The sequence below is a fragment of the Lampetra fluviatilis genome, chromosome 9 (genome assembly GCF_964198595.1).
Source record: "Lampetra fluviatilis chromosome 9, kcLamFluv1.1, whole genome shotgun sequence".
Classification (NCBI taxonomy): Eukaryota; Metazoa; Chordata; class Hyperoartia; order Petromyzontiformes; family Petromyzontidae; genus Lampetra; species Lampetra fluviatilis.
This window is the reverse complement of record NC_136283.1, coordinates 8,313,311-8,385,399: the sequence shown is the minus strand read 5'-3', so window position 1 is coordinate 8,385,399 and position 72,089 is coordinate 8,313,311. Positions and strand designations below refer to the sequence as shown.

At 40.8% G+C, this 72,089-nt stretch overlaps 1 protein-coding gene across 1 annotated transcript; it reads right to left on the bottom strand.

Moving 5' to 3' along the window:
• Positions 1 to 36,691: 36,691 nt before the first annotated feature.
• On the bottom strand, positions 36,692 to 64,446 carry LOC144934184 (tetraspanin-5-like). The gene is made up of 8 exons (XM_078859746.1): positions 63,632 to 64,446; positions 44,827 to 44,877; positions 44,084 to 44,230; positions 43,171 to 43,341; positions 42,507 to 42,632; positions 41,380 to 41,427; positions 40,344 to 40,460; positions 36,692 to 38,730 (listed from the first exon to the last, which is right to left on the bottom strand). Exons 1-8 carry the CDS (start codon positions 63,740 to 63,742, stop codon positions 38,665 to 38,667), a joined length of 837 nt encoding a protein of 278 aa, XP_078715872.1. The 5' UTR covers positions 63,743 to 64,446; the 3' UTR covers positions 36,692 to 38,664.
• Between the last annotated feature and the right edge of the window lie 7,643 nt (positions 64,447 to 72,089).

The following is a 72,089-nucleotide window of genomic DNA, read 5'->3' as shown; positions in this document are numbered from 1 at the left end:
TCAGCATTTTGTCGTGAATTATACTTGGATGTTGAGTTCTGCCATGGAGGAGAGATTTGTAATTCTCGATCAAAAACATCTTTAGAACAATGGTTGTGAAAATAAACTCTCGAAATAGTTTTTGCACGAGAGATATTTAACAGAAGCAGCATACTTTATCATGGTGCGGTCACTGTTAGCTGTTAATCACATCTCTATGAAACTAGAACGTGACCTTTACTATCCATAGAGATGATGTATTTCAGTTCGGTCTTACATCATACTTTTACACATGGGGCTAGAAAAATTGGCTCAATAATGAAAAGTATATCACTTTGTGTGTATATATTCTTTTTTTGTGTGCAAACTAATGACTTAAACACGTCAGTTTATTTGAGACGTGCATTTTTGTGACAGCTGTTATCCAATTATGACGTTAAATTTAGCACATTGTGTGCATATCTCTTGAGACAAAATGAAATGATTGAAGCAGGTAAAGAGGGTTCACATTAAAGTCACTACGTTTTTTACGCAGTGTCCTTTTAATAATTTGGCAATCCAACTTTAAAAAATATGAACCTTTTGTTGTTGTGAACTTGTATTGATTTCACTTTTGTATGCGATGCTTATGTGTTTGTGTCTTTGCGTGTGGGGAGCGGTCGTGCAACAATGGTCCTGAGCCCCCCCCCCCCCCCAGCGTCGACTCAGCCTCAACTGAGTACCTGGGGTGGTGTGTAATAAACATCAGACACTGGAGAGACAAAGGCGGCCGGGTGTGGTGCTGGCCACCCACCCCCGCGTGTGGCGTGCCGGTCTTCATAGCTGCTGCTACGCGCTAACAGCACTAGTCCCAACAGTCTGTTGTTAAAGGCTGTACGGGAGATCTTTCTCTCTGTGTCTCTGTGTGCGTGCGCGCGTGCACGCCTACATAGGAAGGGGTCACCTTAACCCATAAAGCTGGTTCTAGTCCATGGCCTCTGCCTCCCAACAAGCAACTTTCACCACTCCGCGCGGCACTCAAAGTGCACCTCGCCTGGCACATGTGCCAGAGCGATGTCACCGTCACCGATTGGTAAATGGTGTGGGGAACATCACGGTTATTCAAGTAGCAAGTCACGTGTGATAGGTTAAAGCGTAGGTCCTCCCATCTCTTCCAAATCGACTGGCCAGCCTTAAAGAGGGGACAAAACACCCTCAATAGGGGCCATGGCCCTATGGGAGTGACTTGTCTGCCAGCAGTGGCGTGAGCAGGACACATATATAGATATACACATATATTTAGATACAAACATGTGCAAATTGTGTATATGTGCACACATGAAGCGTATGTGTGAAGATTAATTAAACCTAATATTTTGGTGAAAGAGCCTTCTGTGGGGACATCGGGCAATTGTCGGCATGCTCGACGTGCGTTTATTTCGTTGACGTGAGGATGCAAGGCCAGTTGCGAAGTGTCATGGGATGCTTCTGGCGACACGAGGGCTGCGAGACGACGAGTTTCCCGTGGGAATATTCCCGTTTGAGAATATCACGCCACCTTCATGCATGACTGTATTTGAAGCCACGTTCTATGTAGTCAGTAAGGACACAACTCCGTTCAGTATTTTATCAATTCTAGAATTGAAGTTTTCGTGACTGCAAGGATCCATACTCTTTGGTTCTTTCGGTAAAGTGACTTTACCGAAATAACCATAGTACCTTATCAATTGTTATGTTTATTGGTGTTGTGTGCATGTGTGTTGAACTTCTTACGCAGCGTTCGTAACCAACCGTGCTTATTGGAGGTGCGGGGGGAAGGACAACAAACTAAACAATAAATAGCTGTAACAGGTGTGAAAGATAAGCACTTTTATTAACGTATCCTCAACGTTGTGTCTCCCTCGTGCACTGTATCAATGTATACGTTTTCAAAGTAAGGAAAATCAAGTTCAACATACCTGACAGCTGTTTTTTTGTCTCTGCCCCCCAACATCCCATTCAACATGTAAATTGTGACTGCCAGCCGTTTGTGACAGGACGATTACCGTTAATAGAATGCAAACAATCGCTTAAAAGCAGATCAGTGGTCTCTGTGCAGTACCCATGATTTAAACACAGCCAGGGATGCATTACCCTCAGAGACAGACATTAACTTTCAATTTTTTTCAATCAGCCAACACAGGAACAGCTGAGGCAAGGGATTGGAACTGATTGTAAAAACTGCTTAAAATGCTTTCGATAGGAGCTGTTCATTGGTAATTGCTTCATTACTCTAATGGGAGTCCTTCTGACCTTCCCTGCTTATAGAATGGCAATATGTTTGGATCACCAAAAATGGATTTATTATTTGTAATCATTTTCTTTATTTTGCCACGTGAATGCACTAAATTTATAGCCCATTGCGTGGCATTCTCGAATGGATTAAAGTTGTGTTTTTCAACAAGTTAGAAATTTTTTTTTTATTATGTTTAAACTGTGATTATTTGACGGAAGTGCTATTAAAGCATCCAAATGATACTCTTCCCACAATATGAAACACATTGCTGCCAATTTTAAGCTTGCGTATCATCCCACGTTGATAAAACTATACTTAACAAACTGAAATTACAATATGGACTTCTACTTTTAGTTTAAATCACACAGTTTAAATCATGTTCAAGTGCTGGCCTTACATTGGGGTAAGGTGCCATGAAAGGCCGTTTGTACACGTACATTATAACATCTAAGAGGAGATTTAAACATCAGAGGGAAGACGTAGACAATGCCCCGGGAATTTATGTTGGATCAATGTTGTTTAATACTGGGGGAATTTTGAGTCAATACCTCCTTTGCAGGGACAGACGTTCAGAGACGGCCACTCACTCGTGTTCTTTCACGCAGCGAGACCGCGCGCGATATTGCCGTCTGCGATGCCCTCTGGTGGTGGTTGTGATATAAATACAAACACTGCCTGGCTGCTTCATGGGATGTGTGTTGCTCAGGTTTCAAATGTCTGCGTTTTCTAGAACTAGCACGTCGAGTCGATTAAGTCTGTACACAGATTAAGTCAATTTATCGACTAAAAGTTTTAATCGACTACTTTTTTCATGGTCGATTATTTCCGCCTCTTTAAAAAATTGTGGTTACCCCCACAGGCTACATCCCGAAGGTGGGAAACCCCCTAAAGCCACGCCCCAATGTGACGCGGCTGACGACGATGCCAATTCCGTCTTCAAACCTCCCGTCCAGCGTCACACGTGGAAACAGAGGTGAGAACGTGTTAAACAACTAATTTCGATTGGTCAAGTAATCCAACCGATGAACGAGTAATCGGTTGCATGAAATCGTTGAATATCCCACCTCTAGTATCTTCATAGTTAAACGTGAATTTACTTCAAAATAGCCACAACTATCGAATGCAAGTTGTCACATTGTGCCTCACCAACATTAGTTTGTATTCAATAATATAACACGAACCCATTTAAAGTGCACAATTACCTGAATCTGAAAAGTCTCTCCACTATAGGAAAATGCATTAATATTGACAGGATGTTGTGTAATTTTTAAATCCTTTATATTAAGTTCACTTGCTTGCGCGCTTACGACCGTGCAAATCTTTCGGTCGTTTTTTAACCCACTTCCCGTGATTCAATCGAGCTGACATTTTGCACACAGACTCGTTGTGCGTGACAATTTATTTTCGTGAAATTTTTTTTCCATAACTTTATACTTTTTAGGGGAATTTTTTTTATATTTAATTACCAATTGCTTAATGGTGGCAGGCAATCATCTGACCCATAGGTGGCAGCCATCTCAAGCCAGAGGACGAGAGGACTCTAGCCGCCACGCATATAAAGGATTTATAGTGAAAAACTTTGTTTTTACGGGTTAATTTTTTACAGGATGTAGTCTATGCCAACAGCACACGGTGACTTAAATGTGCATTTGTATTATTAATATTGGCAAACTAAAATTGAATATTCGTCATTTCACAGTGTGGTCCAGATGTCTTGCGACTCCCATGTAATTCCCTAAAACGTAATTTTTTTTTGCATACCAATCGGTGTGAACACAGAAATGAACAAGACAAGGAACAAAAATGTTAGGGGTCAATTGTGTGTCACAAGACATCTGGACCACCCTATATACAGGTCGCTCGTGAGGCTCAGTGAGCCATTTGTCATGCGGTGCACGTAGCTCGGCAGTGCCAACAGGTTTGAGGCCTATATCTGGGTTGGAATTATGAGCTCTCACTTGAAATATAACCAAATTCTTAAGCAGAGCAAGTGCCCGGTTATAATAGAGCCGATCACGTGCCATTAAAACACGTGGTCAGGTCTGAATGCTGAATGTGTGCGGTTGCAAGGAAATACAAGTGGAGGGTTGAATATAGATACATTTAAAATATATATAAAAGGCTGTCTAAAACTCATAATTTCGCGTACATCAATACCATCCGAGTCAGACCAATAACGACTGTAAGTGGGCACAGGCTAACCAGTGCCAGATTAAGCTAGTGTGGGGCCTGTAGCATATGTTATAAAGAGGCCCTATATTTACATTAAAAAAAACACATAAACATTAAAACACAAATGTTTTACTTGCACAGTAAAGTAATTGTTGACTTGAAGCTTTCGTGACTGCAGGAATTTATACTCCTGGGTCTTTCGGTAAAGTCACGTAGATAGAAAAATAACTTTAAAAAATCACGACGTTTCGTTCGCAACACAAGCAATCGTCTTCAGGTGAAAAAATACAGCAGGCGAACTGCTGAGGCAGGAGAAATATAGCGGCAGAGCAGCTGCAGCAAGAGGTTATATATGTTTGAGATGGGTGCAACCCAAAGGTAAGTGGGCGGGGCTAGAGATGGAATTTGCATGTAAATGTAAGATCGGAGAGCCTAATACACCTAGAGTTTCGAGATTAGCATGTCAATGTGAGACAGCTCCAGCAGCAGCGACTGTGTTAATGGTGGAGATGGAATAACTTCCTGAATTTTGCTGTGCAGCAATCGACGCCTGTACAAAAACGGTCCAGGCATCGCCACCAGGCTGCCCGTAGTTTTTTTTTCTGACCCTTATGGCAGAGTCTCCGCTACTCTCAGTCTCAACAGCTGCTGATGTTGCTTCTAGCCATGCGTTCCATAGTTGGAGCAGCGTATTGCTGAGAGGTTCCATAAAGTGGTAAAACTGTTGTGCGACTTGAGTCCACTTGTAGCAGATATATGATTTGAGTCTACTGGCACCAGGTATATGATTTGAGTCTACTTGTAACAGATATATGATTTGAGTCTACTGGTAGCATATATACGATTTGAGTCTACTGGCACCAGATATATGATATGAGTCTACTGGTAGCAGATATATGATTTGAGGCTACTGGCATCAAATATATGATTTGAGTTTACTGGTAGCAGATATATGATTTGAGGCTACTGGCAGCAGGTATATGATTTAAGTCTACTGGCAGCAGGCATATGATTTGAGTCTACTGGCACCATGTATATGATTTAAATCTACTCTCAACAGTGAATCCCGTGGGTTCGTGGTCGTGACGCGAGCGTTCTGTGCAGCTGGCCACTGGCCTAGAAATGTCGATGCGATGCCAGCCAAGAGGTGAAGTCTGTCGACATTTGTCGCCTTGAGACAGCCAGCAAATGCTTATGCAGCATTCGTTTAACACCGGGTCGATCTATTTGCATGCACAGACCTCGCCCATGCAGGGCACGAGTACCCCCTTGCTGAATAGCAGGGCCCCAGCATGGGTGACCTGAGTGTAGATGCTACATTGTGAGCAGATGTAAATGCATGTGCATTTTAATGTGCGAAATCAAGTTAAAGGCGTTCATGGTATTTTCAAATTTTAGTTTGAGAATGTGCATATTTCCCATTCTAGCTAATGGTGCGCTGCTACATGGGTTGATTAGCTTCCCAGATGTTCACTGGAAAGAGTTATACAGCAGTACAAAATGTTTACCTTTCCAATTCATTACACGTTTAAAACTGGGTCACACGTACGACATATCAGCAAAACATTGAGATATGCCACTGTTAACGCTTCACGGTAGGTTTATTTCTGTCCGTGGATCAATCATCACCATCAATCAAAACCATATTTTCAGTGGAATACATCACACAAGGTACACAGCATCATACGCAGCACACAAACTTCCAAAATGTCATTAGAAACTGATGGGAATGTTCAGTGACGAACATTTCATCACGGCAACAACCTCGTTCACTTTGTTAGACATTCTTGTCACCTTGTATGCATTGCAGCAACAACAAGAAAAAATGCAGCCCTTGAACCACACGACCCTTGCAAGAGCTGTTCCCATTGCGTGGGATTGCAGCACACTTTACCGAGGTCAGAGCGTACCCTGTTTTTGTTCTCCAAGTGATGCGTCAATTTTACGTAACAAGTTGCAAAAGCGTGCGTTTGTGCTCACTTCCCAGAGTAATTTCAGAGTAATTCGAGCCCGCCGCCCTGCTGCTGCAGACTCAACGTTCATCGTGGCCGGTGTTCAGACTTCCCGTTTCCACTGAACCTCCTCCGGGCCTCCATGTAAACCGTGCGGTAACAGTGTGTCGCAACATTCACATCTCACCACTCACACTGCCTTTGGTGCGGTTTACGTGAAATCGTGTAGTGGTGTGCACTTTTTTGAAAAGGCTTGTTGTGCATTTGTGGGCCATAAAAGTCTTCCAGCCAATTTCCACACTTCGCGTTGGGATTATGCCCTGTACGCCTGCATGTGTCGACATGTCCGAATATCTGCAATATTTTTGAAAAGCATTTCAACAAGCCATGGAACATTTTAAGTGATGGTCAAGGACTACAATACATTTTATTGCGATTGCTCTGAGGTCATATGGTGAAAGGGCAAGTCACAGCACCCAAGACTCATCACATTGGTGTTAGATCACAACGTGTCAGCGAGTGGAAGTTTACCCGTGCTTTCTTTGATGTAATAAAAACTCCAAATGTTATACATAGGCCCTTGATAAATCCCTAAATACACTGAGTAACATACACTGATTACAAAGGATATTAAACTTTAATTTTAAACAAACCTTGGCATTGCAAGGTGTTTATTGGAAAAGATTGGAAAGCGTATACCTTGCATCAATTACATTCAAGCCTACTATGATGTTTGCTGGTGGCAGCGACGATTACGACAGAAACTATTGAGGAGGGCGGTGTTCATAATCTCTCCTTTTGTCCAAGAAAAGCCACGGTCTGAACGAGATCATGTTTTTGTTACTACAAATGTTGTACATACCCCGAAACAAGGGACCCTAATCCCATTTAAAATAGCTTAATCATAGAACAGATATTAACAATTAGCAAGCAATTGACATTGACATCAGAGCATTCATATAAAAAGCTTGTCTTGCCAAGAGAAATATGCTTACCTATATGCTTCAGTGCTGATAAAGAAACGTACTTGTTTGTATGACCTTTGCTGTCTGCCAAGCCACAGGCAATTATGTACTAATTATCTGTTAATGAGCACACGTGCTGTCGCCTGTTCAGTCTCCTCTAACATCCCATTACTGTAATTACCTATTAAATGTCATGGCCAGTTTCTTAATGAGCTGTAGTGCATGTACTGACTGCCATATACATACCTTACCAGTTGTCTCTTTGTGCAAAAGAACAATGGGCCTGTTGTCCAGGTTTGATGTTAGCATCATGCTCGACATCCACACGCCAGATCTGTTTCATGCCACTGCTTCATAGCATAAGGCAATGCTTGCTGCGCTATATTTTGGGGAGCCGTACTCTTATACTTGGGCCATCTATCGCGAATGAACAATCCATCTAGCACATGCACACGAGTCAATTCCATCGCTCCATCTTCCTCAGTGTACATCCTCTCGAGTATGTTTCCCTCCTTTGGCTGCCACTCCATCATTGTTCTGGAGAGATCAAATGTGAATGCCAGCCTCCTCGCGACATTTTCAGTTGGCACGGCACAGCCAAATGTGAGGAGCACTTTGTTGGATGGTAGAGCATTCATCAACTTGATGAACTCCACCGTGACAATTAAAACGTGTATTGCCACGACAATTTCAAGGCATATTGCGTGCTACGCGTAGTAACCTCCTATGAAATGCGTACGACATGCGTGGCATATGGATCAAAAGTCGTCGACACTGGTGAAGATGGAACAAAGGCTCGAAAGTGCCCAATGAAGCATGGAATTACATGGCTGGGCAGAGAGAGGAGCACGTGAATTTGAGAACAAACACAGGTGAGGTGCTATTTTAATTGTTAAGACAAGAAAGTGGGGTCGGACAGGACACATCACTGGAGGGGGGTGGTGAGTGGCGGGCGAGAACAACTCCTGAGTGGTGGCTGAAGGAGTGAGAGAGCCCAAGAGGAAACCCTCCGTGGAGATGGAGCGATGAGGTCACCTTGTGTGCAGGTGTCGGGTGGATTGTTTCATCAGAGGATCACGGGGGGTGGCCGACGGCTTGGGGATGCCTTCATTCAGCAGTGGATCGATCACGGCTGCTAACTATAAGAATATTCAGTGGACGTAAGTAAAAGGTAACAGGACAGTCCAAAGCGCAAGTTGTAAATGTGATTGTTTACTAAATTGCATGTACATTGAAGTTAATACTATGCTTACAGTTAATAATAAATATTGTACGATATAGTTATATTACTGCCACATTGTTTTCCTCAACAAAATTAAAATTAATTAACATTTTCAGCAGCGTATCGCCTTACAGCATCTTGACAAAAGCCAGTCGGCTTAAATGTTAATTTCTTTCTCATAGCAAATGAAAAACCATTATCTCATTTGCTTTACGATGGCAGTTGGTGGGCAAAATGCTACAGAATGTATCAGCAAGGAAAAGGCTTTGAAATTGTGCAAACCTGTGCCTTGATATTTCAATGAAATCTGATCTAGAGTAAAGAAAAAGCAATCCAAAATGTCAGAAGCACTACTCGTAATGTAGCTAATGATACATGCATCACGTGGTGGTTATTTTGCCTTGAGCACTCACTCACACTACATCTAATCAGGTGTGTGACTGATGTCAGAAGATGCATTGGGTGTGCAAACAAGCATTGGCACATCTTAACGTGATAACTCGGCAGATTGAAGTTCTTTCGGCAGAAATATATGTTCAGCCCAGAGAGCAATAACCCCCCTTAATCAGGCTTGTCTGTCATCTGATAGAATTCATATATACATATACAATCTTGATTTGAAGCTTTCGTGACTGCAGGAATCCATACTCTTTGGTTCTTTCGGTAAAGTCACGTAGGTAAAAAAAAAATGTATAATACATTTTTAATAATACATTTTATACCAACATGACTTTACCGAAAGAACCGTTATACACGTAGAGTCTAGTTTTGTCACTTTGGAAAATGTACACAGACATCCTGTTGGCATGCCTCCAAGAAAAAGGGAAGCAATATTGAACCGTAATGGCGGAGGGTATGTTTAATTCTGCAGAACTATTAACATGCTTCTACATGCTAATTATAAGAACACTTTAGAAGATTTATGTGAATGTGTAGGTCAAATATTTTTACGGGGTAAATTTTTGGAATTACGCCAACAGTTCACTGGCGTTTTGTGAAACAATTTTAACGCGAGCGTTCGGTTAATCTTGGTGATGCCAATCACACAAACTCTGAGAAGTATTTAAAAAATGTTTTTTTAATAAAAAAAAATTGTTTTACACGTTTTGCCAACAATGTACAATACAGTAGTGTACTAAACATTGATGTGTTTTCAATTGTCTAAATGTACAATGTGTGCTGTTCATGGTTACATTAAATATGTTTTTCTAAATGAAGAGCTCTAAAATGCTTTATCAAAAATATGAAAATAATTGCTCAACTACGGATTTAGGTTTAATAATAATATCAGCATCATAAAGTATTTTTTAATAACTAGTTGAGGGGGTTGATTTCATTAAATCCCATAAGGGAATTCCATAAACGCTACCATTTGCCGTCAAACTATATTGGTTTCACCATTTTGGGTACAGAATTATCGTTGCTCATTTATGTCGCCTGCTAATAAATAACTCCGACCTGTAATGATTTTATGCACCCAGCTAATTATTATATACCGTAATTGCCAACTGCACATCCCACGAAAGGAAAATAGGAAGAAGCATACCTTTGTACGAATGTACGTTGAACTTCTTTCGCGCCGTACGTCGCCAACCATGATAAATCGGAGGTACTTTTTCAGAAATGAAATTTTATTCCAACATACATAATATAGTTTTTTTGGGTTAGATTACATAAATATAAATGTGTCGTTAAACCCGCCACCACCCGACACAGCTACTTATGTTTGTCACGTAAACAGGACATGCCATTTCGTTCCTAGTACAGCACACTAGTGTATTGGAGAACAAATCCACAACATTTCCAATCTGAGTGTGACGTTTCACCAGTAATTACAACTAGCACCATCAAGCGGACAGCCAGATCTTTATTCTAACACTTGGAGAATGAAAAACGACGCTGTAATGCAGCGTCACATGCATTAATGTGCAGGATAATGTTACGAAATGAAATCATGTTTTCTTACCGATGGTTTCTGTAGTTATGTGACTAAAGTAGAGTAAAATGTTGATTCATGATAACCAACACCAGTGTCAAACCTTGTTTAATGTTTCAAATTGTTCACATTTTAACTTCAAACTGATTTTTTAAAGATTAACAATGTTATCCCTACATTTGTATTAACGAAGTAATATTATCAATCTAATAATAGGGGATTTCCCATTTTTTCTGGCAACAAAACTGAACCCTTTTTACAAGGAATCATGTGTGCATTAATCACAATACTTGTGATCAAAATGCAAACAAAAAACACACTATGATAATATATGTATTGTCCTTGAAACTGATTGGTCCACACCAGAGACAGCTTTCTTTTGAGCCTCGTCTCAATTGGTGCTCAATTGACCACAAGTATTGTGGCTAATGCACACATGATTCCTTGTAAAAAGGTTTCAGTTTTGTTGCCAGAAAAAAAGGGGAAAACCCCTATTATATGTTGCTACTGGCAAAGGAGGTCTAATGATGTAGATGAGTATCAATCTATTTACAGCAAATAAGTGTATACGTTTATAAGCCTCAATCTCTTAACATAAACTATACGATTGGCATAAAAAGCTATTAAATTACGGTTAGATGTTAACGGAACCCAATCCAAAAAAACACGCACGCACACACAATTTAGAATACTGTCATTGATTAGTTGCAATTAGAATTGACTGGAATCGATTAGCATTGTTAGGAATTGATACGGATTCATCCTCTAACCTACACAATTTCCCAGTGATGAGAGACCTTAGCAGTCACGAAATTACCTGGGGAGGACAGAAACGGGCGCTGGGACAGCACAGCCTTCGGGCAGCACTTGGTCATGGCCTTAATGGACCCATGTGGCCTCAGAAATAATGACTCAGGGATTTGACCGACGCAGGTTTTTGCGCGCATTTCACGCAGTCTTAAACACAGCGACACAGCCCGAAGGCAACACTGGCATTGAAATGTCGCTTGCGTGATATTATTATTTATATTAATTTATCCACGGCCTATTGCAACCCCTGATGTTCATTTCAGATACTGTATATCGGACCTTGCATTTTGCACTTGAGAAGATATACTGTTCGTCTGGATAAGCTCACAAAGAAGGTCTAAGTGTGCGATATCTGGTGGCGATATATATAGGTTGAAGTAAATTTGTATCGGAGGCGTCTTGGAATAAGGAGAGCATTGTACGAAAGGTAAAGGTGTTGCCTTGCAGCGACTTGTTCATGCCACTGCTGGCAGAAGGGTCTCATTTGGAGGATACCCTGGCCGGCTGCTCTACACTGGCCAGACGTCATGGGGGTTGTGGGAGTATTCACACTTTAGCCTACCACACGCCACCAGCTGATCGATCGACTAACTGTGGTGTACCCATCACTGGGTGGACAGAGACGGGCAGATTTATGAAGCTTTCCTCATTGTTTCAATTGCTGTGCTGAGAGATCAAACCAGCGACCTGTGGGTTAGCGCCGTATATACTTCAATAAAGTCCGTGGTCAAAAAAAAGGCACATTTTACAACAACAAAAAACGTCCGTGTATTATTGGTTTCTTTTTTATTATAGCCCCAACATCGTGTACTTATACGTTTGTTATATAAAATGTATGTAAAAAATAAGCATTTAGTACCAAGCTCCCTCAACCTGGATTTGGTTTAACCTCAGATATGAAAGCTATTGCCTTTTCAGAGCACTATAGTATTTCTTCAAGAAAAGAACACCCATAAAGGATTATAGAACAGACTGCAGTATATTATTCTCAGATTTATGTTTTTTACCATTCTAGTTAATTTTATTAAATGTAGTTTCCCAGTCTTTACTTACACACAGTATTTATTTTGCGTTAATGTTCATAACAAAAATAATCTATAGAAAAGTTGTGGATGTAGCTGAGTGTGATATTGTTTTGTTCATAATGTGTGGCATACTCATCTAAATACTTTCTAGAGCATATGCAGCCACACACTAGATATGTTAACAACAACAAAACTGAGTGTGCCTATAATCATAATCCTATTAGACCATGACCAAAAAAGCTAATTAACCTCTCACCCTCAAAACAACCATAGGAGACACCAAGTCTTACCACCTGTGTGCCTTTTTAGTGTGTGACGATTTAGCAAAGCACAGTCGATAATGGACATGCATATAGTGCACGTATCAGTGGCCACTTCATGCAAAATTAACAGTGAATATCCGCTTGAGAGAAGTAGCCCTCATTATGGGAATGTGTAATTTACACCACAGGCACAAGACCACAAATGGAGTAGTGCCATACACTCATTTGACAACAGAGGGACTTTGACTCTTGATCCCGTAATATTTTTGGCATCGAATTTAATAATGATGATGGGAATAGCTCTTCTAGGTATTCCTAAAATAACGCATTGAGCAAATAATGGCTGCTGAGAATCGCTACCAACTCACTAAGCATTGCATGAGCATTGATCAACATTACACTTTACCCTAATTGGCATTTTAATGGAGACAGGAGAATTAGGTTTACACTTTTCTCAACTAATGGCAAACACCCAGTCGATAGATTCCGTTTAAGTCACCAAATTCTATACTTACATTACAGGAACACGGTGATAAGTGGCATCCATGAAGATAGTCTGTTGACCTGATTTAACACCACAAGTGCACGAGCGTGCGTTACAGATTAAGCTAATATCTTTCCCGAACCTATTTGTCCGTATCCTTTTAAAATGTCACCACATATGAGCATTTTGACCGATCAAAAGGCATATTGGGTTTTGCTTGTTTTTCATGTACATTTGAGAACAACATTTTTGCCCTTGAACCACAGTGCATTCCCTGTCCATCAACTGTCAAAAGTATGATTGAAAAATATTTATCAGGCTGGGATTTTGTTCGGCAAAGGCAATGGCCTGGCTGACCCAAAGGGTGACAGCACAGGAGCAGGGATGTGGTGTGCTGTCACGTTTCCACCCACAAGTAGGGCCTCTTTGGGCCTCCGTGGGTACCTCGCCTTGCGTTTCACACAAGTTTGAACCAACGTGTGTGTATTCACCCAATGCTTTTAAATATTTGAGGAATTAATGATATCCCAACATGTATTGTATGCGCATTGTCAATGAACATGTATACCGTGTGGTTTCTTTTTTTTTGTGGGGGAGGGACAACTTCCTCAAATGTTTCGCCGCCGCGCCTGAGCGTGAACTCTGCGATAAACTGCGCACACTGTGGTGCAACAAGACGAGTCTGTGGATGCCGCGGCGATTGCGGGATCTGGCAGTGGGTAGAAGGCGTCGGTGTCGTGGCACCAGTGGCCTGGGCCGCGATGACCTCCTGATCGTGGAAATGTGTGCGCTTATAAGTCAACGGTTGTTTCACTTGTGATGGGGTAAACAGTGGGGGTGATCCCTCGCGTTTCAGCTCTTCTAGTCATCATACAGAGAAGGAGCATTAATAAGTACAGCACCTGTGGCGTTGGAAACACTCAAGTGGTATGAGCACTCTTTATTAATCATCATCATGTTACTAAAGTACTAATTATAATGTTTTTTTTATCAATGAAATACAACACACTTTGTTCATTGATTGGTTGTAGAGAATATACTGAAACAGTTTCACAATCAGCATTATGTAACCGCACAGAATGGCGGCTCGGCATGCATCTGCATTATGCTCATCAACCCGTCTGTCACACACACTGACCTTTATTAATACAGTATTCACCGAAGCCTCGTGGCGAAATGGGCAACTTGTCTACACTCGTTGAATAAATAACATAAACGAAAATTCAGCATAAAGGTCAGATCTGAAATGCATGTCCAAAGGCCTGACTTTAGTTCTAATGTGGCCACGCATTTATGTTAACCATGTACCTCTAAAACAGTGCTGCATGTATTGACAATTACACTTCATACAGTGTAAAGGCAGGAAGATAAGCAAGGGTAAGTCAAGGAATGATTTGCGTCCGAAATCACGTCCAATAAGGAGATGGAGCAATGAAATTGGCTCGTATCTAGGTGCTAGGTGGATTATTGCATGAGTGGATTGTGAGAGGTGGCAATGTGTTAAGGGACACCATTATCAAGTAGTAGATTGATCATGGTCAGATAACAAGCAAGAATCCATGGTGTCACACAGACTGCGAAACTGTTCAGAAAGGCCAGCGGACTAGGTCAAGACACACGACTGGGGAGGAATGACTATAGTTGTACGCAAACAGTGATGGAAAGGGAGGCGAAAAAAGGAACACGCACACAAGGGAACGGGGAGAGGAAAGATGGAGTGATGAAATTGAGGCACGTGTAGTAGGGAGATGGATTGCAGTTTCACAAGACCAGAGGCAGTTGCTTTCGAATAAGAACGCCTTCATCTAACACAAATATAAAATAAGTCTAAAGCAGTAAACACATGCACCCAGAAACAACACCCCCCATGGCACAAGGTGACCTTTTCGTTTTTTGTCGCGTACATAACCACCCGTCCGCAAAGTTCCCCTTTTGCCATTAAGAAAACCGCTTCAACAAAACAACAAATGCACGTTGCATGCACAAAAACAGATTACCCTATTGGCATATGCTTTTTTTGATTGGTTTTCAAATGCAATCTATCGCTTTCGTACAAGTCAGAAAGTTAAGCAAACTCAAGTAAATGTGAGATGTGAGGTTGCCGGGTTGCTCAGAGGTCACTGCAGAAAGATCCTGGTTCTGATTCCAGGCAGCCACCCTTGATTAACCAGAGCTGTCACGTGTGAAAAGTTGAAAGTCTCATCCCAGTCACTAATGATTCTACAACAAAATTAACACTACATTTGGGTTTTCAATGCATTTGGCATATTAGAGATTTGAATGGCATGTGAAAATGATATCTGCAGGGCATTAAATGGTGTATCCCGAGTGAGAATAAAATGGTCTATTGAAGTGAGTCCAGCATTAGTTCTATGATGTCAACTTCCAGGGCAATTCTCTCACACAGGGTAATGCACCGCTCTCTGCAGACTTAATTATCTAATAACATGACAGTGATATTACAACTGACGTGTAATTGCTTGTAGTTATGGAAGTACTGGATATGTTTCAGAATAGCTTGATGAATAGTCATGAATATCTGAGCCTTGGGCCTTTCCATTGCAGCCTGCATAATGCATCACAGGTGTCGCAAGACATTAGTTCTGGTATGATAAAGCCATAGGTGGATTTAATGACAGATGAAGGTCATCATCATCATCATCAGAATCGATCTATCCACTGCTAGATGAAGGTGTATCCAAGCCATCGCCATCTCTCAAAGTCTCGGGATGCAGACATTCGTCAAGGTCGTGCACAAGAGCTGATTTTTTCGCTCCATCTCCACGGAGGGCTTCGTCTCGGCCATGTTCCCTCGCTTGGCTGCCACTCCATCATTATTCTCGACCACCAGCCATCATCTCTCTTGGCAATGTTGACGGGAGTAAAGTGAGATGATGAGGAAGAGGAAGGGAGAGGTTGGTGAGCACAGGACGGGAAGTAGGGGGAAATGAGAGGAAAGAGGTAAGATAGTTTGAAAGGCAGAGCAATGTGAGAGGTAAGAGGTAGGAAAGTGCATGGAGGGGGGGGGAGTAGAATGAGACTAGAAAGGGATAGGTAGGAGAGTACGTGAAGCAGAGCGGAATGAGAGGGGAGAGGTCGAAGAGTGCGTGGCGGGGAGTAGAGTGAGATGGGACGGAAACAGTAGGAAAACACAGGGAGGGGATTAGCATGAGATTATAATGTGGTGTTTTATTATGATGCTTTACATGATAGGTTATTTCACGAGGGGCCAAAAACTGTATTGCTGCCTGGGGCCCAACTGGCTCTCAGTCTGGCCATGATTGGAGGAATATTACGTTTTCCACATATATAATGAATGATAAAAAGCAAAGGAAGGTGTTTGAAGGGTGCCTTCTAATCAGATGAAAGGACACATTTTAGCAATGAATTTGGCATTTTGTTTCAAAGAGCCCTTGCATGTCCTGTAATGTATTTATCATAAATGCATTTTAGATAGTTTTAGACACTTAGAAAAATATATATAGATTTGAACAGTAGTATTTGAGTGAGATGAGAAACTAACTTCATGCTTATTTTGAAGGCGTACCTTCATGCAATAATCATATGAATGCAAAGATGGACAAGGAATCAGATATTTTTAAAAAATTACATAAAGCAAGCCACAAAATACTTTAATAATTCCGTTTTCCTACTTTGTTCAGGCCCGTTCTGACATATCTCAGGAAAAGATGTAAAAATCCGACCATAAAATAGTAGAACTTGACCACATGCTCGCTCATGCTTAGGCAATCAGGGTTCGTAATTCGGTTTATTTTTTTCTATAAAACACGCATCTTAACCATCATTGTCAAAATGTTACTGTGTCCAGGCAGGAGTGCCCCCTGCTGCAATTCTTATTGACGCCTAATTGTATCGTTTATGAACATATGGTTGCACTGTGCACAGTGGTTGTATGGTTTCTGCATTCTATTAAGGGCCTTGCATTGTGCCCCCCCGTCTCTCCTTCCTGTTCAACGATCTGTGCTCTGTACCGGGCTCGTGTTGAGTTGAAATAAAAAAGGGCCCTGGATTGTAGTAGAAAATATGTAAATGAAGAATCTGTTCAATGTGGTCAATGATTTATTATATTACCCGATTAATTGCATGCTAAATGAGCTGTGATCAAATGGGAGCCCTGTGTATAAGCTTAATATGCATAGCAGGCTGATGTGCTTTAATTAGCAAGCGTTAAAGTCATGGGCTATTGCTACTTATTCTTATGCTTTCCTGACTTGCCATAATTATATTATGTACTTTAATGGTCACCCTTTTGGAATTTTTTATCGCTTTTATACCCTTTTTTATTTTGTAAAATTCAAAGGCAATTTTAATACGCTTTAAGTTACACTATATTATATTAAAATTAGTAATATATAACAGATACTGCCATATATATTAAGGAGACAGCCCAAGACAAAATTAAATGTAATTGTGTGGTGCATGTGCAGGTTGTATGGACCATTCACAAGAGTAAAAAAAATATAAGAAAATCATGCAAATGTACGTTTGAAATGAAATCCATTAATTATGCAGTTATAGTTCTCAGGTGTGCTAAAAAGCTAAAATGCACAATGTGCCATATGCACACTAAATTGTAAATGTATATTGCAACCAGGGATCCTGTGCCAAGGTCAAAGAGACTGCGGTGGTGCCTTTAACACGCATATTGGCATGCGTACAAACAACAAGGCCTTGAATTGTCGACCGCAATACAGTACCATGTGTATTTTATGCAGTGGCTGCACCAGCAAGCTTATACATAAAACAACAGGTTGATTCAAACTAAATATATATAACTATGTGATGAATGTTGTGGTGTCATGATTTCAATCGATAAACTGTTGGTTTGATCCCTCCCTGCGGCAGTTTGAAACAAATGTCAAGTTGCTCAAATCGCCCCACCTCTGTCCACTAAGTGGTATAAACGGGTCCACCACAGTTGATTGACAGGTCGTGTGTGATGGGATAAGGTGTGGTTACTCCCACCCCTTCCAGAATGTCTGGCCTGCATGGAAGAGTAGGCCAAATACCCTCTATAGGGGCTCTCGAGAGCTCCCTCCAGCAGTGGCATGAGAAATGAATTTCAGGGCCGCGCTGTTACATTTTTTTAAAAATAAATAATAGCGGCGATGTTTACTGTCACTCAGAGAAATGGGAGATCGAAATCTTGGATGACTAACCTTCAAGACACATTGAGGTTTACAGAGCTTCTTGCGCACACTGGAGAGGGGGAGGCAGCATTGGGTGATGCCAGATGACAAATCCGCCGATGTGCAATAGGCCATCAGCATTTGGATATTTTTTGTTATGCATTTCAGATGCTAATGTGCGTCTTTTCTCATTGAAGTGCATCGGCTTTTCCAAGTGTGTGAAATGCAATTTAGTGGGTCTAATAGTTGTCCAAATGTGACAGCTTACAGCAAATATGATTGCGAATGTGAATTCGGATTTTGAAAACATAACGCTTGCACAGCCAATGTCGGCTGCATTCCCGCATGTGTACAGAGTATATTGACGACGTGCCGCACTGTTAATGCCCCTATTTCACTGAGTAAAATCATTCATCCTTAGACATCCCACCCCTATTCAACCCCGACATCTCATATTCCGGCAAAAGCAGTCTAATGAACGTGATGTGAGAGCCGGCCGAGTGAGGTGCTTGCGAGATGTTTTAGCCGTGGGCTGTGTAGCCTCACTTGACGATTCCCTGTAATCCTGTACAAGCGGCAAGCCTCGGTGTACATAGATAGACCTGCGAGACTGTGGGTATAACATAAATGGCACCTTATTGTACGTATAATGCAAGAGGGTGGGGGGGGAGAGCATTCCAGTTTGTGATAGAGGGGTTGGGCGGGGGGTGAAACCAGAAAGCATTTTTGGAAAACTTTGCCACCATCAATCACGTTGCCAGGCAGCCAGTCTGAAACGAGGCTGAGAATTACAGCAGATGCCTTGAAACTGCTCCAATGAAGCCCAGAGCCAAGGTGTCTTTTGCGGACACAAAACACGCAACGTGCACTGCAATGGAAATGCTGCATTGAAAGCTCTGCACACGCACACACGCACGCACAGTACCAACACACCCGATTAGCGCAGTTGGTTACGCACGGTGCGAAAGAAGTTATAGATGCATACAATAACACGTATGCTGAGCAATTCTGAGCGGTGAATACACGTGTAATGAGCGACTTCCAAGACGCGTCGTGCTAGAGGGCTTCTTCTTATTCATTCTCACACTGGTCGGCAACACACTGGTCGACACATATATATGTGCATCTCCTCTCACTGGGCACAACACTGGGTAATATATATAGGTTTCTACTTTAGCTACGCACAGCCGGCCTTTCTACGTAGTCCCATCGCCTACATCCAACCACACAGCTGACTGACTGGCGTGACGATGACGGCGATGGGAGCCGTGCAGAGGATCTTCCACGCGGCCGGAACGACGGAGAGAGATGACGGCGAGCAGCGACGCAGCCAGCACCCCGGGACCCTGCAACAACCCTGAACCTTCGGTTCCATCCCCCTTATATACCTCTCGGCGTGGCCAGGCTCCGCTTCAGGCCACGCCCCCTTCCAGAACCTTCGAGCAGGTACCCGGAGCTTCCCGACTAGCCCCACCTTTTACCTTTAACCCAGATACGCCCCCCCCTTCTGATTAGTTGTTACATAACCTTGCCCATACCCGTGATTACCCTTCCAGACCGACAGGTGGCACCCTGTCATTACACATGCATCCACCGGATATGTAGTGGTGAGGTGAAGTATGGTGAAATAATCTCCACGAACCGCATGTTGTGGGATGTTCCTCATCCCGCAGTGGATTGACAGAATGGCTGTATATGTATAGTCAAGTGTCTCTTGTTTGTCACGGCATTATCCGTGATTGATAATTACACGTGGCTCTGCATCGATCTGCAAAAATCCCATTTTTCAAAGTAAATTCGTACACACATCCGCAATATTTCACAGATAAGAGGAATCACTCCTAAGTGGCCATAGCATGTGGGAACGAAAAAGAATGATGCGGCCGTGGTGTCTGTGCTTCGTTTGTTGTCCTTCCCCTGCACCGTCGATTAGCATTGATGGTTATGTACAGTCCGACAGAAGTTCAACATACATACACACATACGTGATTCCCAGTGGGTACTCAATGCATTGTATGATCCGTGGTTCTTTGGATAAGAGGATAGGAGGATGTTGACAACAGGATTAAGGTGATGATGAGGATCATCATCAAAATCGTGCTAATTATACTGCTGATGCTGATTATGAGGATGCTATGAGTATCCAGGAAATGCTTCTCTGAGTCTCAAGATTGTTTTTAATACATCACTTCAAGAGAGCCTCACTACCATCCCTTGTAGGCCACTGATAACGGTTGATGCATTTAATGCCTGTCCGTTGCACCCTTCCTATTATTCGTAGTAATCATGAACAATGGGATGAATCACAGCTTGGTATGGCTCTTAAGATATCAGAAGTTGCTGATAGCACAGCCAAAAATAAGTAGAGTTTCTGTATACATTGCAAGCGATCTGAGCTGTCCGTGAAGTACAAACTGACGTGAAAAAAGATGCACACTTGCTAGTTTAAAAAGCAGAATCCTTGAGAACCAGTAATACAGTTAGGCTTTGTAAACCAAGGAAATGCGTTGGGCCGTAAGTAGCTCAAGGTACCCTCAAGATTCAAGGGTGCATCAAAGATCAGCTCAAATTAAAATCTTACAAAACATGAAAATATAAAATAAAATGCCAATTAATGTCAACAATGATTTGTTCTTGTCTTCCTCTCTTCTCCTATCTCACTACATCTCTATGCACATGTATATCTCCCTCAGTTACATCTCTATTTCCATATCTCTGTCATCTCACACGGATTTTCTCAATCAAAGAATATTTCTTAGGGCCTACAATGGACTCACACTATCATTGTCGCGAACCACAATAAATACATCAGCCGAAGTGAAGCAAATGACAGTGTAGTATCATGTATGCCACTTTCAGGTGAGATCATTAATGTTGCCACAATCCTTTAGCTGGCTAGGAGAGATAAAGATCCATTCCAGTATTTGATTATTTCTTACAGCAGATGTGTTCAATATAGTTAATTTAAGATATAATGCATTATGTTCCTTGAAGATTGACAATAGTCCCCACACCTGGCATGGGGAATTGGAAAACCTCAAGGCAGATAAATCTCTTAGCCTCGCTCCAATTATTACGACAACGCTTTTCCCTCCAGAATGGATTACACCGTATAGAATATACATTTGTTCCCGAAACTTTTGAGAGAAAAAAACACGTTTATTGGCTCTGACTTAAATAGCTAACGGGCAAATTTGGCCCGCCACTCAATAGTAAAACTTGGTTAAGAACGTGCTGTTGGGCTTATGCTAAAAAGCATTAGAGCGAGTAGCCTTTGTGTAGTAAAAAAATAAAATCACTGAACTGATGTTATTTTTCTACAATACTTTCAAAGCCCCTCACTGTCGTGTCGGGCTCCCTCTTGCCCCATTCTCCATTGTTGGGCGCCTGTTAAAAGTCAGGCAATGACACACAGACGAGGCTAGTCATCTTCTCTCTGCAGATTTGCTCCTTTTTCTCTTCACATCTCTTGCGATATTACCCCACGCTGATGCGTTGCGCCTGTGTTTTGTCTCCAACTGTCAGCGTGCATCATACTGTACCCCAAAATCTGTTTGCTGCATTCATCGATTCTCACATTTCCTGGCATTCACACCCTATTTGCCTTGTCACCCTTGCCTCACGTGTTCCTTCCCATTGCCACCATTCTCCTTTATTTCTTGCCCTGGCCACTTGCTCATCAATCTCCTGCCGTCCTGTCACTGCTTCCAGCCACAACTGCCGCTTACTCAGATTATAGTGGGTCAGCCCACAACAAACCAAATTAATCTATAATTTTATACGATGTAACATGCAATCAGTCTCACACATATGGTACAGCATTGGAATAGGGAGAACAGTGGAATGACATGCTTTTTAAAACACACATTAATACGCAGTCATTACCAAACACCAGCCCGTATGCTTTAAGCATCCAAATTGTCTACATTCAGTTTTTAATTTTGCTAACTAATATTATTTAATTTTACATGTGCAGAGGGCCTTCACTCAAGGAGCTCGACGTAGGCTACACAACGGTGACAGAATAACATGATTTAGATGGCAGTGTTATGCAAGGATTCAGGAATGAGTGATAGCGATAGAGGCTAATTAGGGATCACAGAACGGTAGGGGAGGGACATGAAGGAGTGGGGGGGGGGGGGAAACGAGAGGCAAGAGGAAGAGAATGGGCAATAGAGGTGAGGCTTTAAGAGAGGAACAGAAGGATGTTAAGCAGGGGGGCTGCTTCGGGAACAGGGAAGTTTATTCCAGTTGATGGGTGCAAGGATATAGAAGGGCTGACAACAGGATTGGGCACAGCGAGCAGGAGGTAAATGGTAAATATAAAATGCTGACATGTAGAAGGATAGCGAGTGGGATAGGAAGATGCTTTCAAGCTCAGTGAAGACCACGCTTAATTGGAATTTTTTTTAAATGTCAGTCTTGGTTTTTTTTTACCGAAGTTCACAATGGTGGTCAGTACGGCTTGGCGAAGTGAGGGGGTGGATCTGCTAGCGCAACGTGCTAACAACTGTGCCATCGCTCCACCACGTGCAATCGGGATACATGTGTGCAAACAGCGTGGCGAAGGATGGTAACAAACTTCACGACTGACATGGTGTAGGAGGGAGGAGGCCTTCTTCCACTGGTGGAATGATAATGGATGGAATCTATTTATTTATTCGGATTTAATTTGTTTTGCTTTTTTGAATTTCGTGACTCAGGTCACTCTTGAAATGAGACGATCGTCGTCTCGTGAGTTCTCACCTGGTTATACAAATTGAAACTAAGTCTTGAAACCCCCAAGACTTGACATTTAAAAATTGTACATATAAATCGCATATTAGTGTCCACACCGCATACTACATGTGTTTCGTCATTGCATAGCGGCTATTGCACACTTGGTTATTTCTTTCCATATAGCCACAGAGGACGAGAGCCTGAAGGGAGAATCGCTGGCACTGAATAGATTGAAACACACGAGCAAATTATATGGCATTGAAATAGCATAATCACCGCAGGATACTTTATAGAGCGAGCATATAAAACGGCAGACGCAGGCTCGTGTGACAGGCTCACATTTGCACGTCAAGAATAATTCATCCCCTTTTTTCACTCGGTGAAAAAAAAGTTCCGTGGGCCAAAGCAAAGCCCAGCAGCACGAGTAAGGCAGGGCGAGTCGCTCCACCATCGAGGGTTCTGTGTAATCCCCCAGTCTGGGCAAATTGATCCCGAGTGGATTTCAGAGAACACCGGTCGCTCATCCCCATGTGCAGTCACAGAGCTGGGGGGGGGGGGGGATTGTGAGATTACATCGCAGATCCGTGTTAGAGATCTTTAAACCCTCAGGCCAATGGTGATGCCCATCCATACAACTAAAGCCCCCAACATTGACAATTGCCATGGTCATCGGGAATCCCTCTTGCACTTCAGTGTGGTGGCAGTGCCACCTCGTGGTGGACTTGGATTGATGCACAACACAACTCGAGGGCAAAGCGAAGGGACCTCTCTTCACATCGCATTTCACTCTCTGGAATAGATCTCCCCCCTGTCCGCTGTGACGTGGAGAACGAGCTTCGCGGATCCTGTTTGCCGCGATATTCTCCGCAAATTGACTCCACTTGCCTGAGAAACAAAAACGATTGACTCATCAAAGTAAGAATAGGGCGCGGACAATCTTTTTTTCCCCCGGACCCTTTATCTCCCGGTGATGTATGTTGAACTTCTTTCGCACCGTACGTAGCCAACCGTGCTAATCGGGGGTTGCCGGAGATAATGAGTTGTCGGTTACACAATCGCAGATGAGATGATTTCTCCCGGTCACTTGCCCCGACATGCGTAAAGTGTATCATCGCGGCATTAACATCCCTACTCTTGGGTCTTTCGTGACTTTAGGGGCCGTCCATAAATGACGTCACGCGATTTTGGACGATTTTTGATCCCCCCCGCCCTTCGTCACACGGCGTCACAAAAAGTCAGACCCCCCCCTCAAATATGACGTCACAAAGCTCTGCCCCCCCCCCCCAAAAAAAAAAACATGCTTCAAATTGCTTTAAACTATTGTCATTATAGTGCGTATTTAATGTGGCGCTGCACTCTGATGTTGTAGGAGAAAACATTTATTAAAGAGTCTATGTAATTAAGTAGAATGTGTTGCCTATATTTATTTTATTTAAAGTTGCGCATTTTGATGTGACGTCACATTTCTCAACTCCCCCCCTCGTCACACATCATCACAAATGTCCCCCCCCCCCAGGTGCGTCACGTCATTTATGGACGGCCCCTTACCGAAAGACCCAAGTGTATGAATTCCTGCAGTCACGAAAGCATTAAGTCAAGATGAACATACCTGTCAACCCCGTATCAGTGCCCTACCTTATTACAGACCAATTCAGACCTTATTGGTCACCCCGTGTCCCTTATACATCTCAACGTTCGTCCTACAAATTCCCATCACAAGGGAGAAACACGAACAAATAGACAAAAACATTTTGTCTTCCCCGCATTGAAACGGCTGTACGCCGTATGGACCTGAAAACGCAAGTTTATCTGTACAAGAATACAGGACAAACCATATGAATTGACACGGTATGCATGTCCGTGGCCGCAGCAGGCTTGGTCAGCACCATATTAATTTCACACATGGCGCGGTAAATAGATCCAGCTGCATAGATGAGAGTTGGATACAAATCACCTTGGTCTCTAACACATTCCTGCGGAGGGAGCTGGTAGGAACGTTGGGTTGCTCGGTCAATGGCTAGGGTCAACGGCGGCGTGGTGTATTCCGCAAATATGCCCGACTGTGAGGGCGGGCACAAGCCGGCGTGAGTAGGTTAAACGTTGAGTTTTATAAGGGCACCACGGGGTGACCAACCCCTCCCCACCCAGCTCCACCCCTCCCACCCCCCACCCAGCCCCTCCTTCCCCACCCTTACCCCTCCCTCCCCACCCAGCCAATCCCTGCACGACGGACGGACACAATAATCCCCTGTGGGCTGGTGTAACCGGGAGGTTCCTACCAGTAAAATGCCTCGTCTGGGACACTAGATGGCCCTGTGTGACATACGAAGAAGGTGAGCTCAAGTTCGCCGGGTTCAAATAATAAGGCGCTTTTTCATCGACAACAAAAAATACATTGAACGTTTAATTGATCAATACTTGTGGAGTAATTGCAGATGTGGCAGGGCGCTCTGAACATGGAGACCAGCACGGTTAAGTATAGTCAAACAACCCCACCTTAACCTGCAAAGTAACGTAAGTTTTGTGTTGACCTTGCACTAACAACGGTAGTACAGTATTCCGTCTTTTGATTGTTAAAAATAATGTTTTACGTTACTTGTATTCATGACTGTACATTCTTCCATTTAAAAAAAACAACGCGTTTGAATGTCTACGTCACTCTTTCCTGGGAATAGTTAATTACATAAACATCAAAAACATTAGAGTGATCAAAATATTGATCACGCTAATGGTGTGCACCCATCCGTTTCAATGCATATATTATCAGAGTATGTTTTTTGTTTGCATTCTGACCACAAGCATTGTGGTCGATGCAGACATGATTCCTTGGTAAAGGTTTCCAGTTGGTGTTTTAACATCTTAACAGCTGTTTTGTTGCCAGAAAAAATGGGAAAAACCTATTATCATATTGACGTTTTTATTTCGACGTCCCATAGCCTAGGGGGAGATAGGGGGGAAAGTGTTTCAGCGCGTAGGCCTGTAGAAGTTCCAGCTCTGTGTAGGCGACGGCGAGGGCTGGTGGATCACACACTTGCTGTGAAACGCCCTTCCCGTGTGCGTGGAAGCGGTTGCCATACCCCGGCTCGCCAGGAGAAGGCGGTTCTTGTCCTGGTTTTCTCGTGATCCTCCTCTTTTGTTTGAGGCAGCAGTTGTTCGTCCTGGAAAATGCTGGCAGTCTTCCCAGGACGTTCTAAAAGCGCCGTGTTTTTCTCACTTCCGTAACAATAACAACAATAACATATTCTTGGTTCTTTCGGTAAAATCACGTAGAAGGGAAATAATAATAATAAAAATATACAACATTAAAATTCTATTGCTGTGGATTTCACACCAGATGATGATTGCTTGTGTTGCAGTCGAAACGTCATGAGAATTTTATTGTTTTTTTTTATTATTTCCCTTCTACGTGACTTTACCGAAAGAACCAAGAATATTCATCCCTGCAGTCACGAAATCTTTAAATCAAAACAATAACATACTCAAGACACTGACATGCAGTTCTCCCGTCTTTCAATATCGCGAGATATTCTTCGTTCCATATGCCCTGGATTTTTCGCAAATTCACAAGGAAGCTATGCACAGAACTGGCGCAACGATGTGATGCAGCAGACACGGACACGAACCATGACATGGTCACTTCCTTGCCCACACATATTCTTAATACTAACGAACTAGAACTATTTATTTTTTTACCAGGTAAGGCTCCCTGAGCTATATAGCTCTTTTTTTTAAGCGACCTAGACAAAAAATTATAGCTCAACGAAGTGGCCTATCATATGAAAATGTATAGCAGCCAAATACTCTAAACGCATGTTGCTAAATGTGAAGGGAAAAACCGGAGGACCCGGAAAAAAGTCCACGCGACCACGGGGAGAACATGCAAGCTCCAAATATACGGGCGTCGTGGTTTAAATTGCACCCACGACCTCCTGTATGCCAGGCGAGGTAATTAACATCTTGTCACCGTTCCTCCCCAATAAATGCCCTCACAATGAATTTTGGGGAACGAAGATTCATTGTGTCAGAAAGTTCCCAGAATGCATCCCACTGCAGCCGCCATCAAGATGTGTCCAACCCCTACTCTCCAGTATTCTCTTCCCATTACGATGCAGCATGATGTCTTCACGGCCGCCACCTCTCCACATGCCTTCTACACGCTAAACTCCCCAGGGTTGGACTCAAACCTAGGCTCATACCATTGCAGGGCACGTCAACACGCCTTCCCACAAACAACGCAAGTTATTCACATTAAGTCAAAAAGGCAACATTGCCGTGGTTCAATAACACTCTCCCCCTATTTAAACAATCCTCCTTACATCACCGATTCGCTCGGTTGATTACGTACGGTGCGAAAAAAAGTTCATCATACGAATATACATACATAATGCAATAATCACGTGAATTAATCGTTGTTTTCCATTTTTAAAAATGTTTAGTCTCAGTATTCTTCTCAGCTGGTGTAACAGCTCTGCAAATACACCAGAGATCTACATTGTTTTATTCCAGTCCTCCTAAACAATAGCCCCATGGTTTGTGTTCACCCTTTCCATTATGGACACGAGTCATATTCATCTTGAGTTTGTTTCCACACTATTGTGGAATTCCGAGCACGTTCCCTCTTCCATCGCCACTACTCTATGTTCAGTTTTGCCAATGGGTCATAATCCCCTTCTTGTGGCGTGTCCAGCCCAAGCGGTACTGTATAGTATTCTGTGATCACGTGTTCCTCTCTACCTCGGTGTAATTCCAGGTAAATGCACCTCTCTGCCATGCTTCTTTGTACACGTTTCAGCTTTGATTTCATTTTCTTTGCAATTGTCCATGTATCTCATCCATGTCATTGCAGTTATGATTTTTTTTAACACTTCCTTAGACACATTTCTACGTAGCACTTCGGAAACAAGTTAGTTTTCCAAAAGCATCCAAACCTGCTCACGATTCTTTACTCATATTGCTCACGGTCGGACTTCAGAAATTGCCCTGGGCATTCTATACATACTCGTGTGCAGCAGGGGCTGCCCTGGGACTCGTTGATGTTGACACCACTGACCCTGGCACACTTTGGTGATGGACCCTCGCCTCCCATAGGACTGCAGACTGCCCTGGGAATCGTTTGCGATTGTGAGATAGTGAAAAAACCGGGAGGTCTGAGCTCCCGCATGGGTGTCTGGGTCAAAGGCTGAAAATACAGAAAGCTTCTGGCAAATAGAGGTTTTGTAGACATGTATGCTGCTCTATTACCCACTCCAACCCTCGCCACTTACTTGTGGAAAACAGTAATAATCCCATAATAGGTTTTTGGGTTAGATCGCGTAAATATAAACGTGTCGTTAAACCCACCACGACCCGACACAGCCAATTAGTAAGGTTTGTCACGTAAACAAAACATGACAATTTGTTACTAGTTCAGCACACCGGTGTGTCATCCTGTTTCCCTGTAAAGGCACCAATCACACGCAGGACATTCAGGCTATGAGCAACAACACAGACTGTGGTGGTTGGTGATGACCGTCTGACCGACCCTGCCCTTATCGAGTGGTGGTGACACTGATGACGTTGGGAATGTTTGGCCAGGGTCAGCACAGACGAAAATGATAACTATAGAGGCGACTTTTTTTTCAGCGGAGGGGAGTGATGTTTATACTTGTGCGTTTGTTCTCGGATCCATCTGTTCTCAGTGTAATTCCTAGCCTGCATCATCTCCACATGCATCTTCGTGCACTTAGCAGCTTTTTTGTGTCCATGTTCTTTGTCATTGTCCACGTTCTGGCTGGTGACACAGCAGGCAACAAGCACTATATAAAAGCGTTCCTCTTTCAGGTTGCCACTTTGGCACTATCAAATTACACTTTACAAAAGCACTCCAACTTACTCTGGCATTGCCTCTCTAAACGTTTTGATCGCAGGCTGCCTTCAATAAATGCCTCAGGTACAACTATTTAGCTGCGTTTTAACGTCGTGTCCTTCGAACAGATGTCTCCAATTTTTTAAAGTGAATTTTTACGCACGTAACTTTGGGTTTGCTCATGTATATATCCTGAACCTATCCTTGCAGTCTTTCTCTTTTATATTCTAATATTCCCTGTAGATCACTGCCATCGGACCTTAAAATAACTATTGTCGTCCGCAAATCTGAGATGATTAATGCTTTTTTTCCCCCCATTGATATTCATGCATTTTCTTTCTCCAGTCCAATTTTCAGGAAATTATTTTCTATTGTCAATTTGAATAGCCTTGGTGCGATGTGTTTTGTATATAGAGAGTGTTTCCCAATTCTTGTCAGAAAAATGCATCATGGTTAGATCCTGATCAGGAAGCTGTCATTACCACAGAGGCAATCTGTTGCTATTTTTTTCATGAATATGAATCATACTGTAATTATTGAAACGATAAATTATAACTTAAATAGGATATGTACAAAAATAACATAACATGTAAGGCTGTATATAAAGATGCTGAACCGTTAGGCGCTCCGATCTGGTCACCTGACCAGGGAGACAGGACTGCCATACTAAGCTGGACGTTTAAAAAATAATTACAAGGTAAACGATTGCGTGGAGCATTGAAGGAGTATACTTTGAGCGAGACTGCACCTTTAACTCTCGGTAAAAACAAACAAAAAAAAAGCAACACTGTTCGTCTCCTGTGGTTGCTGACTTCTTAAACCAGGTGCCCGTTCCAATGCCTGTCCCACGTTGAGCCATCTCAGGCATCTCAGTGTGAGGTCACTCGTGGCTGTGATGACAAGCAGAAGCGGCAGTGGATAATTGTGAAGAGGGTAACGGTGACCATAATTCTCATCATCCACCAACATCACTATACCATCATCATCTCTATTATAAAAAAAAGAAATCACAAATAGGACAAATTTAGCACCTTGCTGTCCATGATATTGCTAGTAACCGTGGTATATATCTATAATGGTTAGCACACCGAACTTGAATTCCAAGTCATCAATGTGGTCGCCCAGCGCAGCAGTTGAAACCGTGGACAAGGTTTATTAAATCCCTCCTGCCACTATTTAACCGAGCGGCATACATGTAAATGGGTACGTACACCAGTTCGTAAATTGGCAGGTGGCTTGTGGCGGTGTAAAGTGTGGGCACTCCCACATGTTTCAAGATGCCTACCCACTGTGGAAAATTCGGCCAAAATACCCCAGAGATGCGCTTCTCTAGAGCTGACAGAATTGGAGGCCCTTCCATCAGCAGTGGTTGTGAGAAATTGATTGTAGGGCTGCACCTTTACTATTTTTTTACTTTTAAACTAAACATTTATTTTATTTTATCAGGTAGTGCCCACTGAGCTATCTGTCTTTTTCAGAAGTAACCTGGCCAGAAATGATAGCTCCAAGAAGCGGCTTACCATGTCAACATTTATAGCAGCCAAATACTCTAAACGCATGCTGATTCTAAATGTGGAGGGAAAAAAACTGGAGGACCCGGAGAAAAATCCACGCGACCACGGGGAGAACATGGAAACTTCAAATATATAGACGTCAGGTTCAGGACCAAACCCACGACCCCCTGTATACCAGGTGACGTAGTTAACATTTCGTCACTGTGTTTTATTATCAAAAGTAATTTTGGTTATAAGGTTATCGCCTAAGAATACCAAAACAAAATGGAGACCATACTCTTTGGTTCTTCACCGAAAGCTGGTCGCTTGTGTTGCGATCTAAACGTCGTGAAACCTTTAATAATTTTCTACCTACGTGACTTTACCGAAATAACCAAAGAGTATGGATTCCTGCAGTCACGAAGACTTAAAATAAAAAAATGGAGACCCCCCTTAATGGCATATCTTGACAGCTTGTTGAAATGTTTCCTCAGTAAGTGTGGGAGGTAACACAAATATTAATACCCACTTGTTATAATGCATTGTGTATAGCCATAATTTATGTATTGTTTCGTATATGTTAATTGTGTAGGCTCACCATTTCTAAGGTACAAATAACCGGGACATATCATAGGAAGAATATCTTACAATACCATAGGGGAGAGTCACGTGTAAATGCATTGTCTTGAGTAGTGTGTTAAACTGGGACGTTTCATTTCCCTGGAAGATTCAAAGATTTCGAGGATTTGCAGGTAGCAATCCAAGCAGTGTGATCTGTTAATAAAATACGCATTTAATTACAACAAATTGACCCATTTGGTATTCACAAATGTATGCATTGAACACCAGAAACTGATAATGGTTTAGCTTATTTTGATAAATTCAAGGCAACCTATAACAACTACAGTACACCATTGCATATGCGTGTTTAAATGTTTCGTCAACCAAGCATTCATATTTCAACACGGAAATGTGGCCCAACCGCAAAAATAAAAACAAGAGGTGAGTTTCAATCTTTTTTCAGTAGAAAGAAAACGTGATTTTAAATGAAAATAGTAAAATAGATACTGTGGCCTCCTTTCTTGAATTACCTCTGTTGCCCCTTACCTAGCGTGGATATTAATCAAAATTATTACAAATTACAGTATAAATCCCTCTGCGCCCACTCTGGATTTTAACAGTTATCATACATCATTATTAGAGCTGCGATTCACAGAATTGTTTCCTGATGATAATCGTCACAAACCAAAAATTCACAGCCTTAACTATCATCACCACAATCGTTATGGCACCGTATTTATGGTTGGTAATGAAGAAAATCAATTTATGTCCATGAAAACAGTGACAGTGGAAGCAGTGACCCAGCGTAATCGCAATCAGCATCCATTCTCTGCCCACTGTTGATATGGGCCATGTCATGCTGCCTCTGCAAAGCAATCAGTTCAGCACAACTATTAAAAGCTGCACGTTTTATATTTTTATTTCAACAAGGATGTACAGCCGTGGTGTAATGGTTAGCAGACTGAACTTGCCTTCCAGAGGCTATCAATTCGATCTCCTGCACGGCAGTTGAGAAAAGAGCACGTTTCTTAAAGCCCCCCTGCCACGATACACACAGCAGAATAAATGGGTATACCAAGCTAGTCGATTGACAGGCCACGTCTGGTGGGGTAATGCGTAGATGCTCCCACTTCCTCCAAGACCTTTAGCCAGCGTGGAAGGGTAGGCCAAATACTTACTGGATGGATCCTCTTGTGCTTCATGTTGTCGAGGCTTTTCTGCGAGCAGTCACGTTATTCATTGCAGGCCTACACCTTTCGCTCTTTAATGAATAGCTTGGATGGCAATTGTCCGTTTTCGCTTCTTCTGTGATCAAAGTAAATGACGTGTCATCGAAAATTCTCTTCGCCTTGATCGTACCGCCGAAAGCCAATGTACACCCATGATCACACCAGGTGTAAGTACAGCGCTGGGGATATAGGGGTTCCAAGCACCCAATTACCCATTCCCTTTTCAGTGTGGTGAGGAATGGTGCCAGTGTTCCCAGAGAGTGCGCTCTCAGCATGGTGTGAGCTCGCACTAATGAGTAATGACCCGTGCAGTGAATGCATCATTGACTGATGCCACGTGGTTAACATTTCTTCTACATGGATTGCACCTGTTATTAACACTGACAGGCAAGGTGCTGACCAATTAGACCAGAGAAATTCTACTTTAAAAACCAATGGGTCCTCTGGAACTTATTTTATTACTTCTGCCGGGTTTTTTTTCTTCCGGTTGTACCGTGTGTTGTTACAGCACGATGTCCGACGTTTTTTGCTCCACGAGCCGTGGGAGCTTCTTCTATTAATTTCTGACAGAAAGTCACAAATTATGGAGCAATACATTACACGATGCCAACAGCACGCAGGAAAATCTAAAATGCATCAGAGAACTCGACAGTAACAACTCCAATAACCTGCATCGTGGTACTGTATAGTATTCTCACATCTATTTTCTGAAGTACCGTACTATACATAATCACAAACGAGATATCAGTTATTTCGGTAAAGTCACGTAAGGTAGAAAAATAACAGATCACGACGTTTCGATCGCAACACAAGCAATCGTCATCAGGTGGGACAACCACAGCAAGAAAAAACTGATGTGGTTGTCCCACCTGATGACGGTTGCTTGTGTTGCGATCGAAACGTCGTGATCTATTATTTTTCTACCTTACGTGACTTTACCGAAAGAGCCAAAGAGTATGGATTTTTGCAGTCACGAAAGCTTCAAATCAAGATTGAGAAATCAGTTATACCATAACTGTAATTTTCCACATTCGAGAGCATACGTGCAGAAATGTATATGTTTTATATACTGCATAAAAAAAATATGCTCAAACGCTGCGCTTTCAATGTGCTATTGTTTACTGTCAAATGTAAATAAACAAAAAAAATCAGTTTCCTGTTTTAGGAAAGGAGCACAAGGTTTCCTTTAACAGCAGCCAAGCTGTAATCGAAGTAACATGCTCATGCTGACATCCTGCCCACTCTTGTTTTGGATGAATTGGTTCACAAGAGGCAAGCCCCTGAGGAAGTGGCAGGAAGACTACATATCCCAGGGGGTGACAAAACCATCTTCCACTTGCTTCTGCAGGAAGAGAAAGGTCAACATTTACAATATCCTGATTTCAAACAAATGTTTGGTATTCTATGGCTTTTGACAATGGACGTCACCAAACATTTTACAATTCCAACTGCATTAATGTTGAAGTATGAATGATAAATTGGAAAATAATGAGCGTTGACTATCTTGCTTTGTAAAATGCCTTTATTAGAAAAGAAGATCGGTATATGAACCGCAGTTTGCATTGCACTTTTTAAAAAAATTGTTAATCGTGAATATTTTTTAAATGTTTTTTTAAATATTGACTGCAGGTCACCGCACCTCCGATGAGCACGGTTGGCCACGTGCGATACGAAAGTTAAACATACATACAATTGATTTTGAAGGTCTTAGACCAGCAAAAATGCATGTTCCCAAGAGGAATATGAAATTATAGTGGCACAAATGTTAGGGCAAAACAGGGACCACCACATCACATTGCATATGGTTATTTCAAAAACAATACAAATTATTACTTGAAGTTTTCATATAGTCTGGGTATAATTCCAAACGTTCGTTTTGAGGTGAATTGCAAGAGCCGAAAACAAAGACTGAATGCTGTTGTTTTTCCCAGAGCAAAATGGCCAGCAAGGATGTGATATTTCTTTAGTAATTATTACGAATAACAGTTGGTTATTGTTTAAACGTTGAGCAGGCATGGACAGATGAACAAATCTTTTCCTATACATTATCTTACAACTCACATGAGTTGTCTGCCAGAGATTGCGTTTTGTGTGGTGGAGAAAAGAGAGATTTTACTAAGTGTCTCGCAGCGTATATGTGGGTGGAAATGCGTAAAATGTTAAAGACAGGCAATGGGATTGGGTTTAGTGCTTTGGTGGTGGGGTGGGGTAATCAGTGTGGGTGATGTTGTGGAATTGTCTCGGGTGGATGTGGCTTTTGTGTTTCTTGTTGTAGTCCGTGTTGTCAAGCACTTGAGAATTATTTTCTGTTTTCATTGTAAAGTCTGGAGATGCGGGCGTTTGCGCCGTGTATGGCGTTGATATCTCTCCTCTGTTAATGCCCCATCCCCCTTCTGATATCAGTAATCCCCAGGTCCGGGGGCGAGGGCTACCACCTCTTTCTCCCCGAGTGACAGTAGGGATTGTGGTAGGCACAGCCTTTGATCACCCCGTCCAGGTTAACTTCCCAGAGGTATTCTCTTGGGTATTTTAGATTTGAACAGGGTCACTGCGATGCATGGATGGGTGGAGATCCTTCAGGACAATCGCACCCGCTGTTGGGGGGTCTATTTCTTGAAAAAGAAAGGAGGGCAGTTTCGATCTTAAGTTTTCGTGACTGCAATGTTCCATACTCTTTAGTTCTTTCGGTAAAGTCACGTAGGTATAAAATAAATAAATCAATAAATAAATTAAATCACGACGTTACGGAAGCAACACAAGCTTCCGTCATCAGGTGGGACAACCACAGAAAGAAGCAAATTACTGTAGTGGGCAAGCGTCGCTCGTAAAGGAGGGCAGGTTAGGTTTGCGGTCGGTTGGTCGGTCAGGGTACCAGGGAGGCAAGGAGCACGTGGTGTGGTTTGTCAGTCAGCCCATGAGTGTGGGCCATCTTGCTTGAATCAATCCCAGGGCTACTTGTCGAGGTTTGTATCTTGGAGTGGAGGTACGCATCGTGCTGTTGTGTACTCGGACGCTGCTTGATTGCACGAGTGCGGTTTATCTTCTGGGTTGCTTTTGATACTGTGAGATTCTGTGGTTAATCTTCCTGGTCGAGTTGGTGTTTATTGCGAGTTTTACGTTGAGCAGAGGGGGTTTTCAATGGCACTTCTTCCTTTCTGTTGGTTATAGGGTGGGCATGTTGTTTCTTCATCAGTTCCCAATCTGTCTTTGGAATTGGGTGTTCTTCCCAGCCTGTATTCCTGGATCACGATTGTCTTTTACACGTTGAAACAGGTCATTTTGCATCCTAATTGCTCCAGACGTTAGTGGTCGAATCGATTCTTTGGGCAGGATGGGTGCATCATTTGTGGGGGTAAAACACAAAAAGGAGGTGATTATGAATTTTATTCGCCATTATACATTGGTGACATTGCAGGTGTTTGTCAAGAGGTGTGGGGAGGAAGACTTGATTTGTAGACTTGGCAGCGTTCGGAGTGCAGGCCGAGGGGTCTTCGTTGAGATACAGGGTGTTTCTGGGCGAGGTGGTTTTATTTTTCTTCTTTAAAGGGTATTCGAAAAGTATCCTGAAAGCGAGAGCCGAGGGGGGAAACAAGAGATCACAAGAATATATGCTTACCTAGACACTCGGTCACCGCGCGTCAGGGATTGTGATCGATGTCCATTTTCACCCCACAAGGGACTCGTTACAAAAAAATGCAACGCAAAAAAATGTATCCCAAAAAACCCCACGTTACACTTCTCGTTTTTACGCTTTACAGAGGCAGTTTACATGGGTGTAATCGGTTGAATCCCACCACCATCCAACAATCTTTCAAGCGGTAATGCAGGGCTTTATCAAAGTGTGTTGCAAAGTGGACACGAAAGATCTATTCATTTAGGAGTTGATTCCCGTGTTAAGTCACTGCCAAAAATGTATGAAAACAGCCCTTTTGGAGTTTGCATCAATATTGCACGAGTCATTTGACTTAAAGACATTGCAGATGACCATTGCCAAATGCAATGTGCTAAAGGTCAGCTAATTCCCTATGTACCTTGGCTTAATTATACAATCAAGCATACTGCTGTGGCAATCCATACGGAGCACGGTGCATTTATTTTCACTTACAGTGTTATCCACTTGATGGCTACATTTCCCTCAAGCCAATTAATGGAAGGCGTTTTGAGGCATATGTAAAGAAAATGTCTTGCGTTTAGACAAGAGCTTTAGGTGAATATATGCACGACCATGAGAATCAAAAGCGTGAAACGTTTCAAATTAAACTATCGCTCACGATCCTGGATTTTAACTTGTAACATGTCAGGTAGTGTCATGAAGGTGTAAAAAGGGTAAAAGGTATTAAGTTAATTTAATTAAGAGTGCTACTCAATCCAACATACTTAAGTGCTTTTAGATGAAAAAAATCTACTTCACAAAATTGCAATATACAAACAAACAATTCAGAAGATGGGCACACCTACTAACACCTCTTCACCCGGATTTTTTTTTCAAAAGCAACATTTACAAAACTTAAAGATTCCTGTGATCAATTTGAATGGCCTGGAATCGATCTACAATTAATTCACACATATCGGCACTGAGCGAGAGATGAATATTTAACAATGAATTGTAACATAAGAGGCGCACACAATACATTAAGAGCGCAGTGCATTTTATTTCCACACACTGTTGGAGTCATACAAACACTGAAAATGTTACATCAGACATGTCTTGTACTGTAGGTGGGCCATTTTTTTCACAAGGTTTTAAAAAAGTTTACAAGAAGGGGTGTTTTTTTCCTTTATTTTGTATTTCAAAAAGCCTAACAAAATGCTTTCCAATCTGATCACATACAGGAAAAGCGATTTATATTTACAGTACAGTAAAACAGCTATGCATCTTTAAATCATTACCGCGCAGAAATCAGAACAACAGTCACACTGGACAGACCTGCATCTAAAAGTAATGGCATAAACTTCACACAACTTCACCGCCTGTACACTTAATAGTTATTAACCTCTTCACTGGCTTTCAACAGTTGATACACCAGACAAACCCAACTGTACATGAGTGCCAAAGATCTTGTAGATGAAAAATATTCAAAAAATTTAATACAAATTATAAGTTTTGGGTCTAAAGCTAAGCACGTTTTTGGAAGAACAACAACAAATGCGTGGATACTTAGCGGAACTTTCTTTCGCCGTGTGTTTTTCTCTCTCGCTTTGTGGCGGCTTCACTTATTCCGGCAATCATTACAGTAGTTACAACTTTTTAAATGTTTTTTTATTTTATTTTTCATATCTAGACATTAGCAACTTCAGTGCAAACTAAAGAAAAGAAGATTACGATGTGATAAATAAGAAAAAAACTTGCAACACTAAAATTTAATACACTTTGCTTGCATGCAGCCTATAATAAAAGCATGCTAGAGATTGAATATCTCCGGGTGCACTGACTTGTTTTGTAAATCTTTAAGGGCTTTCTGTAGATGTTTTAAGCAATACTACACAGGACTCCTGTTCAGCAATATACTATGTAACACGTACTTACAACGGATAAATTAAAAGCACTGCTACTTAGTGGTAGTTTAAAATTATAGCAAACTGGGCCGAAGAATAATAAATCTACTGACGGTTTAATACTAGAAGGTGGTGATGCATTCAATAGTGAAATCTGCTGCACTGCAGCTTGCATTTAAAGAACACATTCCACTGCTGTTAAAATGCTTGACAAGAGTGAGTTAGTGGATGAATGGCAAATATTGTTCAACATATCTAACAAAAGACAAAAGAGTGCTATGGCTAGTGAACAAACTACTACATGAAAGCTAAATGTAGCTGTTACATAAGCCACTCAAATAAAGCTCATTAACAACTGCTTATGTAGTTTACTGAGGTATGCCACTACATTCAAGAAAAAGATAAAAACAATAAAAAAAGCATTCAGTGGCAAAGAAAAAAGATGCCATCTTCACCGATTGGGAAAAAGTGGTCTAAAACAGTAAATGTATACACCCATTGTGGCTTGATGGAGAATCATCAATTGTATATTGTGCATGTGATGCAATATGGCAACAAAACAGTTCTGAATTTGTCTTAGGGAAAGTACAATAAAGATTTTTTTTTACAAAATCAGGAAGATACTTGTATAATGGTAAATTGTTAAAAGAAATTAAATAGGTTGACTAACTGTTCAGGAATGTAAATATTCTTTAGCAATTAACAACCACCAATTACATCCTCAAATCAATGTCCACCTATAGAGCCTTTATTCAGAACTGCGGCAAGTCCATTCAAACTGCATTGCCCAAAACAAAATTCTCATACAACTAATAACAATAATGGGTAATTTTAAAAGTGTGTGTGTAGTATAAAGTCAAACAAGTCAATTGGGACTCAATGATGTTGAACAAACATACATTTACAAAGTCTGAAAAATAGGGTTTATTTAACAAGTTAGAAAAAGAAAAACAAAAAAGGCGATCTGAGAGTAATCTAATAAAAATGTAAATCTAATTTGTTGTGTATTGCAGGCTTCGGAATATACTAACTGCAGACACACCAACCCATGCTGGCCAAGATGCAGGGCTATACGAGCAGGTACTGAAGGCCCACAGCTGTTTGTCGACTCACCAATTGGCTTTCACTGCTTCAACATCCCCTACTAAATTCTGTGCCAAACATATCCCAAATATCTGCAAAAGACACACACACAGACAGAATTTTAGTGTATGTTTTCATTTTTAACACCAAAGACAATACAATTATATGATAATTGCATGAAGAGATGAACAATTGTCCATCTGGAATGCTTGCAGCCAGGCAAGCCATACATTAACATCTGAGAATGGACCCGAGAAGATGATACTACCATCCATAAAAACTTCAGAAGGCCTCTAGTGCCCAATAATACAGGTAGGAACAACAGTTCCAAATGCCCACCAGGGATTATTTGTCTGTCGTGCATAGCCATGCCCTCGATTTCATAGAGCGCTTCGGGCGGGTTCAGCATCACGTGACGCGCCGCCCCACGCAGCTTGCGCCGCATGACACGGATCGCACGAATGCGCTGTCCAACCAAGTTCCTACCTGTCCACTCCGAAGGAACTTGTTAAATGCCACCTATTCATGCTCTGTATAGAACCATCCTTAGAGCTGGTTTGCTCTCAATGAAATTAACATTTCATGCTAAATTTTTCTGTAGTTCAAGGAAATGACTGAAACTTAACTTGCTACACTTGAGAAAATGCTTTAATCACAGGCAGCTGAAAAGATTCCAATGAAGAGTTCGTGGTAACTTTCTCAGTGCTCTGATGGAGGCAATAGCCCCACTGCTGAATTTTTTAAATTGTTTTACAATTGTACTTTTTTTATACAAATGACCTTTTCAATCCAAACAGTGGCATATTTTAATGAATTATTATCATTGTTGGAGTTCACTTTACAAACTTCCCTTAATGTAATCATGCAAATCAGTTCTTCTAACGTCTAAAATTCACAACACCAATGATGATGCAGAGGTCATATTGACCGGCAACCATTATACATCCACCTGTAAAACACGTTCCTTGTGATAATTAACACTCCCAACATTGTCAATTTACATGCAGTGAGTGAGCACATGATTCACCATGGGACCCCAGTCATCAAGAGACAGCTAAATGAGCCAGAAATTGAGAGACCTGGATAAAAATGAAAAAAATGTTGTATGGTGGGTAAAAAAAAAAAACCGCAGGTGCCTTTGTAAAAAGACAATTATCAGAGTAAAGAATTACCTGCCATGGTGTCCCATCTAAATGCAGTCACCCATATTGTAAAATGTCCAAAAGAGAACACTGCATGTTAACCATTATAACTTCATTACTTTCGTATAATGAAAAACGTTATGAAAACATAACACTTTTTAGGTACTGTATTGTTACGTCTCAATAGAATTAGCTGCACATGGCTAAGTGTACCACGTGGGTTACAATGTACACAATCGAGAAAAAGCTGACACCATTTTTCAAATGAAATGATTGATAGCAACTGTTAGTTGATGGTAATCAAGCCTTAAGACGTAGATGCTTTTGACTCGGGAAATGTCTTCAACATTCATCCTCCTGGCAGGCCATAATGGTCTACGAGTGTTGAAGTACAACAAGAAGTGCTCACTGCATTTGCCAACGTCACAGAAAAATCACCAAGCCAAAAGGGAATTTGCATGCAGGCCAGGATGGGGGTCAATTTGAGGGATTCGTGTAAATATGCGGTTCTAAGTCCGCCATATCACGAAGCATAAAAATTGTGCAAAGATGTGTTTACGTACCTGTACAAGTGCAATGCCGATGAATATCCCTGCCACCAATATCAGATTGTTTTGCAGCCACTTCTCAAACTGGGTCACACACCCTTTTGTATAAATGTAACTTTGCTGCTCCAGTTCCTGTTTTGAACGCAACCACACCCACATATTGCAAGATTAGAAACCCACGTGAACTCTGACCACGAAAACAAACAATATGCACAACAGTACGATACACTTTTACCCATTTAAAAGTTCATTAAAAAGAGTGATAACTGTAAAATATATGAAACATCGATCCTTCACTGCCTACATCTTCATAACACTCAAGTTTCGATGAGGACTTGAACAGCATCTTAATACTTGAGTACACCTGACCGTCGCCCTCACATGGGTTATTTCTGCACGGATTCACAGCTGCACGGCATTTTTACGACAACCAAAAATTCAGAAAGCACACGGGTGCGGTTCGCAGCTTCGCGCGGGTTCAGGAGCGGGTGTTGCAAAGGCGGCGCACTGCACCGGGCTGTGCCAGACTCCGCACGCGACTCTGAGTCGATTGCAGGCAGCTGCGTCGCGCTGATTGGCTGTGGATGGAGAGCCGTTGAGTTTGGAAAACAATTCTGCATGTTCACACCCAATGGACCATGGACCGCTGAGGGCTGCCCTCACTTCCTCTTCTTTTATCTCAAAATATTTTGGTTTACAGAAAATGCTGCCAAAACAAGATTTGTAGTTTAGAGTCCGCCATAGCCACTGGTATAATTTTTGGCTTTAAAAAAAATAATATTTAAGGGAGATAAACGCATGTCAAAGATAAACTAAAAGTTTTCTGGATAGAGAGAGAAGGGAGGAATAGCCCGACTGAGGAGCATATGGCATTGTCTGAGTATTCCTAACTACCAGCCTGTATTAGTGAGCACAGTGCCCGGGAATAGTTTCACCTGATAGTTACAGTCGTTCATTTTTGTGCAAGTTTTGTATGTACATTCGTGAGGGTCAGGTGTACATAAATATTGCATTACAAACTGGTGTATGTTCAAGGAAACGTTTTGCTTACCGCTTTTAACCTTACGTCATATCCACACTGAGTGTTCACAACATCTTCCTGCAAGTAACAAACAATTAGTTTTTTTTTACATTTTCAACAGATTGTGGTGTATACAAAACAGTTACTCGTGTATACTATTTTACATTGAAAATTAATTTGGCCTATGGGTATTCGTCCCTTTTTAAGACTGGTAGGACACTGCTGCATTTCAAAAATTAACATCTAAGCTGTTATTAACCCTTTATTTTGGTTGCCTGGAACTAGTAAAATCAACAATGCTCATAACTTAGTCTTGTAATAGAGCCAGTTGGCATTGGTTGAGCAGCTGAAACCCCACTACTGAACAGCAATACTGCCCAGCATGACCAGACCATATTGCTTTCAGGATGATAAACTTTGACACTGTCCAAGACAGTCACTGAGATATCATTACATGAAGTATAAATTTGAAGAATGCCCACAAGAAAAAAAATTTGCCCTTGTGAACAAAGGTTTTCAGCTCCTATTTGAAAGTATCACTCACCAATTCGATATAAATGTTAACCATAGAATCAATGTGTGCACTTTTACCAATCCTATTAGGGTAACTTCACTTTGAAGTTGCAGAACTCACAAATTGAGGCGTTAAAAGTTGGTGTAAACAGGAAATGATGAGAGCCAAAATAATTCTCAAAATCTTTACCCACTTGGCATGAAATACATTCATGGGAAAAAAAGTTGAGCAAGAGGCTTTAAAAAAATGTGAAGTTATGTATTCGCTCACATTAATCTCTCAGTTTTGAAATATGAGGGAAGCAGAACATTTAGTTTCGTGTTACACAAATGATTAGCAAAAAATAAAGACAACAACGCATTCATCCTCATTTTGCACAAGACCAACCATTGTAATGCGTATGTGTACATCTTAGAATTATCTTAATGCGGCTACACCTTACAAAATAATCAATTGCACAGTTACAATGTGGGGCAAACTGGGACACATTCGTCGGTGGAGAGCATGTGGGTCTGACAGGAAACATCTATGGGGGTTCAGCTCATGCACACATTCTTCAAAGCGCTAAAACACGACACTTTTTAAAACCAGTCAAAAAGGGAAGACTAGCCAGCAGTGGCAATGTGATTATCTCTGTTCTCACCGCAGGGTCTTTGACACAACAGGAAAAGGGAACGCCGCACTTTTCCCGGCTGCGGTTTTTGATACTACAGTTGAAGTAGATGTTCTGATCCCAGTCAAGAGGACCATGGGCACCGCAGCACTGCCACTGTGAAGCATGCCGATGAATGAAAAAATACTCAAAATATATGTGTTTCTAACAGACATTCCTGCTACTACTTTAATAAACATATATGTAAACTGGCTAACTTAGGTAGCTATGTGATGCTTATAATTTATCAACCTATGGCATGGAAACTCAATTTTACATAAAATATGTATTTTGCAGTAAAATACATTAATTCAGTTGCTGAACAAATAGTAAGCTCCTCACTTATCCAATTTGTGTATACTATTTGATGACTGCATCCTGATAACTTGCAGAGGTTCACCAAAATGTACACCATTATATTTAAATTTTACACACATCACAATTGTCCAGTGTTCTCAAAATCCTAAACGTGAAAATTATACTAATGACAAAAATTATAATCACACAGGTACCTCAGAAGTTACAACTAAATATTGGTAACTCCAATCCATCTAAAGAGGACTCGTTAAACATAAAGGTAATATTATATTAACAAACATCAATATATTATAAGTAAACAATATAGCAGGAGAGCAAAATAAGGAAGTTATCTTACGTAATCTTGTGCAAAGTCAATGAGGTTTTGCAGGTCAATGTCATCACGGTAGGCCTTCACGTTGTTGTAGATGAAAAAGTTCAGTTGGTCACGAAGCCAGTCTTTAAAGACGAAGGCAAGCACTCCGGCGGTGAGCTCCAGGAAAAAGATCAGCCCCAAAAATGTGGAAAACTGGGTGGTACAAATAAACGATGATAGATATAAAGAGCGAGAATGCACTCCATCAAACGGCTATACAGCACGTAATAACTTTAGATGGAATTGTATGCGAAGTTTTGTGACACATTTATGAAAATCTCATTACAAATAGGCACAAAAATATATAAGGTTTAAACGTAAAAAGAATGAAGCTAAATTAACTAAAAAAATGTAAATTATAGCACAGTGCATTTGATTAACAACAACAATTTAGTCAATGTTTGATTTGAAAAAAGAAAAAAAAACTTGTTTAAGGTACATTAAAGCCAGACTTAAGTAAAGCTGAGACAGGCTGGGATACTACTCAAAATAAATCAAATCTATTAATAAAACTAAAACTCCAACTTCTACATTGCGCATGTGCCCAATAAAGCTGCACATGCTAAAAGAATGCATGAATCTGTACAGAAGCAGTTCTAAAGCCACACTGGTAATCCACATGTACATTATATTTATTACAATGTTTGGGGATACCATCTAGGATTTCCTAGCTATGACAAGCAAATATAACATTCCTACACACAATTGGCACAGAGCTTTACTGCACACAGGCTAAATTAGTGCATGAACAATGTTGGGTTGGAGTTTTTAAGTTTATTTTTCAACATGTATTTGCAGCAGCCATTCTGGCTTACCTTGAATTCAGGTTTACTTAAAGGGGTTTCAAGAGATGTTATCATATTCGAATAATATAATTTTACTGATGGCAACTTACGAATTTGAGGAGGTAGGTATTCTCCCTTAGGGCACCAATGCAGCCAGCAAAGCCCAAGATGAACATTACGGTGCCAACCACGATGAACAACCACACTGGGTCAAATCCTTTTAGGTCCGTAATCGAAGAAAGGTTTGAGAGGACTCCCTGTATCAGACAAATAACACAAATTCAGGATTTAGAGTGCATACTTTTCAATCAAGGACACTGATAATAAAAACAAGATTCATCGGGGACAGCCCTGTAGTGTCTGCACACGTTTGACTCCCTATTTTTACAATACACAACAGGTGGCATTATAAGTACTGAGGCCTCATGTCATGCAAGTATTGAAAATGGCTTGCGATATATTATAGCACATGGCTGTGTGATTACAAATGCTAATTCTAAAGCCATGGTTTCGTATCAACATTTAGGAGAAAAGACTATTACTACATTGTTAAACATAAAAAACGAGCATTGCTACAAAGTTACATCACTAAAATATAATAACTTTAATTAAAATACTGGCAAACACCATCATAATGTTAATGGCTAAAAGTAGGTTAAACAGTATGTGGAATTCTTTCCTCTGTTCCACATAATATTATGTTTCAGGACTGCATTAATAAATGGGCATTGTTTAATTAGGACTGCCCTATTATGCACAGGGGTGTAAAGGGTGGTCACCTAAATGATGAGAACAGAAAAAGTATCAACATTCTCGCGTACATATTTCAGTTAAAATAATAATAGAATCGTACCTTTTCCGCCCATGCCCATAGTCCTATTGCAAGAAATGCCGCACCAACCAACTGCAAAATAAAAACAATTGATACAATTAAAGAGGACAGATATCCTTTATAAAAAATGCACTGTTTAACGCTTTCCAACTAAGGTTGAGAACGTGAATGTATTTGCCGTGGCATTGAAGAGCACTGTGCGGTACTGTCTTCCTTTATCTAAACCTCGCAAGTGTTATATAAAATAGTGATAGATATCGAATGTTGTGTTTGAGTCTATACAATACAAGCTTTGTTAATTTGCCCACAATTAACTTTGGGTAAAGTTGAATTACATTCCTGTGAAGTCAGTGGGATAGTTGTGCTTGGGACACATCTTGTGGTCATTTGACATTAAAATGCTTCAAACATTGTGAAAACTTTGAACTGAAGGCCAATGAGCAAATTGGTCTGTACATTGAAGAAAGTAAAGAAACTAATCCAATGTTATCTGCTCATCGGTATTCTCACAAAATTTTAATTGCGACTAAAGATAATATATTCCAACAGCTCTCTTCATAAAGAATGTGATTGAATGGAACATTAAATAAATAACAGGATCTTTGGGTCCCAACTGAAGCATGCACAGAACATTCGAGATTAGTCCATAGAACTTGTCTTCGCCTGTCTTTGCGCTTCATCAACACAGCAATTGAAAAGGTAGTTGATGAAAGGGCATTTTGAAAATCACTGCAATTCTCAAACCTACATGTCGACAAATTACATTAGCATAGCTCTATGGCTTGGGAACAAAGGGACTGCTGATCCGACAACTTAATTTTTCTACAGTTGAGTCCGTCTAAATTACATTAACAGAGCTTAAAAATTATACATTAGATGCATTTAAGACTAGATTGTTAGACCCCCTATCACACAACAGACATAATGGCTGTTGTAACGATGACAATATTATTGTTTTGTCTATTAAACAAATAAAACAGTACAGTATGCAACTGTAGAATATCAGTTGGGGCACAACGCATACCCTTGCAATATTAATGTACACGTAAAACACAAGCTCCATCATATATAGTTTATACTACACGCAGTTCACATAGACAAAATAATTAAAACCAAAATAGTTGTACGAATTGATTTACAAACGTTTGGGCCAACTGAGTTGACTCTTCTGAAACAATGGAGCACTCGAGTCCGTGCAGATCACCCCCATAAATACCAAAGAAATTATAAAAAATAAAGAAATATATTACACTGTACAGATGGTGATGATTATTATGGATTGTGGCCAATTCACTATGTCCCGATGACGAGCACTGCGTTGGGACAACTCCGGCTGTGTTCTGCTCTCACAGCGATTTTATTTGTCATGATGATGATGCTATTGATGGTAGTGATGGCCATAACAGTAAAGGTCGTGATGATGCAGCTAATCCATGTATACACGTCTCCAGGAAGTCATTGGCATGGCAACAATTGATCCAAGCTCTCATCCAGATAAGAAGAGAGACCGACCCAGATGTTGGCAATAAATCATCAACTTTTTGGATATAACCCCACTTAGAATGATCCAGAGGTGTAATCCAGGAAAAACACAATTCTTCCAATAATTATCTGAGCTTTTGCATGATTAGAGTAACCCAGAAGTGGCAGCAAATTCATCCTATCTGTTGTGTGCTGCTGGGTAAAAGGAGTAAGTTAGACAACAACACAAAATATGTGCCTAAAACGACACACGTCAAATCAGATAAGAGTATTTCTACTGTTCGTGGCTGTACAAAATGTTGTTTTTATTGTCAAAGATTGCCTGCATACGACACCGATGGACAATTTGCAAATAAATGGGGTTATTTCTGCATTCTTCCAAATATCAATTGCAGTAAACACTTACGAAGCTATAGTGGAAATTCAATTTCACACCATCTTTTAGGGAATGGGAATAAGCTTGCTCTAAAGTACAGAATGTGTGTGAAGCCATCTCTCTAAATCACAAGTGCAATATGCACCTCTCAGTCCAACCGATTTCATTAGCAAGTGTATTTCACGTTCCAATACAAAATATACTGTGAATGAAATCGATGTACAACTTCTTTGGAGACAATACTGAGCGCACGTATGAATAAATTAATACTCATTAGAAATAAAGATTATTTCCCTCACCTTCCCATGTAAAAATACAGACACCTCGCTCACGGTCCCCACTCGATGGGGCAGCGTGCCCAATCTCCCCCTTCTCTAAACCCAGGTGCACAGCGTTCGAGACTTCTGTCAACGGAGTTTCCATACCCCCACCCTCGTCGAAGTTTGTGCTCCAAACCGGGCTCCTACTGAAAAAAAACTACCCACAGCTGAATGCCTCCTCAATCCACTGCCATCTCACATTCCTCTCGATGTGAAAATCTATTCCACACCTACACATAAGCGTATTTCAACGCACCATCATCTGTGTTCTCAGCATTACATCATTAATTTTAGACACCAACCATCATTTCCTGCGAGTGACTTGTTTTTTCCAAGCTCTCATATGTTTCTTACTGGTCAATGTCTCAAATTCTTGTTCTCCAATACAAGCATTTTTGTCTGTCAGTGTAATGATTAGATTCTAGATTTGAAGCCTTCGTGACTGCAAGGATTCATCATCTTAGGTTTTTTCGGTAAAGTCACGTAGGCAAAACATTAAAATTAATGAAAGTAAAATAAAATAAAAATCACGACGTTTCGGAGGCAACACCTGATGACGGAGACTTGTGTTGCCTCCGAAACGTCGTGATTTTTATTTTATTTTACTTTCATTAATTTTAATGTTTTACCTACGTGACTTTACCGAAAAAACCTAAGAAACATTATTAAATTCTCCACGCTTCTTCGTGCACCTTCATTTGCCATTCTCCATGTACTGTATCTGCTCCAAGTGTCAGAGCCGAAAATATACATTGACTTAAAACTTTCTTTGTAAGGCACAACTGTATGCTGCTTTTCATAATCTTAGTTGAGTTTTCCAAAAAGCATTCCAACCTTGCCTCGTCTGCCTCTTCAATTCATCATGTTGATCCAGTTCAAACACTCTGCTATATTCCAGTTTCGTCCCTTCTATTGTTTATGGAACTTGCACAAGACCTTTCATTTTGCTCATTTACTTTCAGCCTAACTTTGCAGTCTTCTTTATTAAGTTGTATTATTTTCTGTCGTCTGTTTTCATTGATTTGTACAGGACTCATTGGCAAATCTTAGTCATCAGCAAATAGTTCCTCCATTTATATATATATTTATAAAACATATTGAGAGCGTAAAATTACATCTTGCAATGTTATGATACAAATAAATATACTATTTTCTACTCTCAATTCTCATGAAGGATACCTCGTATTAATTAAATAATCACAAGTTTAGTGTCGTTTTAAACTCAACATTCCTGCCACCACATTTCTATACTTCGACATTTCCACAAGCACTACCAATTCAAATTTGGAGAATTTAATCCTGTTTTTCCAATAAACATTCCATCTACACCATACGTCAAAAACAAGGACATGACTTGGCAAGAAAGCACTGGTACGTCTCCTTTGAAAAGGTTACACAGCCAAGTCAACCAAGCCGAGATGACATATCAGGTTTCTTGGCTATAAAAGAACCAGCTTCAAACATTACTGCTGTACAGCCTCCTTTATTCGTATTTTTTTATTATTATTTATAACCGCTAACAACTCCGCTGGAAATTGTATGGGAAAAAATGTGCAACATACAAAAAAGTAGGCTGAACTGCACTTTGCAGAACGCAATAAAAAAACCAGCACTTTTGAATGTCTTTGTACTGCCAGAAATTAAAGCTGTAGTAAGTCCAAAATGTCAGTCTGCACTTTCAGAGGGCGTGGTCAGACATGTGGATTTCATTCATATTTTACAAAAAAAATAACACATTAAACCACCAGTTCAATCCGTATGTGGTCTGCAGTTAAGCCAAAACATGCACAAAACATGACCCAGATGTTGCACTCGTATTGAGTACAGAAATGCCATTTAGTTATATCAGGTCAGTCCCAAGTGCAGTCCTGAGTGCAGCCTCGCACCCACTTCAATTCAATAACCGACGCCGCTTCTCCGGTCTGTCAGGATGGGAGAGAATTAAAGAGTCGGTACAACTTCCCATTTCGTGCCCAACTCCGCATATAAAACAACGTATGAAAGTCAACACTGGTGCTTTCAATCTCACATTTACATGCTGAAGTTGAAGCAAATGCTTGGGGTGACATAGGTACCCTGCATTTAATTCAATATTTTAGCACGTGCCAATTTTTTTATCGAAAAAATTCCAAAAAAACACTTGGGGATAGAAACAAAAGACACCAACAGTGAGCATCACACAGGAAGACAAGGTATGGTACAGTTTGTTGCTTTGTAAAGAGGGGCTCTAAGTGGGGAAGCATTTTTTTTAGTTAGTGGCTAAAACTGTTTGCAGCTCGTGCCAAGGTGCAGAAAAGACAGGCCGGTGGGTAGTGGTCTGGGGAAGTGAGGTAGCAGAGGGGTGGGCAATCAAAATATCTCTGCATCACTTACCCATGGTCCAAAGGGGAATTGCGAATTGTTAAGATTAACTAACTTGTGATAACCCGCTCAGTGTCTTGAACACTGAAATATGATGAGGCAGATAAAGATTTATCATAACTACACCACATGATTCAGGGTCACAGTTTGATTCAAGTTTGCATTTTTTTCTCACGTGTACCACCTCATTTTGCACTGTATGGACTATGTGTCATTTGTAACGTCTGTCGTGTCTAGTTTGTATTGTCATCTTCCTTCCTTGGACTGTAATTTTCTGTCTCTATTGTCTCGTTTGTACCATCCCATTGGTATTGTTTCATCCGTGTTAGGTCCTGTTTTTCCCACCAAAGTCGAAGCAAAAGACAAAATAATAAGTCATTCATAAATGGATGATTTCAAGAATATATTGTTTATTATTAACACATGACGCATGCTAAGTGAAGAGCGGTCTATACTCTGCTGGGCTAGATCTTGAGCATCAAAGTCATGCCGTGTGGTCAAGTATTAATCATTTGTGATTCACCAGTGGCAACAAGTTGGAAGACAATTCATCGTTATACGACTTCAATGGGGATGTTAAAATCGAAAATGTTTACAAACATCCATGCATGCAAAACCATTTCTCACAAGTTACTGTTTAACAAATTGTTGATAAAGTGTTTCAGGGTTCAGTCAGGGTTGTGGAGGTACCAAATTCATACGAGAGAACACACGGACGCAAACACAAATATAAGCATAAATTAAGTCCACGTGAACCAACTATTGGTCTCATATGCCATAAGCATTATTACCGAAAGAACCAAGAATAAGTCTACATATTATCGACTGCCAGTACACTCACCAAACTTAATAATCAGGCTACAGTCTACATTATAGACTGCCAGTAGACTCACTCCGATTAAGAACCAGCCTACAGTCTACATTAGTGGTTTTTAGTTTTTAATATTTTTTTGTTCACTTTATTTTCATTATTTTTATATCTATGTGACTTTACTGAAGGAACCGAAGAATATTAATTCCTGCAGTCACGAAAGTTTTAAGTGAAAATATAGACATGAAAAAAATCTTACTGGGGAGTATGACTGTATGTAGCTGTGACTTTATGAAAACTATCACGTGGATGACAATCTATTGCTAGAAAGGATTACTTTCAAAAAGATGCAGCAACACTTACCGAAACTTCAAAACAGCCTATGCTTTCCTCAAAAAGGTAAGTTACACGTCACATTGGTACCGAGAGGTTTGATCTATAAACACCCAACATAAGTGTAGTGATCCTATGTGCTTTACGTGATACCACAACCGCAGTGAATTCAGGAAAACCTCAGCGAACTCGGGGGTTACTTTCCTGGATAAAACAGTGTTATACAACACTGCGTGAGACAAATAATACTGTATATCATATTCTTGGGTCTTTTGGTAAAGTCACGTAGATAGGTTCAAAGAAAATAACGTCACTTTACCGAAAGACCCAAGAATATGAATTCCTGCAGTCACGAAAGCTTTAAGTCAAAATACTGTATACCGTATAGGGAATATAGGGGTCTGATATTCTACACGAATTCCTCCCTTGTTATTTTAAATAAGGGATGGAGAGTCGCTCTCCATCTCGCGTGTGTGTGTGTGCACGCGTACACTCAAATTCACCGCAACACAAAAGCCCCATTTCCATTGCTCTTTCCGCCCAGCGGCACTTACGCCCCAAAACACTGCATTTCCAGCCCGATGTTCGCCCCCCACCAAACTATCGCGGTAACTTGAACGTTAACGATTCACCATCTTGGCGTCCGTATGACTAACAACCCTCAATGAGTGAGTGGACTGCTCGATGCATGTGGCAGCTTGTGAACGTTGGCGTTATGCGCCTTGTGTGTTGCATACGGTACCCCTGTTCAAAATATCATACGCAGAAAAACAGACACGCGGTGAACACACCGTTCTCAGTCCCTTCATTCACACCATAATACCGTCCCACTCTTAGCAGCATCAAACCACGCAGAGCCGAAACATCACCCCGTGTTCCGGAAAATAGACCTCATTAGGCAAACCGTGTAGAGTATAGCCAAAACACGCGTCTGATAAAGCCGCGTTCGAAGAAATGTCCTTTGAGTACATGTTGTAATAATGAACAGTTCCTGCACCTAAAAAAAATGCTGCACCTACAAACGTTGGGGCAAAACAGCATCTTACATTGGACCTCGGACCAAGGATTTAATAAAAACTTCCACTTCACCTAAGACACTTGAATTGTTTGCGAGGAAGCAAACGGAGGATAATTTCGCATTAAGCTGCACCAGGTCGACCAATGAATAAACATCGAAAATGTAAATAGCCTGCAAAAATTTAGTAATAAATACATGGAATTATGTACAGACTATAAAGTAGAGAATATGTCATGGTAAGTACAATGTATGACAAGTTGCGCACTAACTTGTTAGATAGTGTATAAGCCATAAGAAAGTACAAATGTAATACATTCAATTATATGGCTATACCACCGCATGTTGGTGGTGGTGAGAGATGGGGAAACTGGCACGCACCCTCGGAACGACGACTGTGCAACAGCACAGTGCACAGCGTATAGCAACCCGGAAGTGCTTGTTACGTGTTGGTCTGTACAATAACACAGATGAGGACATTTACAGCACTACATACACAGAAGCAGTGGATTGTTTTTACACACCGATTTTAATTCGTTTTTCAGCTGGCTGGACCTTTCAGCTAGCTCGGGTTTTATTGTATTTAAACAGTGGGCTGGTTTGCTTGCTCGAGTCAAGGAAAAACAACACAAAGAGGCAATGTTTAGAAGTGTAAAAAGAGGCATTCTTCACACACCTTTGGGTTACATTGCAACAGCAATTTTGATAAAGATTATATTTCTTCTATCCTTTTGAAGTCATATGATCGTACGCACACAGGCTGGCTTGCATGCCATTGCCCAAAGCGCTGTACATGTGGTAAAATAAAAACCTAGCAACAACAATCACCTGCGCAACCAAAAATACCCAAGAAATGCCATACGAGTACTGTAAAGAAAATGCAGTGCGACGAGTTACCCCATCAGATCAATACTTCAGTGTCACGGCAAGTCCTCGCTTAACGCGCGGTGTCCACACGACGCGTTTTCGCTATACAACTCGGTTCTTCCATTAGGGAACACTTTTTGCACAACGCTTAACGTGCACTGGTATAATAGCACGGAACGTGGCAGATATAACTCGGTTCATGAGCGGTCAAAGACGAACTATTTTCTTGAGCTGCGCAGCTGAGCGGTACGATACAGGACAGGGAATGATACAAGTAATGCAGCGTACTCTATCCGTGTGCGTACTGTACATCGTATCTCGCCAAACTTAATCGTTACATTATTTATGGGGACATTTTTTCGCTGCATGCGTTTTTCGCTTAACGTGGCGCTTTTCAGGAACGCATCTACCACGTGAAACGTGGACATGCTGTACAATTGCCATAATTGAGAAAAATTTAGAAACAACAATGTTATAATTTGTCAACATTAATTTGTTGAAAATACAAGGTACATCTAACCATCTAACTTCAGTTCCATTAACAGTTATTATTGTTACATGCAAACAAAAAAATCAGCATAACTAGCAACATTAGCGTCCTATGGATGTGACCTTATTAAGATAGGTTTTGCTGTTATTAAAGCCAGACAGTTAGCCAGCGTTGCATATTACACATTTGTCTCACAACCAGACTGCATGGGCTCCATTGGCTGACTCACAAAGTACGAATCTAATGGGCCAAATTAATCAATGACATTTTGTATGTATCTAGATAGAGGCACAATTTTATTTTATTTTTAACCAGAATGTCAACTACAAACACTCATTGAACTACTGGACAATGGATCTATGGAAACTATCAATACAAGGGAAACAGAACACAAGCTGGCAAGCCAGTCCATAAAAGGCACTTGTGTATGTTGTAATCAATGCTAATTGTGCTGATAAGTAGCATGCATTTTCTTTTTACTAAACATCTTCTGAACTTGAAAGTGATAGTAACGATCTGCGTGGGACGTTATGTAGCATAGTGTATGGATCATATGGGTTGCGTAATATAAAAAATGATAATCTCCATACATAGAAAGATATATTTCCTGGACTGAGCAGAAATGTTAAATAAAGAACAAACGTGTGAAAATTGTACTCTTGACCATAAATATCACAACATCACGTACAACTGCCAGTGGTATTCAGCGAATATTACAGGGAGCCGCTTAGCAGTAGTGAACAGCTTGCAATAGGAATGTTTCGAGATCAGTACCTTGTTCAGGGTTAACTAAGCTTCTGGGTTTGATACAATTAGTACTACTTATGGGAAAGTGAAGTGGCTCTTCTTTAGACGACTCGCTACTGCCATAGAAATATAGCATTTCCAGCAATAGCTCAATGATGTAAACAGGACATGAGCCCCAATGATCATTTGTGCAAGAAATAACCGACTTTTTTTCTATAAATGTTGAAAAGTTGGTTTTTGTTCTCCAAATTATATTCACAATGAGTTGTCCAAGGGATTAGGAGCGGACCCATTACGTCTGTTTTAAAACCCAGTATTTTTCAATTTAACTGTGAAAATTAGACAGGTCCAAAAGCTGATGTGTGTTCTTTGACATTTGAGGATTTCATCAAGATATTTGGCTCCCTTGCCTGACGGCCACTTGCAGCTTTCAATACTCTCTCTCTCTGACAGCATCTGGTAGGGCTTTGGAAGCAGTTTGTTTTGCCATGTTTGTTCGCAAGCTGCATTCATTCCCCTTGAGGGTGGTGTCCCTTGTGCATTAAGGGATTGTGTGACACTTTTTCGGCTCTATGCCATGCTGGCAAGTTCAAGTAAATGGAACTAGAACAGGTGGGCTTGTGTTTATTAAATGGATAAAAATGGTACAGTTGCATGTATTGTTACATTAATCATTGGGATTTGCAAACCTCTCTTATTGCCAATTGTGTATTTGTCTAAAGGATCTGTAGCTTATTATGCAATGCTTGCATAGATATACAATACAACACAGGGGCCACTACAATTTTGTTAACATTTCTCAGAGAACATTGTCAGGATTGATTTGAAGCTTTCGTGACTGCAGGAATCCATACTCTTTGGTTCTTTCGATAAAGTCACGTAGGTAGAAAAATAAAATAAAACAATATATCACGACGTTTCGATCGCAACACAAGCGGTTGTCCTCAGGCGGAAAAAATATAATCCAGCAGTGGAACTCGCTGGTTCAGCAGTTCCACTGCTGGATTACATTTTTACCACTTGTGTTGTGATCGCAACATCGCGATATATTATTTTTTGTTTTAATTTATTTTTCTACCTACGTGACTTTACTGAAAGAACCAAAGAGTATTGTCAGGATTGCAAATGCATCTTTGCGCGGTTTTCTTTTACCCAGGAAAGCCTCACTGACTCTCAAGGTGCGTTCAGCAGTGTCCTGCCAAGTTTTCAGAGGGGGCGATGTTGCTACGTGTAATCCTATTCGAGCGATTTTCAGGTCATTTTTTAGCACAAATTAGATCAATACCACTTACATTGTATGGGATTTTTTTACACTATGCAAGGAAACTGGAGAACCTGGATAAAACCCGCGCAGAACATACAAACTCTACACAGAAAGGTACCCAAATCAGGAATCAAACCAAGACCTTCTTAACACTTTCCTGTTCTGAGATGTCTGCAAGTTGCAGGGTGGGTCCCGTTCACCTCCGAATCTCAAAAGTCCAAGCGGCTCGACATTAATTGTATTTAGAGGCACAGCAACATTGTTTTTAAAGACACTGTACTCACCGTAGAGCACTGTAGCGACATGACCACACTGATAGCTGGCGCCAAAATGTGCCACACACCCTCCCACATCGCCTTGTGGAAGCCCCGGTTTCGTTTTGATGATGTACACGTACGTTATTGGAACGGAATCGTAAGAAAAGCTAATGACGTACATGTATGGAACGGGTTAATGTGAAGCATGCGTGTTACAACTACGCCACCCTGACTACTGCATCTGACTAATGATACAACTGCACAAATCACCTCCAAGTTGTCCTATACAAGTGCCTTGGTTTGTCTATAACCAGCACATATTAATATGAACCCACAGGCAGCAAGCATAACACGTTTGAAGGACAGAAAAACCTTGCCCAACGCGGCTTTATCGAACGTGTGATTCGGCGATGTTTCAGCTATACGTGCTTTGATGCTGCTGAGATTTTCATCTCCGCATCGAAAAGTAGTGCCTTGAGAGTGCTGTGATGTTGGAGGGTGTTAATGAATGTAGTCAGAAGGATTTTTATTTACCATATATGGTTTTGTGTGTATGTTTTTTTTGTGATGTGTTACTCAACACGCACAACGGCACGTTCACATTGTCACAAGCATCTTGCCGTCCAGTCACTGAAGGCGTGAGTCATATGGATGGCGAATGATTAACGTTCAAATTACTGTTAGGGGCGAGCATTGGGGCTGGCAATTTCGTGTTAAAGGGGAGCGCGGCGGTGTGGGAAGAGTAATAGATTTGAGGGTTTTATGTTTAAGAAAAATGTTTAACTAAAGCGTGTACACACACACGAGAAATGTAGAGTGAGTCACTCTCCTTTAGTACAATTACATGGGCAGAAATCATGTCGAATTTTCATACATTTTCAAACAAACTTTTGCCCAACACAGCATTTTCAAGGAACGTAAGCCCCGCGCGGTTCAGCGAGCTCTGCCAGTACCGGTAGACTAAGGTCTGGCACTCAACCATAACTAATAGCCGATGACCTCTGTTGGAAAAGAAAGCTGCTACTTTCGAAGCAAAAAGAAATCTCACAGGTGTGGACAGCAATTGGTTTATAGAATATCGGGAAAAGGTTCTGCAAGTAAAAACATAGCAGTTCTTGGAAGCTGGACTCATTCATTTGTATGTGCATCTGCGCTCCGGAACTTAATCATCCGAAATTGCAGCATAAACGATTCAAAAGAGAAACCCTGCTTCAAAACACTGTCATATGGACATTGTAATGAGATATAGTGCACTCTGTTCAGCTGGGTGCCCCACATTTGTTTAATATAAGCCTGTAGAAACAGATCACAGTAGCTTGTGCACTTAGGACATTCCATAACAAATGGTGGTTAGCCTTGAGCAATGGTTCTCAACCTGTAGGCCATGACCCCCACACGTCAGATGCGCAAAAGCGTTTCATGGGGGTTCAAACTGCAGCATGATTACCATGCAGGAATTGTTTTTTTTTAATGTACACAAGGAATGACGGTGCAAAGACTAAACACGAATACACAACACGAAAGAAATGCCCTATTAAATATCGCGTGGAATATAGGCATTGCCATGCAATCTCTCGTTTTATTGTGGTCTTAGTTAACGTAGGGAGCACAGGGGCTGGGAAGGTGAGGGGCACTGGAGGGACCACCAATCCACAAAGGTTGAGAACCACTGGCCTCGACGTTTGGGCATGTACCTCTGTATTCAGGTATCACTTTTAGAATCCATCTTCAGGCCTGCCATAATTGGTTGGAGGGACATGATGCTCATGAACACATCACCTGCCAATCTGTACATTTGTAAAAAAAACAAGGCACTCTATTCCAAAAAGTGTTATTTGCTGCAAGGTTACATGGCCAACTTGATAATTTCCTCATAATCAGCAAATCTTTACATGAGGATGGCTTGTTCGATGGGTAGCCTCATTCTGAATTCAAAGGAGCTCTATTTCTACTCGGTTAAGAGGGGACACTTTTGTCCCTACTTTGGCATAATGTTGATGAAAAAAAGTAAACATCTTGCATGTACCAAATAAAAATCAAGAATTTAATATTAAATTTTAATTCAAAAGGCCAGCGAGACATACAGATGAAGACTGGGGAGTAGGGGGGGGATGTTTATGTTGGTCAACGTGACCCAATACTGTGCGGATCGCTTACAAGCGTAAAAAATTAATTGTAATCGGCAATCAAAATGCATCACGGAAATCTGCTGAACACAATCCAAAATGTATTAACTTGCCTATTCATGGGTACCAATTTTGCATTTCAATTTGCAAGACAATGTACAAACTAGATTAAGTATCCAGTTATGCCAGCATTTCTCAACTACAGTTCTAGCAACCCACCCCCAATGATCACATTCTTGTAATTATCAAACTTTTCATACATATGCAAATCAAGTTACTGGAAAAGCCTGAGGGTTGGTGCCTTGACAGGTCATGAAAGAGGACTTGAGGTCTAGAGATGAGAAGCATTGAGTTACATTCATAACCCAAAAAATGCTTCATTCGGATGCATTTCCTTAACCAATTGCAATTTTTTTTTCAACAAAATGCTAGTGGCCAGAAACAGCTCTTAATAATATTCTTGCTTCTTTCCGTAAAGTCACGTAGATCGAATTTTTTTTTACTGAAAATAATTAAAGCAAAAAACCACAATAAAAAGATAAATTGTAAAAAATATAAAAACCAAAAATGTAATAACCATGATGTGTTTCTATACACGTTTAAGCTAAATTTTCTACCAAAATGGCCTGATTTTTTGTTAACACCAATGAAAACCTACTGCTTTAATGGAATTTTCATAATACAGGTGCCCAAGTAATTCCAGAAACTACTGGCAGATTGTGTACTTACAAGTCATGTAGTAGGCCATTCGGCATGGAGCGATGAAATGTTTTATTGATGTCATTAAAATCAATCATGATGCACACGATAAATGCATCAAATTGTGTATTATACAATATTTTGGAATATTTTCTATTTATATTCATGTTTAATGTAATTTGTTCATGGAAAGCCTGCAGCAAGGAGGCACCCACCACAATGTAAAAAAAATCATCGATTCTTGAGTCGGGATCTTGAATCATAATTAAATCGCTCACCACAATGGTGACTATTATTACATTCCAAGCTGTTATACCATACTTTTTAAAATAAAATTACACGAATTTAGATATTAACTTAAAGCTTTCGTGACTACAGGAATTCATATTCTTTGGGTCTTTCGGTAAAGTCACGTAGATAGGTTCAAATAAAAAAAAACATGACGTTTCGATCACAACACAAGTGATTGTCCTCAGGATGATGATCGCTTGTATTGTGATCGAAACGCCGTGGTTTTTGTTTATTTTTAATAATTTTAACCTATCTACGCAACTTCACCAAAAGACCCAAAGAATATCCTCATTCAGATTACATTCATCTTTGTTTTTCCTTTGGATTTAAAGAAGGATGACACTTTGCATCACCTTCCATCTCAACATATTACTCTTGAGTAGATGTGTGGCTCCGAGGCAAATATACAAATTATTATCCATAGGTTAGTATGCAAACAGATTAAAAAAAATAACGCGTAAAAAGCCACTTCGACAATAATCCACTGATACTTATGACAAAAATCATGGCACTACTGAGCCTAGACCGTCTATTTTACTCTGTTGTAAATACGTTGCTGCATTACACAATGGATTTTCTATTGTTAGCACTACGATATTCCACAAGCAATGCACACAACTGCCCCTACTACTGTACATATCTGTAAGTGTGTATGGCGCATTACACCTCTGCACGTATGAAGTTATTCCAAACTAGGCCATATTAGCTTGACGTTGGCCAGCAGTGAAAATATCCGAAGCAAAAAATAACAACTATATGTTCACGATTACAATTTTAAGAAAATTATTTCAACTAAAAGCAGACTGAAAAAGTCTGTAAAGTAGGGAAAGGTGGAATTTTACCAAGTGTATTCCCTCAACCGTCGCTATCTGTATTCAGCACAGCAGTCTGTAAAAAGGAGAAGTTATGGGGCTAGAAAGAGGCAAAAAAATACCACAGAACTAAAAATTGTTGGCATGCACATGTTAAGCAAATGTGTTGAACTTAATAAAACATCCCACCAGATGAATTGTTTAATTATTATTTGTGCATGGCGTTTGTCCACTTTACTTTTTATATAGTTAAGTGGTTTGGCAACTATAGTGCCAACATTCATATTTTACTAAAATAACATCAAATGACATTTTAAAGCAGATACTTGCCTTAAATTAAATATACAAAACACTTGTGAAATAAGTTGCCTTTGCCTACGTATTCCACCAGACCAGAAGTTCAAATGAACATCACGAAGAATTGTCTCCAGTTTTTTTAAAGACAATTCGTACGTGTCCTAAACTGCAGATAGCCAATACCAGATATAAGCAACCATATGGTTTTGTGTTGGCTGAAAAAAGGTTGGGAGATGTAATGGGGGGCGGGACCTTTTACCACTTCCATACAAAGTTTATTGATTTTTTTTGTTCAGCCAGATATAAAATTGAGTATTGCGTGATAACTCATCAAATACTGTACACAACTAAGTGGGTACAGTGCAGGAGGCACTTGATGTAGCACCATGAGAAATAATCAAACCACATTGTTTTTGCAATGCACTCATCCTCTCCTTGAAAGGGGCACAGTACCGCAAAACATATACTGGACATTGTGTCACCCCCTCCCATGCGTCGAGTTCTTAGAGATAGTTCCTCATAAGCTGGGCCAACATACACCACCATAAAATGCTCAGGGGGTTCAGACTGAGTCAATGCGGGGTTACTGTTTGTAGCACACTGCATACCAAGGGAGCAGTGTTTGTAGCACACTTCATACCAAGGCAGCAGCAGGTCGCAAATGGCATTGCGCAGACGTTGAAAGTTCTTCGTTACAGTGTACAAATAACCTTCTGCTTAAGTTAAAATTTCCACTACAAAGCCACACCTTGAATAGTAGCAGTTTAGATAGTTCAGGCATTAATGTTAATTTCAATATTGTGGCAAAACAATGTTTTGGTGTGGAATTTGGCAGGATAACGACATTCCTTCAATATGGGACAAAGTCTTGTGGCACAGCAACTTGAGCGGCACTTTGCTGCTCTATCCAAGGTTCACACATTTTGCACGCCTCTCCGCCGTGCCAAAGCATGAACACAGCATCAAAGAATGGACGGTGGCATGCTCATTTACTCCAATACATTAGTTGTGCTCTACTTTCCCACAATACACCATTTTGAAGCAATGTCATGGAAACTCCACAGGCATGGGCAGACTGCCAAAAACAAATTGATGCCACACCTGCGAAAAAAATGACACTGGAATAAATGCTTAATCCCGGCTTAAGCATTAAACTTTTAACGTGGCAATTATGACTTCCAACATCTCCGTCTGGCTGCACCATCACAATATGCATGGTATGCACTTTCCTTGATATACAGCATGCACCTGATCACTACATTTTCTAAGAAGCGTACAGCGCGAACAGCGATGTCACCTTAATACACTGCATGAATGTTCAAACGACAGAAGGGCACAAGTGGCCTGCTTTTGTGCCTTGATTAAATGCGTTTGGGCAAAGTTGTCACGTAACTTATGACACATAAAACCCTTATCCGCTACTTGCATCTAAAACAATTCCATTTCAAAACATAGCTTGTTATTTTTGTACATTTCTAGAAATGCGTTTTAGAAAAATCACGATATAACAGAATGAAAAACTTATAAATATTCCCATGAATACGGTTGCAATAAAAAGGCCGAATGTGAACACTCCAATTGTGTGGGGCATACAAAAGCATTCCATTATTCTTTTTTATCTAAACAATAGTCTGTATAACAGTAAACAGTGTAGCAAAAAAAAACACTAGTCATTGATGCATGCTGTTTCCTTTGTTTCCCCTGGGGTTCGACTGCTTTAGTTTAGTTTTTAGGCAGCCTCTCCCCTGCTGTGCTCATGTGTGCCCAAGACGGCAGGGGGAGGAAAGGTAAGCAGTCTCAATGTGCAGCTGATCGGTCTCAATGTTCACAAAAGGCGCCTCCCCCATCTCCGACATTGACATCACAAAAAGGGGGCAGAGCTCAGTAACATTCATGAAAGTCCGTGGATATGGCAACAACGCAAATGGTAGCTCATGCTAACACCGTCAGTAGGTCGATCTATTTGAAGGTACAATTGGCACTCATCAATGCTAGTCGTAAGGGTTTCAGCAGGTTGGGAAACTATGTTTACCCACCCACAATTAAGATGTATCTGCAGTTTCCATGTCAGAGGTCTTTAACCACATTTGACGTGTTTCAACACATTTTACGGACGAGTGTTCGTTGTCAGCGAACCACAACCATTGTGTGAGCAGCATCCTTCGTTAAAACAGTGTCACTATACTAAATTACTCTCCCAACTAAAGCTTCCCAACCCACCCTTTTCGTCATTGCATGTTGGTTTAACAATACGCTTTTTAAACAGTGGTAAACTAATACTGTACTAAGTTTTGTTGAAGGCAAGAGCCCAAACAAGACTTCAGCGTTTGAAGACCAATTATCACGGGCAAACCACTGATGCATTTACAGTACAATTCTAGCGAGCAGTACTATATACATGTTTGCAGGTCCACTTATTCGTCTTTTAAATGGTCTACGTTTTAAAATGCATTAAATATTTATGAAAATCTACCACGCATGCTTTACGGTCAGAGTAAAACCAAAAACATTAAATCAATACTGTACGGAAATTTTAGCATGACATCACGTTTGTTGCTCGAAATAACAAAACGTGTATTATTAAAGTGCGCAAACTTTCAGGTTGAACACGGTTAACCCGTACCCCATTGCCTAACATCTTCTGCAAATTATACATGTTAATGCATACCATTTATCCCCCCCCCCCCCCATGATTTCGTTCTTGATTATGGCATTGAAAACGATGCACCAATTACGTAAGAGCGTTTCTAATACATGGGGTTGTTTGTAGTCGGATTGTTCTATGCAGCGATACACAAAACGAACTGCTTCTAGCACGTTGCTGTGAATGATACGAACATGTGTGTCCACCGTGTATAAGTATTCTGTTACCAGTTACAGCTTTAAAACAAAATGTTATGCACCGGGAAGCCTTAAGTGTGGTCAAAACTTTCCATGATCGACACGGTGTAGAGAGGCCTTCAAACCGCAGCGGATTTAATAAAGACTCCATTATCTTCTTTGGGTCTTTCGGTAAAGTCACATAGATAGGTAAAAAATTTACATCAGGTGATGGCGATCGAAACGTCGTAGTTTGTTTGAACCTATCTACGTGACTTTACGGAAAGACCCAAAGAATATGAATTATTGCAGTCACGAAAGCTTTAAGTTCACTTATGATTCCATCACATGGAATGCATTAAAACAGTGGCGATAACCCCCCTTCATGGTTATCCCCCCACCGTGAAATAAAAGCAGAACACAGTGTATTTCCAAGTGAATGTGCAGAATCAATGTAGAGTCCTCAATACCATACAGCAGACAGATATGACCATTTGTGCGCACATGGTCAACAATCTAACGCCGAATAAAAGTCTCACGCGAACACCGACGTGCTAGTATTTGTAGCAGCCTATACAAACATTTAAACACGTCGGACACAGTTTACATGAAGCACATATACAAAAAAACCTAATTACGGCATAGTTTAACACGTAGGCCAAGTATAACTATATAGTTAACTGTTAGCATTATTGAAGTGGGCTGTTCACAAACAGTACAGACAATAGTATACACTACAAAATGGGCACACAGTATGTACTACATAGCTTGTTGCACATGCACTGTTACAGCCTTAAACATATACTGTACACGTATACAGTAACGTATGGTACACTATGCAATGCCGAGCACGTGGCATGAAGTATAAACGATACCGTAGCATACATAGTTGCTTGAGAGTGTATGGGGATAACAATACATTGAATCTGTGTATAAAGTTATAAATGTACACCTACAAAGTTATAAATGTACACCTCATTTCACCCTAAAATTGGTCTATCTGCTGACTGAAAAGTGCTAATTGCATTTAGAGACAAAAAAAGAACATGTGTATTAGTAGAGACTTAGGCTAAATACATTATTAAAACTGTTAAGTAGGTGGGGAGACTTGGAAACGATGTTGGACTGTGGTCAAGAACGACTGAGTAGCAGGCAAAGGCATGGACGTGTCACCGAGGAGATGGCGCGATGGAATCAGCTCTTGTGCCAGTTCTGGTTGGAATCTCAACGCGTAGAGATCGGGCGGCATGAGAAGCCCTTCGTTTAGCAGTGGATTGACCGCGGCCGACAATTGAGACGATGTTGAATAACACGACGGTGATTATGGCCCAACCATCAACATTCACGATGGCCTCGGCGCACAGACACCATTCACACCACTCAACGCACGATGGTCAAAGACTCGGGAGCACCGATTGGAGAGAGAAAAAACACACAAATTACCAACATGGCACGTACCCAGAAGATGATGTTGAAGCCGAACAAGAAGTACTTGGTCCAGCAGCTCACCTCGGGGCCCCGGTACGCTCTGTAGTAATACTGGCCCCCATGGCTCGCCTGCCGAGGCATTATACTGCACACTTACTGCTGCTCTAACAGAGGGCAGCGGAGACTTTTTCCGCTACGTTTCCTTGCTCCGACTGGATTCAATGTTTGTGTAGAGACGTGCGAAGTTTTCTGCCTATGTATTATGTCCGTGTTTAGCGAACAAGCGCGGACGGTGCGGCCTAGCTGGTTTGTCGGTATACGAACAAAGCCTCGGTCTCGCCTAGTCTCATCGCCGGCTTTGGCCCGAGCAGTCCCCGTTGTGCGCGGTAAACAGCGCGCCCTGTCCCAGCGGAGAAACACTTCGTGGTGGAACAAAAAAAAGACGATTAAGTAAACGTTGAACAAAAAAATAAACTACGATAAATTCAAGTAATACTAACGAAACAGCTCTTTAAAAAAAAGGCCTCACTATAATACAACGGAGCGAAACACGAATAAACAATTAGTGTCCGCCTCTCCGTAGCCTCTTGTTACAAAAAATATAATCGCGCCGTACTCGGAGCAGGAGCAGCAGCAGCAACAACAACAAAAACAACGTAGGCGGCCAGCGAGGACGCTCCTCGCTCCATGAATCGCACCGTCGTTTATCTTTCCTTGTTTTGTGTTTAAAACGAAACGAAGCGCCGGGTAAACATAAAAGGGGTTCGCTTTTGGTTGGGGTGGCTTGGGGCTGCTGCTGCCACCGCTTTGTTCTGCGCGGCCGTCGCGCTCATCCGGGGGCGGGGCCCGCTGAAGGGGTGGGGGGCGGGCCCACTAATCGATTCGTATCCGGTTTCGAAAATCGATTAATCGATTCGTATCCGGTCAGTGATAATTATTCGAAATCGTCAGGGACCCCCCCCCCCACCGGAAGACTTCCCCCTGGAACTCGGGGAGAAGACCCCGGGCCCGGCCCAGGCCACGAGCTGCTGCTGCTGGCGGGACGATGTCGCTCGGCTGGCCGGGGAACGCCTGGGAATTCCCCCTGGACGAGCTCGAGTCCGTGTATAGTAGTGTATAGTGTAGTGTATAGGAGTGTATAGTGTATAATAGTGGAATGTATAGTAGTGTATAGTGTAGTGTATAGGAGTGGATAGTGTAGTGTATAGTGTATAATAGTGGAGTGTATAGTAGTTTCTAGTAGTGTCTAGTAGTGTATAGTGTAGTGTATAGTGTAGTGTATAGTGTATAATAGTGGAGTGTATAGTGTAGTGTATAGTAGTGTATAGTAGTGTATAGTGTAGTATATAGTAGTGTATAGTGTAGTGTATAGGAGTGTATAGTGTAGTGTATAGGAGTGTAGAGTGTAGTGTATAGTGTATTGTATAATAGTGGAGTGTATAGTAGTGTATTGTAGTTTATAGTGTAGTGTATAATAGTGGAGTGTATAGTAATGTATTGTAGTTTATAGTGTAGTGCATTGTAGTTTATAGTGTAGTGTATTGTAGTTTATAGTGTAGTGTATTGTAGTTTATAGTGTAGTGTGTAGTAATGTACAGTGTATTGTAGTTTATAGTAGTGTATAGTGTAGTTTATAGTCGTGTATAGTGTAGTGTATAATTGTGTATAGTAGTGTATAGTGTCATGTATGGTAGTGTATAATAGTGCAGTGTATAGTTTAGTGTGAGTAGTGTATAGTGGAGTGTATAGTGTAGTTTATAGTAGTGTATAGTGTAGTTTATAGTAGTGTATAGTGTAGTTTATAGTAGTGTATAGTGTAGTTTATAGTAGTGTATAGTGTAGTTTATAGTAGTGTATAGTGTAGTTTATAGTAGTGTATAGTGTAGTTTATAGTAGTGTATAGTGTAGTTTATAGTAGTGCATAGTTTAGTGTATAGTAGTGTATAGTGTAGTTTATAGTAGTGCTTAGTTTAGTGTATATTAGTGTATAGTGTAGTTTATAGTAGTGCATAGTTTAGTGTATAGTAGTGTATAGTGTAGTTTATAGTAGTGCATAGTTTAGTGTATATTAGTGTATAGTGTAGTTTATAGTAGTGCATAGTTTAGTGTATAGTAGTGTATAGTGTAGTTTATAGTAGTGCATAGTTTCGTGTATAGTAGTGTATAGTGTAGTTTATAGTAGTGCATAGTTTAGTGTATATTAGTGTATAGTGTAGTTTATAGTCGTCTATAGTAGTGTTTAGTGTATTGTATAGTGTTTTCAGATTGTACTGCGCGTAGCTCTGCATGATGTCTGGCGTTTTTTACCATCAATGTGCTGAGAGTTTATTAATGAACTCAGCTTTCAGGAACTGAAAGTTCAACTCTTGAACTTCAATTTTCTGGTCCTGGGCCACTGGTAAAACATTTCACATTCGCTTGGTGTGAGCTCCTCTCCACGGGATGCACACGGTTGACTTCGATCTTTATTGTATGCACCCTCGTGAAATGAAATGCTGAGTTGAAGCTTACTGGCATTTGAACTGCCACACTTCCGATTGCATGGTTAAGTATTAAGCAGAAGGCATCCAGCTGACTCGTACGAAAGCAATGGCAATACTACAAATGCAGTAGTCATCTACTGTATTCGGCTAGTACAAAAAAACACCCGTTTTGAGTTTCAAAACCTTTTTAATATACTGTATTGCTGCACTGAAAAATATAGCCAATAATTTAATGATAGTTATGCATGTGGGAGCAAATCGGATGAAAGTCCCCAGTCAATATAACAACTCTCAGATTCTGCAAACAGGCCAGGAACCTGTGCACTGTACTTATATATCCTCAATACAATTATGACTAATCACGTATAGTAATAAAGCAGTGATACTGAATAATAAGAGGTTTTTAATCCGTCTTATGTGTGGATATATTTTTGAATGCTTTTACATAACGTTTCAATATAAAGAAACATCAAATTGATTTAGAGTTATTATTTGTTTTACTTTTGGAAAGTTGCTTAAGCCAAAAGTGTAAAGTTTAATAATAAAAAAACATGAGAAATACAGAATGTAACAAAGTACTTCATTCACCAATACTCTACTGAAAAATACTATAGTAAATTATCTTGACAATTAAGAGTGCAGTTTTCAATAGGCAGCACCTACTTCACCTTACATAAAGTTTGCCACTGCATGTAAATCTTTTAAATGAATAAAACATGGGTGATTATGCAAACCAATTCGTATTAAAGTAAGTTATCGCATACCTGATTTCATAAATGTAGGTAAAGGAGATATCAATGATACTTTAGGGCGGCAATATCAGAGATCTGCGTGGTTATCCATGAATTTACTTCACTTATTCGTTATGCGAAAATATTTATAGTTAAGGACAATCGTAATATAGCCGCTGATAAAAGGAGCTTTACAAAAACATTGGCTTTCGCAAATAATAGACAAGAATTATTGTTTTATTACAATAGTTATTGTTGTATTACTTTACTGCACTGTATATGGTCAACATTTGTCAGAGGCAAAGGTTGGAGGGAGAACTCAGTACAATATACTGTCGTTTGAAAATGCAGCACCTTACAAAAGTTAATCCAGAATGTTCATTATCAGCAGTAGAATTTAATTAGGTGTGGTTAGGACACTGTTTAAAAAGCCAATATTAAGTAACCTTCAGACAACTCCCCAAGATAACTACAGTACGGTATATAGATTTGTTGATTTTACCAAACTAATGCGATTTACTGTGAGTGACCTATTATAGTAATTTGTGAGACTGGTCACAGGCTGCTCCAACCCAGCTGCTAAACAAGCACAATCTTGCAGGTAGGCTGAGGTGGCCTATTAGTCACTTGGGAAATATGGTAGCTGAGCAATGTATGTCGCTGGAAAACAGGTGAAGTATAGCTGGCCTCATCAGCTGGCATCCTACAGGTCATGTTTGTGTCTTCACTCAGTTTAAAACTGCATCAATTTATGCCCTGCAGCAAACATCCTGATTTGGCACCATAGACGGTTACATTAGTATGCCCACGTGGTGGCCTGTGTATCTCCCATTTACTACTGTACAATAAATTCTGTTGCCTGATGAACACGTTTTTATTCGTGAACGACATATATCACATCTGTTTACTTTAGAGCTGATTTGCAATATTTAACGGTGGCATGTGCATTACTGTACAGTACATTAGTTGTATTAGAGCAATACAACAGCACCGTGCATTAGACCATCTCAATGGTCGAAAAACCAATAAAGTTAAATGACAATGGAAGTGTTCAACAAAATAATTGAAATGACAGAAAATCAAATATACAGCACAGTATAAATATGTCACATGCAGCATACAATATAGTGATCATTCTATTGTGTTGTATCGGCTCAAACTGGGATAACGTAATTTTATTAAAAGCAATTTAACATCATGAATCAGACTTAACAATATAAGGCCAAGTGTCAACATGTTCTCTCGTTAACCAAGTAGTTTAGGGCTGATGATCACGTGTCTCTCAAGGGATTAATTATAGTTCAATGTATTAATTACACAACGATCATCATATTATTGGTTATTTCGGTAAAGTCACGTAGAAGGGAAATAATACAATAATAAAAATAAAACTATTAAATTCTCACGACGTTTCGATTGCAACACAAGCAATCAAACCACAGGTTTTCACACCTGATGACCGCAGGTTTTCACACCTGATGATTGCTTGTGTTGCAATCTAAACGTCGTGAGAATTTTATAGTTTTATTTTTTATCATTTTATTATTTCCATTCTACGTGACTTTACAAAAAAAAACAAGAATATGAATCGAAAAATGATCATCATGTCACCTAAAAGTAAACTGTTGACAAGGAAAAACAAGAATGTACGCAGACAACGTAGTGGGTAGTAAACTGTGGTTGATTAAGTTGAAAAAAATAGTTGAAGCAGTCATCACTGCTTGCGAGACTTAATACTCCACCGCACGAACCCACCAGAGAAATACTTAAAATTCAATCCACGTGAATCAGTGGAATGTAATGCAAAATACCGTATGCTAATGTGAAGCATTTAAAGTTATGCGCATGCCTCTGTCCCCAGTGATGTTGAGAGACCAGGGCAGGCAAAATGTGGCTTCAAATTTTGGTGGGGCGGTGTCGCCGCCGCAGCGACGTGGGGGGTGGTGAGCGTGGTGATTGGCATCTTGACCCATGGTGTTCTCATAGTTGTGTGCCCCCTGTTAGCTTTATTCATGCAATAATGTAGCTTTGTTTCGTTTGAATGTAACCAAATAGTTGGACAGTATAGCAAAATTCGTATTATCCCAGAGCCTATTAATCTGTTTCTGTTGTCCACAGGAGCTAAAGGGTCTGTGAAAACTCTTGCTATCCAATTTCTTTTCCGAATAAGCGGAGTAAATTGGCGGATAATATCGTGGATAATAGGATGTTCGTTACTCACATTACCGCAGATAAGAGGAGTTATGTTGTACCACCCTTTGATGATTATCAACACCCCAGTGTTCGCTTGTCGTTATAGTTCATTACTGTGTATTTATGATCAACAAATTACTATTATATCTTAGCAGTGTATAGACAATCTTACGAAAACATTATCATGCACATCAAAGTAATGGGTGATGTTCTGCTGACATACATTATGAGCATTACAGTATTTGACTGCCCTGTGTTTAAAATTGTAGCCTATGCACCGCAATGAATCAGTTCTAAAAGGGCAAATGGTGTTTTAAAGTAGGGTAAAGTCCAGCCAGATGGTGCTGAAGGGCCCCTATTGTATACAGTGATGTTTATACGGCTAACAGAAAAATTAAATACGATGTACAACATAGTGCAGTATTGTACTATGATACTTACGCCCACACGATTTCTTGCTACGTAACGTCCTTGACCTGATTCCATGAAATGCCAATTTATACGGTTTTATTTAAGCAAGTATTTTTTTATACAGTGCAGGGAATATTTGCACTGAATTTTTGTTTTCCTTATTGATGTTTTACACCAGTTGTCATCAGTACAATTCCAGTTTGTTTCTCCATGTGTGGTATAGGCAATTGACAAGATCTGCTTCAACTGAAAGTGCAATAACTATTACTGCAAAGTAAATCTTGACTTAAAGCTTTCGTGACTGCAGGAATTCATATTCTTTGGGTCTTTCCGTAAAGTCACGTAGATAGGTTAAAAGAAAATAACAAAAATAACAAAAAACTACGTTTCGATCGCAACGCAAGCTGTCGTCATCTGGCTGATGTCGTTTTTTTGTTTTTTTCTTTGAACCTATCTACGTAATTTTACCGAAATACGAAAAGAATGCTATTAATCATTCATATTGTTTTGTTTTTAATACTTAACAATCAAACATCAAAGTAGTAGCTTTATATGTAGCGTTTAAACAATTGTAAAACTGCTTAAAAATAGCATTGGACTGAGCTACTGTGACGTATTACTATGCAGTAATTCTCTACTTTAAACTTCAGTAAAGTGGTCCTAAGCCATATAAACTTAGACTTTATAGAGAACAGAATTTCCTCTTTAAATTTCAAAATATTTTCACGGCTATATGTTTTTTTCCTTGTGATGCTTTAGAAGTACAATACTGTACGTTGCTTTCAGCACTGATTTGAAGCTTTCGTGACTGCATGAATCATGCTTTCAGTATGTTTAGTTTTTGTACACGTGTCGATTTCACAATGAAATGCCCTCAATGGCATATGAAGATTATGTAGGTTACGCTTTAACAGTTCTAGACGGACATGCACCGTCCTCTTGGAATTCATCTAGCGGTCCCCAACCTTTTTGGCACCAGGGACCGGTTTCGTGGAAGACAATTTTTTCCACGGACCGGTGGGGGGGGGGAGGGGGTTCATCATTGGGTCTTCCCCACTTTTCAAAGAAGCTCTCCAGTGACGTTTGTTTTTTACTCATTGTGGCTAGGGGTTAGCTTGTGGGCTCACCAAAACTGTGAGACAAGTGCGCAGTGCGGGAAAGAGGCGCGGACGGAAGTGGTGAATAATAAAATAATGGTGGCGGGCCACGCGTGGACTCACCGCTCAACTTCTGCTGCTGTGTGGCCTGGTTCCTAACAGGCCACGGACCGGTACCGGTCTGCGGCCCGGGAGTTGGCGACCCCTGATCTCACAGGAATCCTTTTGCAAGGACAAACCGCAGACATAAAGCCAAAGATGATTCATGTTGAGGAATTGACTTCGGCTATTTCACAATTCCTGTATAATCACTCGGTCTACATGTGTGGGCAGACCTGTGCCCGCCCCGCCCACCCATGTAATGAACACATTCCTGCGGAGGGAGCTGGTAGGAATGCTGGGATGCTCGGTCAATGGCCAGGGTCAACGGCGGCGTGGTGTATTCCGCAAATATGCCCGACTGTGAGGGCGGGCACAAGCCGGCGTGAGTAGGTTAAACGGGTTGACCAGCGCCTCCCCACACAGCCCCACCCCTCCCACCCAGCACCACCCTCCCCACCCAGCCCCACCCCCCACCCAGCTCCACCATCCCCAACCAGCCCCTCCCCACCCAGCCCCTCTCCACCCAGCCCCTCCCTTCACGACGGACGGACACAATAATCCGCTGTGGGCTGGTGTAACCAGGAGGTTCCTACCAGTACAATGCTTTCCTCTTTGAAATGAAGATTCAAAAGCACCACCTAGTGATACAAATGGTATAGCAACGCATTACTATTTTGACAAAATATGCATGTCCACACTTGTGCTGCCTGTGAAATACATACTGCAATGTAAATACTGAAATTGATGGTGTTGAAATTCAGAAAAAGAAGACTGTCCCTGCTAGGTCCATTTGCCTCTTATCATCATGCCATCACTTGATGCTACTTTCTCCTGCTGAGACATCTGAAAGTCTTCCAAGGACATGAAGAGTCCAGCATTTTGTCAGTTGCGTGAAAATAAATCACTTCAAGACAGTGAATTAACATCATGGTTATCGCCGTCTTCCCATTAAGTCGCATATTTTTCTCCCCCTTCGTAATGACCCTGCTGTTGTTGTTGTTGGACCCCTAATCAAGCACTCTGATGATTCATGTGCCTCTCTCGCCCGTCATTACTGGGGGCGTAAAGACATTCGTGGCAGGGTCACCAAAACATTTCTCATTTCATTTTTCTTTCATTTTCATTTATTAGGTATATCCCCGTGAGCCATTCGGCTCTTGAATCGGGTGCAACCGCAACAAACAAAAAAAACATGAACAAGAAAACATCTTAAAGTGACTATGTGCAAACAGAAAATCCAAGAAAAGATAGCAAAATATTGCAGAAAAGGCACCGTACACCAACCCTGTGCAAATATCCCAGTGGGATGCAAGTCAAACAACAACCACAAGACAACTTAGATTAAGGCCATCAGTCTTACTCTGTACTACAACAAACAAACATGGCCAAACCAAAAAACTTTTCGAAAATCACCAAAATAAAGCCATAAAAGCAATGAAACAGTGATCATAGGAACGCTTATCCCACACAT

Coding starts and splice junctions, on each gene's coding strand:
- LOC144934184 (XM_078859746.1), bottom strand. CDS start 63,742: ATGCCTCGGCAGGCGAGCCATGGGGGCCAGTATTACTACAGAGCGTAC. Junction 44,878..63,631: donor GCTTCAACATCATCTTCTGG/GTACGTGCCATG, acceptor TTTATTTTGCAG/TTGGTTGGTGCGGCATTTCT. Junction 38,731..40,343: donor TCGGCATTGCACTTGTACAG/GTACGTAAACAC, acceptor TGTCTTTTGCAG/ATATTTGGGATATGTTTGGC.